Source organism: Nicotiana tabacum, chromosome 19, assembly GCF_000715075.1.
Source record: "Nicotiana tabacum cultivar K326 chromosome 19, ASM71507v2, whole genome shotgun sequence".
Taxonomy (NCBI): domain Eukaryota; kingdom Viridiplantae; phylum Streptophyta; class Magnoliopsida; order Solanales; family Solanaceae; genus Nicotiana; species Nicotiana tabacum.
This window is the reverse complement of record NC_134098.1, coordinates 140,658,527-140,730,615: the sequence shown is the minus strand read 5'-3', so window position 1 is coordinate 140,730,615 and position 72,089 is coordinate 140,658,527. Positions and strand designations below refer to the sequence as shown.

Genomic DNA, 72,089 nt, shown 5'->3' with positions numbered 1-72,089 from the left:
TCAAATCAACTTCATTTCTCACCAAATTTGACAGACAAGTCATAAATGATATAACAAACCTATGAAAATTTTCAGAACTCGAATCCGACCCCGATATCAATAAAAGTCAATTTGTAGTCAAGCTTTGAAATCTTTAAGCCTTTAGGCTTCTAGTTTCCGCCAACTGGCGATAATTCAAGCTAGGGACCTCCAAATTAAATTTCGGGCATATGCCCAAGTCCCAAATCACGATACGGACCTACCGAAATTGTCAAAATACTGATCTGAGTCCGTTTACTCAAAATATTGACCAAAGTCAACTTGGTTGAGTTTTAAGGCTCTATTTCAAATTTTAATCAATTTTTCATATAACAACTTTTTGGAAAATTATACGGATTATGCACGCATGTCGAGGAATGATGAATAGTACTTTTTGAGATCTTAAATCACAAAAATAATTATTAAATTTAAATATGACCTTTTGGATCATCACACCTAAACATTCGAAGCTGGACATCAGTCAACTTTGACTGTAAAATTGATACGATATCTACATTAGTGTATGATGTCCAATGAGTAACATGAAAAGGCTCACCAACTAGAATATAAAGCTTCCAAGGCAACAAATAAATGACACGAACTAAAAACAAACAAATACAAAATAAATCCAATTTTAAAAGAAGATTCAACAATAGAAAAATATATAACTGAAATTGTATGTACCTTACAAACTTTGTCAAGAATTTTGACTTTTTCTGCCTTCTTGTCACGACCCAAAATCCCATCACAAGCGTCGTGATGACACCTAGTCTCTAAGACTAGGTAAGCCGATTTCAGTTACATTTTGAAACTATTATTTTTTTTAAAACTAACAGCGGAAATAATTACAATATACAACCTCCCAAGACTGGTAGTACTGAATCACGAACTCTAACTGAATACATGGAATGATCACGAGAACCGAATATACAATACTGTTTGATTACAAATTAACTGTACAATGAAATAAAAAGACTCCAAGGGACTGCGACGACTAAGCAGCTCTACCTTGAATCCTTACGATCCCGCTTTAACTCTGCTCAAGTCCGATATCTCCAATACCTGACTCTGCACAAAAATATGCAGAAGTGTAGTATGAGTACATCATGGTCGGTACCCAGTAAGTATCAAGACTAACTTCAGTGGAGTAGAGACGAGGTACAGTCACGACACTCGCTAGTCTAATAACCTGTGTAATATAATATACAAAATAATAGGAAATAAATAACAATAAGGGCAGGATAAAACAATCAGTGATATGCACAACAGACAACAAGAATACCATTAATATCACTCAATAATTAATAAACACAATTACACCCAATTAAATCAAGTCCTTCAAATTAATGTCTTTCACATATAATTCTTCAAGATAACTCTCTTTTTCAAATATAATTTCCTCAAATAAACATCTTTCGAATATAAAATTCTTTCAATAAATATCTTCAAATATAATTTTTTCAAATACAATTCTTTCATATAATTCTTTTTGAATAAAAATCCTTCCAAATAAATATTTTAAATATAATTCATTCAATTAAAAATCACCATGTGACACCTCATTTCAAAATTATTAAAATACGGGTCTTAGATCATTTTCATATTTTTCGTAAACACGGGTCTCAGCCCATTTTTATATTTCTACGGCACCTCGTGCCCATAATTAAATCATCATATTTTTCCGTCACCTCGTGCCCTCATTTCATATCACAACTGCACGGACAACTCACGTGCCAAATATCATTATCATTTCATCACAGCACCTCGTGCCCACATTTTATTTTATAATCCGCCTGGCCATAGCCGCATGCTCTCAATTTCAACATAAATCAGATTGTTATCAATTTACCAACAATAAAACAAATTGCACAAGATATAAAAATAAACACAAGAAAATCACAATATCACATGAAAATTATCAACACCACAACCCCACATCATCACATATTGTCCCTGACAATAGCCACCCTTATCGCTCCTATTGCCACCCTTATCACTCCTATAGCCACCCTTACCGCTCCGCCCAGACAATATCAATAGCCACCCTTATCGCTCCTATTGCCACCCTTATTGCTCCTATTGCCACCCTTATCGCTTCGCCCAGACAATATTGCAACAACACAACAACAGTGAAATGCCACCCTTATACCCACATAATATCAATGGTAAAATGCCACCCTTATCTCCTAAAAATAATAATTCACACAACACAACAATTTACACGGCAAATTATAACGGCAACATAACAAAATCAATTCATATTACAGTTTGCTCAATGGCCACAACAAATTCTAAGGATATAACAAAATCAATTAATTTCACAACAAATAGCCAAAAGCTCCACACAATGTGTACAACACCCAAAAACAACTAATAGAGATAGAAATTACTCAACATAAAGCAAATCTTCATTAAATTCAAATTTTTAATAATTATATAAATAACTCTTCTTAAGCTCATTTAATTAATTATTTGCATAGGAAAAATCCATAATGAAATTCAATTCTAATAATTATCAAACCAACAAATTCACAGAATTACATAAATAATCAAGTAATAATCACATCAAATTGTCATATAACAGTAGATTCAACAACAACAAGGATTTAGGCACGACAAATAGATGATTAAATATATACCAATAATTACCCAATTTACCACACAATATGCTCAAGACTTTAACTCAATACAAATTTACACATATAAGCCGTTTACGTACTCGTCACCTCGCGTACACGGCATTTCACATTTCACAAATGGCACATAAGACTCGATGCCTAAGGGGTAATTCCCCCACTCGAGGTTAAGCAAGACACTTACCTCTTTGAAGTTATGCTGATATTCCAAAATCGCATTCTTGCTTGAATTGACCTCCGGACCCCTCAAATCTATCCAAATTAATTGTATAACTTCATTAAAATTTATCGGAAACAATTCCGGATAATAATACGTCGACTTAAAAATTTATTCCAAAAAGTCAACAAAAGAAAATGTGGGACTCGCCCCTCGGAACCCGGCATAATTTTCATGAAATTCGAACACCCATTCCGATACGAGTTCAACCATACTAATTTTATCGAATTCCAATAACAACTCCACCTCCAAATCTTAAATTTTTATTTTTGGAAGATTTTACAAAAATCTTGATTTTCCTCCATTTAAATCCGAATTAAATGATGGATTCAAAGACATAATCATGGAAATTAATCCAAACACCCATGCAAGAATCTCTCCAAAAATCGCCTTCTACCGAGGTCCCAATTTGATTTTGAGTTATGAACTCAAACTCCCATTTTGGGACTTTTAATTCTGCCCAGATACACCTTATTCGTGTTCGCGACTATTGCTTCGCGTTAGCGAAGGCCAAAACCCAGCTGCCTCAAATCCTTCTTCGCGCTCGCGTGACCAGAGTCATGTTCGCGAAGGCCAACTGTTCCTGCCCCATCATTTCCTCTTCGCGTTCGCGACCTCCTCATCGCGTTCGCGATGACCAGCTGTCCAGCTCTTTCGCGTTCGCGTTCGCGTTTCGCGCTTCGCGTTCGCGTTCGCGAAGGTCAACCGACCTGAGCCCCAATGCTTCCTTTCTTCTTCATGTTCGCGTTGCCTTGGCCGCGTTCGCGAAGGCTTGCCTTGCTCCTTCTTCGCGTTTGTGTCCACAGCTTCACGTTCGCGAAGGCCAAACCATCATCCCCTCAAATTCCGCTTCGCGAACGCGGGACTCCCTTCGCGTTCGTGAAGAAAGAAACGAGACTTTAGCAACAGCAGTCCAAACAGCTCTAATTTGGTCCGAAACCACCCCGAAACACACCCGAGCCCCTTGGGACCCCGTCCAATCATACCAACATGTCCCATAACATAGCGCGGACCTGCTCGAAGCCTCAAATCACATCAAACAACATCAAAATCATGAATCGCACCCTAATTCAAACTTAATGAACTTTAAAACTTCAACTTCTACCATCGATGCCGAAACCTCTCAAATCACGTCCGATTGACCTCAAATTTTGCACACAAGTCGCATTCGACATTACGGACCTACTCCCACTTCCGAAATCAGATTCCGGCTCTGATATCAAAAAGTCACCCCCTTCCCCCGTCAAACTTTCCAAAATTTTGAGTGTTGCCATTTCAAGCTTAATTCCACTTTGGACCTCCAAATAATTTTCCGGACACGCTCATAAGTCCAAAATCATCATACGGAGCTAACGGAACCTAAGACTTAAGCTTTCTTTTTAGAGACCAAGTGTCCAAAATTACTTTGAATCATCCGATAACTGAATTCAACCACGCACGCAAGTCAATACGCGTAATACGAAGCTGCTCCAGGCCTTATGCCGCCGAACGAGGCTTAAATTCTTGAAACGACAAGTCGGATCATTACATTCTCCACCTCTTAAACAAACATTCGTCCTCGAACGTGCTAAAAATCTTTCTGAGGACTTTAAATTACTGAGTATATTCTTGCACACATACTTGTGGGCGATTCTACATTCCTGCAATTTAACACGGGCCCGACAACACCATCTCGATTGAGATTATTTCTTTTCTCCATTCTTATAAGATTTAGAGAAAAAATTCCTAACTCTCCAATCATTTCCAAAATGCCTGATTTTTACTTCGACGTACGGTATTAGTCTTAACTGGCTATAGCAACTCGTGCCTATGCACACATCAACTTTCTTGATAGTGTTGAAGTACTTCAAAATTTTTCTGGGGTGTTTCATTCTTCCCTGCTTAGGATCATTCGCCCTCAAACACATAACATAATTTGTCTCTTCTTTTGCACTTCTCAATCCCCCATATTTTTACTAACTCCCAAATTTTTCAGAAATTTTGGCAGAGTCTCCCCTGTAATTGGGCCTAACCACCTGCTTATGTAACACCAAAATAACTCCTACAACACATCCGCAACCCAACAAAATACCACAAGGTACATATCAATAATATTAATCTCAGCATTGCATTATCATAATGATATCAGGACATGAAGCACATCATATGTATGATCATCGCCACATTGCTGGTCTTAGAAGCTGTTCATAATTAATTCCATCATCATCAATTAATCTCATATTAACCATCACCTCGTTTCGAATTTTTAAAATACTGACAATAGAACGTGAGGTATGAAGACCTCATGATTACTTACTCGGATTAATGAGTCATATTTAACGCCACCTGGGCACTCACCTCATAGGCTAAAACTCAATATTTACAGCACGAAAATGGCTGAATATGAACAGAAAAATATACAAGAATTATCAAATAAGCCTAACAGGCATGACTCCCTTTTAATATTATTGTACAAATTAAATTTCACAAAGGGAGAATTTTAAACTTATACATATTTCACCACAAGGACCTCGTCCTTACATAACTTCCACCGCGGCTTGCAGCCCGGTTTAAATATTTCACATCATGTAAAAATGCAAGGATCTCATCCTCAATTCCGAATCACAAGTATGTTGCACATTGTGCCAACTAAAATTTTCAATTTTCTTTCTTTCTTCTTTTCAATATATTTCATAAATAATTTTTCACAACATATAATGAACCCTCATATCGGTAGGGTGTATAATTCATAAAAATTAGAATCAATTATTCCGAAGCACATTAAACCTATTGTAATGAATAATAAAAATTACCTTTGGACTTATATCCCTTAATGGTATACAAAAATAAAATGACAGACACGGATTCACATCTTTAAATCTTCCAACAGGGAAAAACATATAAGTGGGTCATAAATTTACGAAGCTCACCCATAAGTGGAGAATAATAAGAGGACTCACCTCAATATTCAGAACCAAATCAAATTAAGAAAAATATCTTTTTATAATAAAAATCAAGACCATAGCTGTAATGACACCATCTGGTGTATTGGCCTCAGCCAAAACATAATGATTAAATCAACGGGTCGGGCCTCCACCTCTTAGGCGCCCACTACCCGCCTGTCCTCCTTCTTTAGCTGATTGTGCACGTGGAGTATTAATTGGAATAAAGCTTGTAGCTTGAGTGCTCTGATAAAATCCACCCCTCCCAAGTCTGGGACAATCTCTCATGATGTGCCTAGCATCACCATACTCATAACAACTCCTCTGAGGTCACGGCTACTCGAACTGAGTCTGTGCCGAATAACTGGAATAACCACTGTAAGAATCTTGTGTCGGTGGTGCACTATAAACTGGAGCACCCCGAGTAATCTGATGTGCGGACTGAGCTGACCGATTGCTCGAGCCTCCGCCATAATGGGTTCCAGCTTAAGAGTAAAATTCATTGAATCCTCCAGATCTTTGAGACCTTTTGGCCCCCTGAGACTCCCTTTCCTCGCCTAAAACACCCTCAATATTCCTTGCAATCTCCACTACTTGTTCAAATGGAGCATCAGTTTGCAACTCTCTAGCCATGCATATTTTAATATCATAATCGAGCCCCTCAATGAATCTGCGGACCTGTTCTCTGATTGTAGGAACTAAGATAGGTTCATGATGGGCTAACTCACTGAACCTAATAGCATATTCTGACACTGTCATAGTGCCTTGATGCAGCCGTTCAAACTCCATACGCCATGCATCTCGAAGAGTCTGGGGAACAAACTCTTTCAAGAACATTTTCGAAAATTGAGTCCAAGTTGGTTGTGTTGCATCGGCTGGTCTACCTTCTTCATAGATTTTCCACCACCGATATGCTGCGCCTGACAGTTGAAATGTAGTAAAGGCAACTCCGCTCACTTCCACAATATCCATGGTGCGGTGAATACAGTGACAATTTTCCAGAAATCCTTGGGCATCCTCTGTAGTTGTGCCACTAAAAGTTGATGGATCATATTTCTTAAACCTTTCTAGTCTCTTTTGTTCTTCTTCTGATGCCTCGGGACTGACCTCAGGACGAACCGGAACAATAGGTTATACCGGTACTACACCCGGAACCTGCTGCTCTGGAGTTGTGGTAGGAGTCTGAGCTACTCCCCTAATCTGCGAAATATTTGGTGCAACAGAGATCAATCCCGCCTGAGTTAATGTACCAAACATACTCAGGAACTGTGCTAAGGTTTCCTGAAGTCCGGAGGTAACAACCGGTACTTCTGGTACCTGTCCCCCAATTGGAGCTACTAGTGGCTCCTCAACTATTGTTCTCACAGGTGCTCTAGTCGCAGCACGTGCCCTTCCTCGGCCTCTACCTCGGCCCCGGACTCTTGCAACCCTAGCAGTATGTGCGGATGCCTGCTCAGCTAACCCAGTAGCACGTGTCCTCACCATCTATGAGAGAATGGAGATACAAAGGTTCAAATTCCAAATTCAACAAATTCCCAACGACAGGAATGAAAGAAACGGAAATTTCCTAACAGTTATGTAGCCTCTCGAAGATAAGTACAGACGTCTTCGTACCGATCCGCAAGACTCTACTAGACTCATTCATGAATCGTACAACCTATAAACCTAGAGCTCTGATACCAACTTGTCACTACCCAAAATCCCACCACAGGCGTCGTGATGGCACCTAGTCTCTAAGACTAGGTAAGTCGATTTTAATTACATTTGGAGCTATTTTTTTTCTTTGAAACTAACAGCGGAAATAATTACAATATACAACCTCCCAAGACTGGTAGTACTGAGTCACGAACTCTAACTGAATACATGGAATGATCACGAGGACTGAATATACAATACTGTTTGATTACAAATTAACAGTACAATGAAATAAAAAGACTCCAAGGAACTGCGATGACTAAAAAGCTCTACCTTGAATCCTTACGATCCCGCTTTAACTCTGCTCAAGTCTGATATCTCCAATACCTGACTCTGCACAAAAATGTGCAGAGGTATAATATGACTACACCATGGTCAGTACCCAGTAAGTATCAAGACTAACCTCAGTGGAGTAGAGACGAGGTACATTCAAGACACTCACTAGTCTAATAACCTGTGCAATATAATATACAAAATAATAGGAAACAAATAACAATAAGGACAGGATAAAACAACCAGTGATATGCACAGCAGACAACAAGAATACCATTAATATCACTCAATAATTAATAAACACAATTACACCCAATTAAATCAAGTCCTTCAAATAAATGTCTTTCACATATAATTCTTCCAGATAACTCTCTTTTCCAAATATAATTTCCTCTAATAAACATCTTTCGAATATAAAATTCTTTCAATAAATATCTTCAAATATAATTTTCTCAAATAAATATCTTTTATATAATTCTTTTTGAATAAAAATCCTTCCAAATAAACATTTTGAATATAATTTTTTCAATTAAAAGTCACCATGTGACACCTCATTTCAAAATCATTAAAATACAGGTCTCAGCCCATTTTCATATTTTTCGTAAATACGGGTCTGAGCCCATTTTCATATTTCCACGGCAGCTCGTGCCCATAATTAAATCATCATATTTCTCCGGTACCTCGTGCCCTCATTTCATATCACAATTGCACGGACATCTCACGTGTCAAATATCATTATCATTTCATCACAGCACCTCGTGCCCACATTTCATTTTATAATCTGCCTGGCAATAGCCACAGACTCTCAATTTCAACATAAATCAGATTGTTATCAATTTATCAATAACAAGACAAATTGCACAAGGTATAAAAGTAAACACAAGAAACAAGAAAATCACAACATCACATGAAAATCATCAACACCACAACCCCACATCTTCACATATCGTCCCTGATAATAGCCACCCTTATCGCTCATATTACCACCCTTATCACTCCTATAGCCACCCTTATCGCTCCGCCGAGACAATATTAATAGCCACCCTTATCGCTCCTATTGAAATAAAACGCATATTAACATGCTTATGGAATCTAAACACTAATGAGCAACAACCTATTGATTAAGGACCTAAATGTACTTCAACCATATTTATTTAAGCATTTATCCAAGCTACACTCAAATCAATATAAGCTAATAATAATAAACTCATAAATTAGTATTCAGAGACTACGAATTTATACACATTATCGAGCTTGATATACAATCATAACATTTAAAAGTTTCATTTTCGCCCAACAAAATCTGATTAAAGCGAGCTCCATATTGAAAGAAGTTCAAAACCTTCTCATTATCTTCATTAATCTGTCATACAAGGATTTAGGAATTACCTGGTTTGCAGCAGAATAAAATACAACAGTGATTGAGTAGAAAACTCGGCAACAAAAAACAACAATAATCCAGCAGCAAATTAGTGTTAAAAACAGCCCAGAAATCTGAGCAAAAATAGTGATTTGAGAAAGGTGAAACTTAGAACCAAACTCCAAAGACTCATCGATTTTTATAACGATTTTACACTCTAAGAATCACTCACAAAACTCTCAATTTCAGCTATTAAAGGGTACTTATTAACAATTGATTTTTTTACTCTCTTGGTGTGTGTTCAACTTAGAGTGAAAGGTATCATCTAAGTGTAATATAGAGAGTGTGTGTAAAGTGAGAAAAGAGCAGCCCTTAAGTAGGCAAAGAAAACCACTTTTTGGACAGATTTTGGTTAACCACAAGTCTGTCCAAAAATACTGACTTTGTGTGCCAAAACACTACCCAAGGGTTGTCCAAAAGGTGAAAGAACAACCTGAAAACCAGTTGCGGAAGAAACACAGAGGAAAAGGGTCCTTTGTCACGACTCAAAATCTGACTAGTCATGATGACACCTAACCCAACCCGCTAGGTAAGCCAATTATCAACTATCCAATTCCAATGAATTTAGAAAGGCAATTAATTAAAAAATATATATATAAAACCAATACATTTCCCTAAGAACTGGTAGTGCAAATCATGAGCTTCTAAGAATAGAGTTTACAAAGCTGGTATGAAATAAATACATCATATGTTTAAAAAGTACATAAATAAAATTTTATGAATCTAAGGCTACCATGAACAAGAGGCAGCTATAACTCAAACGCAGGTACACCTTCAGATCCAGCTCCCGACGAACGCAGCAACATCAGCAGCCAACATGTACACGCAAGATGCAGAAGTGTAGTATGAGTACAATCGACCCCATGTATTCAATAAGTAACAAACCTAACCTCAGGTTAAAAGTAGTGACGAGCTTGTACCAAGGTCAGAGTCCAACTCCAATAACCAACAACAGTTCATAACCACATTAAGCAAGTAATGAAAGAAGTAACCCAAGGAATAAATGCTCAGCTAAATCATGATTTTCAAAAATAGTTCTGCCTTTCAAGTGTATCAGTAAAAGTTCCAAGTCGTTTACCGAAGTTTCCAAAAATACGAATAAGTTTGAAAACAGTAATTTTTCCCAAAAATCCTTTCAACAATGATAAGATGTTTTATTTTCTTTCAAGATAGCCCGTGGAAAAATGCATCACTATGCCCATAGGCCAATATGTGTGAGAAGTCATGAATGACGTGATACCGTACAACGTGAGAAAAATACATTTCTATGTCTGTATATCACAGATGCATGTTAATGCAATGTATCTCAGTGATAAAATCATATGCATACTTCTCAGAGTATCAATTCACCCAGTCCTCCCCATCACTTAGTCCTCACAGTCACTCAATCCTCCCAATCGCTCGGCACTAGCACTCAGTAGGAACCTGAGTTCACTGGGGGTGTACAGACTCCGGAGGGGCTCCTTCAGCCAAGCGCTATAATCTGCACGGACAACTCACATGCTGTACGGACAACTTACGTGCTATAGTATCAATATATGTATCCGCCCGGATAACTCACGTGCTATAATAACGCCTATAAGGCCTGCTGCAGACGGGCAGCCCCGATCCACATAATAATAAAGTATATAAAGCCAATATGACATGCTGCGGCATGCAGCCCGATCCCATAATTATCCTCGCAATCAGGTCCTCGTCCTTACTCAGTCATCAATCTCTCCAATCTCTCTGGCTCACAATGTCATGAAACTAGCCCAAAATGATGATATGATGAATCAATAAATAGCAACAGAGACTGAGAGATGATATGAAATGAATGAACATGACTGATTATAAAATTTTATTTTAAACAAATAATTCAACAGCAATATGACCTTTGTGGGTCTTAATAATACTGGCACATAGCCTCAGTATGATTTTTAATATGATTCTCAGGTCAATTTCTTTAACACATAAAACTACATAGAAAATGCCAAGATTATTTGACTACAAAATTTCACGGAACCAATTATGTCAGAATTTCTATAGTGCACGCCCACACGCCCGTCACCTATCATGTTCGTCACCTCCAAACAATTCACATAATGTGTATATTCAGGATTCATATCCTCAGCTCCAAGATTAGAAGAGTTACTTACCTCGAACAAGACGAATCCACTATCGAGCAGGCTAAACAATACTCCAGAAATCCCATTCCGCACGTATCAACTTTTGAACGGCTCGAATCTAGCCACAATTAATTTAATTCAGTCAATACCAATTATTGTAATCAATTCCATAAGAAAATACTAATTTTCCAATAAAAATCCAAAAATAACTCAAAAATCGCCCGTGTGACCCACGTCTCGGAACCCGACAAAAGTTATAAAATATAAACGCTCATTCAACCACAAGTCCAACCATACAAATTTTATCAAATTCCGACATCAACTCGACCCTCAAATCTTCAAATTAAAGTCTATGAAATTTTCTACTATTTTCAACCCAAAACACTAATATGTTGATAAAAACAACAACAGATTCCTATAATTTAACCAAAACCGAGTTAGAATCACTTACCTCAATCCATATGGTGAAAATCGCCTCAAAATCGCTTCAATCCGAGCTCCATAGTTCCAAATGTGTTAAAATAGCCGAAACCTCAAAATATACCTCATATCCAAGCATTTACTCTTCGCGATCGTGGAAAATGCTTTGCGATCGCGAAGCACAAAACTTTTCAGCCCAAAATTTTTCCTTCGTGACCGCGGAAATCCACTCATGATCGCGAAGAACAAACTCCTCACCTTTTCCAGATAGCCTCTAGTATAATAGTCATAACATTTTGTATAAAACTCCAAATAATAAATGGTTTGACTTTCTCAAAACTAGACATCAAGGGCTATAACTTTCATTTTTGGATAATCTCCAAAGTCAGGTCAGTGCAATAGAGATTTTGTTCTACGCGATCGCGATTCATAAGGCTCCAAACTGTTGTTTGCTCTTCGCGAACGCGACCAAATGTTCGCCATCGCAATGCACACCTCTGTAGACAGAAACTGGCAATTAAAAATGGCCTAGAAATGGTCCGAAACCACCCCGAAACTCATCCGAGCCCCTCCGGATCTCAACCAAATATACCAACAAGTCCTAAAATATCATACGAACTTAGTCAAGCCTCAAATCACATCAAACAACATCAAAATGACGAATCATACCCCAATTCAAAATCTATGAACTTAGAACTTTCAAATTCTCTATCTTGTGCCGAAACACATCAAATCAATCCGGAATGACTTCAAATTTTGTACACAAGTCATAAATGACATAAAAAAGCTATTCTTATTTTCATAATCAAATTTCGACCCCGATATCAAAAAGTCAACCCCCCAGACAAACTTTTCAAAAATTCAGCTTTCGTCATTTCAAGCCTAATTCCACTACGGACCTCCAAATAATTTTCCGTACATGCTCCTAAGTTTAAAATCACCATACGGTGCTATTGAAATCATCATAATTAAAATCCTAGATCGTTTACACATAAGCCAACATCCGGTCAACTTTTCCTACTTAAGCTTTCTATTATGAGACTAAGTGTCTCAATTCATTCCGAAATCCTTCCGGACTCAAACTAACTAATCCAATAGGTCATAATACATCTATAAAGCACAAATAGAGCAGTAAATGAGAGAACGGGGCTGTAATACCCAAAATGACCGGCCGGGTCATTACATCCTTTCAGCCACCCTACTAGTAAAAAGTAGGCTACCAGTACCCTAAATCATGATCAAACACATCTAAACTTCAAATTTTATCAACATCAATACCACCATATATATAACAAACCAAAAAATAAGAAACAAGTAACTAGAAGTCAACTAATAACTAAAAATTAAACAAAAAAAATATACTATTCAAACTGTCTAATTAAAAGCAATTACCTTAACATATCACATACAAACTAATTGTTTCATTAAACAACTATGGCTAATTTGAACAATTAACTAAACAGAGCCTAATAACACTTAAATAAACAGAACCTAAATTATATTAATAAGCAAAATCACCTCAATAATCAATAGACAAGCAGGTGCTACTCAAACTAATAACCAAGCGCCTACACAGAATGACTAAGAACTATAATAACAATCGAAACAAGCAATAGATAAACTAGTAATAAGAAATAATAAATTAAACTAATACTAAGCCTAATTGCAGAAGGAAAAAGTAAAAATAGAAAAGTGGAAATAGAATTCTACCACAACAGGGGATTCAATGCTAACTCGAGCAGCGAGGAGGTGCCGAGGATATCGGGCAGCAACGAATTGACCATGAAGCAAACTTTTCACGTTGGCGGACACCAAAACTAAAGGTCCAGAGAACCAGTTTCGATCTCGGTATCATGCCAGCGGAAAAAGCTTGCTCGAGTCGTGTCTTGCAACAGGGGCAGAAGGGAAGAAGAAAATAAGAAGGAAAAGAAAAGTGAGCAACGACAATGGTGGCGGCGGGAGGTAGTCGATGGAATTCGGATGGCGTTACGGATGAAGACCAAGGGGAAAGGGTAGGTATCGTGGAGCTATATACATTCATGTATGTGTTGTGAGGTGGTAGTGGCCGGAGTTCTTTGATTTTGGGAAAATGGGTGGCGGCTAGGGCTTTGTTCTAGGCTAGATCTACGAATCTGGGGAGGGTTTTGAAGATTTTGGGGTGAAGAATAGGGAAGAGGAGAGTGAGGGAGCATGGTGATGTAAACATGGAGGTGATTGGCGGTGCTCCGCCGGTGGTCGCGATTTTCGGCCAGCAGAGATGGGCGGCGGACGATGAGGTCTTGAGGGAGAGGGGGGAGAGTGAAAAGAGAGGAAGAAGAGAGGAAATAAAGGGAAAATTGGGGTAATTTTCAGGGATTCTAAGCTTTAAATACCTAGGGATGAGATTGATAGGGGCCGTTGAATCATGAAAACATGGACAGGTGAGATTTAATCTCTGATTTATTAAACAAAACGATGTAATTTTGCCTTGAAACTACGTCGCTTGAAGGGTCCCTCAGACAAGCCTAGGGGACGTCAATAAAAATCAGAATTTTTACACAAATAGCCGGCCAGATTCAACGTTTATTTTTTCTAGCTAATATACACAGATTATATGTTAATATACACAGTTATACATATATTATACATGAATTATATATATATATTATACATCTGTCGGCTATTTTTAATTTAAGACATTAGGTGGGCGGCTATTTGAGCTAATTCTTCGTAAAAGTCTCCCCAAAATGTAGAGTTGGCCTGAGAAAAACAAAAAATTGGGTAAGTAGTCTTATGGCCATCCAAAAAACCCATATAGAACCAGACCTTGGAATAGAGGTATCAAATATACGGGTTGAGTTGAATTTGATCGGGTCAAAAATCCGTCCATACTTGGACGAGTCATATCTTCTTGCGCTGATCTTACAACCCTATCTTTGATTTAAAACCAGGCGTTTAGATAATGTCAAAATTTGTGGGGTTTTGTGCAAGGACTTATTGCTCGAGCTAGAATTTTTTTTTTTTGGGTTCAAAAGGCTCAAGCTAGAAGTTGAATGTGTTGAAAGTGGATTCAAAGTCACTTTTGGATTCTGAACTTTTTTGTGGAAAAGTGCAGGTAAAGACAATAATTAAGGTAAACCAAATTGGTGTGTTTGGTTTGAATATTGTATTCTATATAACACATACCGTATATTTAATATTCTAATCATGTGAGCATCACATGAAAAAATATTCAAATATTTCAAGTAATCATTGACATTAGAAATGGATGATAGAAATTTTATTATGTAAAAGATTGAAAGCCCAATGATAAAGACAATAATTGATGTAAACGTGTGTGTGTGTGTGTGTGTGTGTGTGTGTGTGTGTGTGTGTGTGTGTGTGTGTGTGTATATATATATATATATATATATATATATATATATATATATATATATATATATATATATATATATATATGATTCAGATAGCTACCTCCTACAGTCCTAATATACATCTCTAAAGTCTTAGTTGTGGACCACTTAATAACCATGGAATCCCAAAGAGTCATTCCTGTTATCAGATTTAGCCAAGAAAATATGAGCCCAAGTTCAAGTTGTTGGAATTCAACATGCCAAGATGTTAAAAAAGCTTTCGAAATCTATGGCTGTTTCTTAGCAATCTATGAAGAAATTTCAATGGAGCAGTGTAAAGAACTTTTCCGGGAATTGGAGAAGTTGTTTGATTTACCTGTGGAGACCAAAGCTAAAAACACTTCGAAAACTCCTTATTTTGGTTATATTGGACCAGAATCCTATACTCGGCCTCTTTATGAAAGCATGGGAATTGAGAATGCCACCAATCTTGAATCAGTTCAAAGCTTCACAAATCTCATGTGGCCTTCTGGAAATACTCATTTTTGGTATGATATCTGGATTAAGATTTCTTTCTCCTCATACTGAATTTTTCGTTCGTACATCAAGGAGTTTTTTACCATCCTTATAACCTATCTAGCAAAAAGCTTCTTTGGTCAAAAGTGTGGCCAAGCTTTTAGAAGAAAAAAAATATTTTTGAGTAGAAGCAGAAGTAGTTTTTGAGAAGCAAAAAAAAAATTGTCCCTAAAATTATTTTTTTGAGAAAAATACACTTAGAATCACTTTTTAAAAGCATTGTTCAAAATAAGTTGATTTTAGAAACTAGGCCAAATAGGCTATTAGCCATATATCATTACCTTCCTCCCCTCCTCAATTTCTCTTCTTTGTTTTTCTTTAATATTCTTAATTTTCTTTATCCATTCACTACTAGAAATTCGGCAAAAACCGACCAAGGTCGACCGACCAACTTTGGTCGGTCAAAAAACCAACCAAAGTTGGTCGGTTTTTCAAAATATTTTATTTTTTAAATTTTTTTTACGAAATCGACCAACTTTGGTCTGTTTTCTTTGGCGCAAAAATGCGAGAAACTATTTTTGAGTCCCGCGAAATTTATTTTTCAAGAAACTGACCAACTTTGGTCGGTTTTTCAATTAAAATAAATAAAAATTAATATTAAAAAACCGATCAAAATTGGTCGGTTAATTCGGCCGGTCATTTAAAAAACGACCAACTTTGGTCGGTAATTTTACTTTTTAATAAAACCGACCAACTTTGATCGGTTATTTTCGTGCGAAAATACAATTAAAGAGTATAAATCAAATAAAAGACAGTCTTACATCAAAATGCACCAATGGTCTAGTGGTAGAATAGTATCCTGCCACAGTACAGACCCCGGTTCGATTCCCAGATGGTAAATCTTTTGATTACATAATTAAAATACCGACCAACTTTGGTCGATTTTTTTTGGCAATATATTTTTTTTATAATTTAATTGACCGACCAACTTTGGGCGGTATTCCTTTCCGATCCCTAAAATACCGTTCACACGTAAATGGTCGTGTTTTGGTCGGTTATTGGCCATTATCGACCAACTTTGATCGGTTTTTACCGGATTTTTAGTAGTGATTGGCCTTTGTATGAATAGTGGACTACTTCATTACCATGCAAAGCAAATGCTGGAACTAGACAACATGGTGACAAGAACGATGTTTGCAAGCTATGGTGTGGATAAATATCATAAATCGTGTGTTAAATCTAAGGGTAACCTTGTTCGTGTCATGAAATATGGAGTTCCAAAGTCCGATGAGCCTAACGTTGGTCTTCCACCTCATAGTGACAAGGGCTTCACTACTATACTCCATCAAAATCAAGTAAATGGTTTGGAGATCGAAACAAAGGATGGTCATTGGATTTCTGTAGAATTTCCTCCTTCATCCTTTATTGTTATCGCGGGTGATGCACTTAAGGTTAGTTATCCCTATACCTATGAAACTTTAAATTGCCTATCACTCCTTCCGTTTTATTTTATATGATAGTAATTGACTAGGTGCGTCCGGAGCTTAAGAAGAGAAAATAATTATTTTTGTCCTATACCAAATGTAAACATGTCAAAATATTTTTGAGGTATAAAAGCATATATCACTAAAGGTAAAAATGAGAAGCTTAAAGAGTTTTTACATATAAAATGTTGTCGTTGGAAAGAGTATCATATAAAATGAAACGAACGAAGTAGATTGTAAACCTGATGTTGTTTCATTTGATCGTGCAAAATTTTTGGGTTTTTATTGGCTAAGGAATGGAGCAACGACAGAATACATGCTGTTACACATAGAGTTACAATGAGTGGAAATGAATCAAGATATTCACTTGGGCAATTTTCACATCCACAGAAGATAGGAACACTAGAAGAGCTCATTGTTTCATCCTCTGCAGTTTAAGCCTTTTGATATTATATATGGAACTGATTCGTAACTATAAATCGGGTGAAGAACCACAAGATGAAGATATTCGATCTGAAGGCCTATTCTTCAAGTGCTGATAATATTTAGTTTGATGCTTTACTTCTCTTGTTGGAGAATAATGGACTTGATTGTTGTTACCTGTATTTACTATTGTAAAAGCATGAAACTTCATCATGGAATGATGATCGACTTGTCTATATATTCTTCTTAAGTGTATTTCATGTTGGAAAAAATTATAATTAATACTTCCACCACCCAAGAATATGTATTTATGACAAAGAGAACGGTGAGGAAACGAATTGGAAATTTTAAATCAAATAATATTTCTCCCACAACTTGCAATTGGATGTGATTGAAGAATTTTTGTTTTTTTTTCTTTTCTTCATTTCTCTTTGGAACATGTCTTGCATGGATGATTTTCCCATTTTTACAGCTTAAATGATGACATGTGCGCTGTAGCAAAGATATAAGATTATTTTGAAAAGTGCTTTTTCTTAAAAGTATTTTTCTTAAAAGTATTTTTCTTAAAAGTATTTTTGGTGAAAAACAGTTTGTGTTTGTCTAATTAATTTGTAAAAAATACTTCTGAGCAGCAATTAGTATTAGCCAAACTTTTAAAAAGTACTTCTAAGTATAATTTTCTCGAAAATGCTTTTGGGAGAAGCTAATTTTTTCTGCTTTTTCAAAACTGATTCTACTTCTACTCAAAAATACTTTTTATTCTTCTAAAAGCCTAGCCAAACACTTTAACTTTGAAAAAAAAATATTTTTTTTCCTTGAAGAAACTTGACCAAACATACATAGTTAAAAAGTCTTTGACACAAATCAACTTGGTAACGATTGGTTTGTTTTTTTCTTTTTGTTTTTAGAAACTTCCGGAAAACCCGCAACCGCTACTGTTATACCATGTGCGTCCCAAGGTGGCGTAATGAATATGAGACTTGTTAATCATTATTAAAATAATTTTAAAGTCATAATATGGCTATATATGATATTTGGATAGAAAATATGAAGTTTGGGAAAAATCGGATTAAAGTTGCGGAAAGAGCGACTAAGGATTTGCCTTGTAACAAAGTTTTTTGAGAAATAAATTTTGTGTGCTATATGAGGTCTTTTTAGGATATATTATATATCAAATTGAAGGTCTTGGAATTTAGTTTCCAACTCTCTTAACCGTTTGTTCATACGACACTCGAATAAAAAATTATAAGCATTGAAAGAATGACGAATGCTAGGGTGCCAAGTAGCACCTTTTGACTTTTCAAACAAAATGGATATTTATATCCTTATATTGTTTATTTCTTCAATTTTCCAGAACACACAATCAAATAAGACCCCTAACTTTACTCTTAAGCTCTCTTCAAGAGCTTCAAACAAGATTATCATACCGGACACGAAATCAAGAAACGATAACATTAAAACGATCCCTACGACATAAGTATCGCTATATCGCCTCTCTTTTTCTTTGTAGTTTGAGTTTTGGAAGGTACTTCATAGTTATGAAAATGTGTACTTATGTATTTAAGTATTTAAATATCAAGGAATGTTGATAAATTTATTTTCCAATAGTTAGAACTCACGGGACGGTGATCGGAAGTCGTGAGTTCGAGTTATTCACTTGTAGCGGACTGTTTTGTGGATTATTTTGTGTTGCTGTTGGGCTGCGTGCTTTACTACTGTTTTGTGGAGTTTTGGAGGAGTAAGGTTGTAGAGGAACATCACATAAATTCAGGGTGGTGGGATGGTCGTTCGTCATAATACTTTCGGGCCGTTTGACACTACTACGATGGTCGTTTTGTGTATGAAGAGATTGGGGTGTGTTGGGCTGTTTTGTAGTATTCTGTGGTATATATAAGGTTGAAAAATAATATATGCATGTTGATATTATTGTGTTTGGTGTTATCTTGAATTTGAAGAAAGTAAGAATTATAGTGGAGATGTTGCCCGTTTTAATACAAAATAAGTTTGTCATTCGTTGTGCGATAGTTGTACCTTTCGTAACTTAATGATAGTATTATTATTATTGTTGTTGTAGATTAAGGTACGAAGAGGCGAGTTCAACTTGGTGATTGGAAATATTGTGATAAGGTATGTTAAGGCTATCCATTCTTTCCTTTTTGGCATGATCCATATGATGCAAGAAATGAGCAAGTATGCAACTTTCACAAATAATTCTATTCCTAGAAGTACTAGGGTCGCCTATGTTCTTGATTCCCCATATGTCCTACTATCATATCGTTTGTTCATGAGTCTTATGATATTCCAATAGATATAGATGTATTTCTTATGCATTTCATGCATTTATACATGTACATTGACCCATGACCAGATGGCATTATATACGCGTATATTATATGTATATGGGATATGGGAAAAGGTTATGGCGTTATATACGCACCACCACCTGATCAGCTGGTATACGTTGATGATTTCGCCCACAGTGGCTGAGATGATATGATGGGATGCCCTCAGAGGCTTGATGATGTTATGTACGCATATACTTAAGCATGGTATAGCATTTATACGCACATGCATGACATTATAAATATTTTCATGATTCAAAGAGTTATTCAGACTTACAGGTTGAGTTCCTTACTCCATGTTTCTTTCATACCTTACATACTCTGTACTTTATTTGTACTGACATCTCTTTTGCCTGGAGACGCTGCATGTAATGACCCGGCCGATCGTTCCGAGAGTTATTGCCCCGTTTCCCTTATTTCTGCTTCTTTTTATGTTGTTCAGTTGTGTTGTGTTGTATCGGGTTGGTAGGTTCAGGTCTGGAGTAGTTTCGGAGTGGAATGAGACACTCAATCTCTTATTTAGAAGGTTAAGTTGAAAAAGTCAACCGGATATTGACTTATGAGTAAACGATCTCGAATTGGGATTTTTATGGTTCGGATAGCTCTGTTAGGTGATTTTGGACTTTGGAGCGTGTCCGAAATGTAATTTGAAGGTCCGTGGTAAAATTAGGCTTAAATTAGCGAAATTGGAAATTTGGTGATTTCCGGCCGGCAGTGAAAAATTTGACATCGAAGTCGAAATAGAATTCCGGGAGTTGGATTGGATTCGTAGTGTCATTTGTGACGTGTGTGCAAAACTTGAGGTTATTCGGACGAGGTTTGATAGGTTTCGGCATCGGTTGTGAAAGTTTGAGGTTTCAAGTCCATTAAGCTTGAATTGGTGTGCGATTCATGTTTTTGTTATTGTTTGATGTGATTCGAGAGCTCGATTGAGTTTGTATGGTATTTTAGGACTTGATGGTAACTTTGGTTGAGGTTCCGGAGGCCTCAAGTGTGTTTCGGGATGAGTTTTGAGCAAGTCCGGGCATTTCAAGAACTCAGGTATGATTCTGGTGCTTTGAATTTCGCGGATCTCAGCAGAATTTCGTGAACCTCAGCAGAATTTCGCGGACCGCATAATTCTGCCGTGGCCGCACTCCAGGGAAACGTTCTGCAGATCCGTTGGTCCGACTTCGGGAGCCTATATCTTTTGATCTACAATGAGTTTTGAGATGATTCAAAAACGAAAGTTGTAGCCCTTTGTGTCTAGGTTCCAGAAAGGTAAAGAAGTCATTATGTGGACATTTGTATATAAAGTTATGGCCAAAATACTAAAGCCTGGCAGTGCAGCTATTAAAAAGTGCGGTCGCACCATTTTTTTGTGATCGCAGGACCTGGGAGGCGCGGCCGCACTTGGAATTGCGCGTACTGCATAGTGGGAGTTCAGAGGGTGCATTATATAAATGGGGTTTAGGGCAGTATTTCACATTTTGAACCTAGGGAGCGCGGTTTGTGGCGATTTTTCGTGGGTTTTTCAAGAAATTCATCGGGATAAGTGATTCTAACTCGAATTTGGTTAATATACATGAATATATCAATGATTTCATCATTTGATTAGTACTTTGAGGTGAAAATTTGGGAAAAATTATAGAAACTTCATAAAATAAATTTTTGGGATTTGAATGTCGATTCGAAATCGGATTTGAGTGAAACTAGTATGGTTGGACTCGTGAGTGAATGGGTATTCGTAATTTGTGACTTTTACCCGATTTTGAGTCGTGGGCCCGGGGGCCGGGTTTGTGCCAATTTCGGGTTTTTGGTCTAAATTGGTAGTTTTCCATGTGGAATTTATTCCATTAGCGTATATTGATGCTATTGTACTGATTGTGAATAGATTTGGAGCATTTGGAAGCTGATTCGAGAGGCAAAAGCATCGCGGGGTAGAGATTTGACCGGTTTGAGGTAAGTAACGATTGTAAATCTAGTCCTGAGGGTATGAAACCCCAGATTTTGTATCATTTTACTATTTTGAGGTGATGCACATGCTAGGTGACGGACGTGTGGGCGTGCACTGTTAGAGATTGTGACTTAGTTCGTCCCGTAGCAACTGTAAAGTTGCATATTTTGTTGAAACTATATGATACTTATGTGTTTTAGAAAACGTTTCTGTAAATTGGGCTGAACGTCATGTTTGGGCCTTGTTCCAGTGCTATTTGGACCCTTAGGGGCCTTTTCTTACTATCCCCTTACTGTTTTTGATTGAAAATTTATACTCAGTCATGGTTATACCTGTTTACTGTATAACTCAGTTTTTATTACTCTATTTTGATGCATATAAATGTTTTTTGGGCTGAATACCCTGTTTTACTGAGAGCCCGAGTGGCTTGAGAGGTTTATGAATGAGTGAGGTCGAGGGCCTAATTTGTGAGGATATTTATGGGATCGGGATGCACGCCGCAACATGTTTGATATAGGCCTAGGGCCTGATTGATTTATGCCATGATTTGGCTTGATATAGCGCTTGGGTTGAAGGAGCCCCTCCGGAGTCTGTACACAACCCCAGTGAGCGCAGGTACCTACTGAGTGCGAGTGCTGAGTGACTGGGAGGCATGAGTGATGGTGAGGTATTCCCGAGGGGTTGTTTACGAGTGATTGTAAGGTATGCCTGAGGGGCTGTATACGAGTGACTGTGAGGTTTGCCCGAGGGGCTGTATATGAGTGATGTTTTGCCCGAGGGGCTATTTATGATTTCATCATTTTTGCATACCTTGCATTGAGCCTTTGTTTGAAAACTGTAAAAAATATCTTTAAATGATTTTACTGGAACTGGGTTTAAACGAGATATTTTGATTCAAACCCTGATTTTAAAAGCATGTGGTATTTTACTAAGATTCCATGATATGAACTTTATATGCTTATTGATCGTCACTACTGCTCAGTCTTTATTTATTGTTGTTACTTACTGAGTTATCTTACTTACGTTACTCCCAGCACCTGGTGTGCAGATCCAGGTGTAGCTGGACACGGTAGCCGTTGTTGACTATTCTGGTTGCAGATTTTCTCGAGGATAGCAAGGTAGCTGCCTGGCGATCGCAGCCCTGCTCTTCTCCCTCTTATCTTCCTTTAGTTGTATTTATCTATTTTTCAGACTATGTTAGTATCGATATTGTCAGATAAATTGTAGTAGATGCTCATGACTAGTGACACCCCGATGTCGGGCTTTTCTTTCCACACTTTTGTTTTGATTTGAACTCCTTTACGAAGGTTTTTATTTTAGATAGCCTTGAAATTATCTTTGAAATGAAAATATCGGTTTGCCTAGTTCCACGATAGGCGCCATCACGACATGGTTAGTTTGGGTCATGACACTACGTTTCATGCCCGCAAGTCCCGATAGACAGGTTGAGAGTTATCCTACTAGGCTATCAGCTCAACAAAAGGTGTTTGTGCCCTCCACTTGTTCCGGAGTTGCCTATTTGATCAGTATGATTTAAATATGTATTGATTGGTATGGCGGGGTCCTGTCTCGACCTATATGACATTTATGTACTCTTAGAGGCTTGTAGACAGATGACATGTATATGGATACTTGTATGGCCTTATCAGCCTATGTCTTGAGTATACAAATGATCATGCCAGCCTTATAGGTCCGTATGTCACATGTATAAGTTTCTATATTATGTTGGGTTGTCCTATGTGTAGTATTCCCTTATGTTTTATTCCCGTTGTCTCATGACGGCCCTTCTGGGCCACTTACCCATGACAGTATGATAAGAAAGATATGTTACGTTGGTACTCGGCTGTGTAAGGCACCGGGTGCCCATCGCGGCCCTGCGGTTTGGGTCGTGACAGAAGTGGTATCAGAGCAGTTATGTCCTATGGAGTCTACAAGCCGTGTCTAGTAGGGTCTTGTTTATGGGTGTGCTATGCACCACACTTATAAGCAGGAGGCTATAGGGCATTTAGGACTGTCACTCTTTCTTCTTACTCTAGATCGTGTGGTAGAGATCAGTTGTAAGAAATTCAAATTCCTAAATTCTATTTTATTTGTTATACAACGACATCTACATCCAGAAAGACAGTTGGTAAAAGATTAAATGTGGTTGTGGAAGAGTTGAGTCAGAGGAACTCAATTTTGCGTCATGCTTATGATGAGTAAATGTAAGGCCTTCAGTAGATATGTGTGTACTACGACGTGTGAGCCTCTTGATAAGGAGCCATAAGGCATGAATATCTATCTACCCCTATAGTAAAAAGCAACGAGAGTATCAGAAGGTAGATACAAGTTTCAACAAGTAAAGATTATCTGTATTTACAATTCATGCAAAGAAATATAAGCATTCTGAGTTACTTTCAACAATAGCAAAGATATATTCACTTGACAACACCCATTTCAGTTATGCCCTGTGGGAGTAACCCAAAATTGTGGATGGATTGCTATCATTAGCTCACATTTCCGAGGGATATTGCAAACGAGGTAATGGTTATTCTTTTGAAATACCCAGATGGCGCACTCTAGAATAGTACAATCAGATATGAATACTAGAATGTTCAGAAATTTCAGAAGATTGGCATTGGAATCTTAGAAGGGATAAATATTTACCTTTGTATGGATCTCGTCCCTAGTAAAGAAAGTGTGTTAGGCGACCCGAAGAGCCAGTGAGTTGAATCGATGGGGGCTAAAAGTAAAAGAATATTTTGAAGAAGTTTTCATAATAAGGTGATAGACAGAAATATTAGCAGGAGAATAAGAAGAAAGTAAATGAAGCATTATGAGTAAGATGTGATAAATGGATGATAACGATAAATAAAAATATGACAGGACTACAGATTCTATAGTCAAGTGAAGGAAAAGACAAGAAGTTACAGTCCTTGAGATAATAAAAGAGTATAAGCCATAAAGTCATGTCCCATTTTGAGAAATGAGTTGGTGACTCATATGTGATTACCAAAAGGAAAAGTTAGACCCCCTGAGTAATAGAAATTAGTATGGGCTAGTGAATAAGATAACTGAACATGAATTCGGGACCAAAGGATTTGATAATAGTTGATATCATGAGAATTTCAGAGATCGCATTCCGGCGATAATTGAATGGACAATAGAAGAATAAACTTTAAAGGTCATTCAGGAAAACGCTTCCCTAAAACAAGCATGGTGACCAGAGTTAAGCTTAAGGGACTAAGTGTGCCAGTTACACTAGGTGTCACCTTTGTATGTAAGAAATTAAATTATCCCTCGTACATAAGAGTTACCGCAAGGCAAGTATGAGTCCGTGAAGATGTGAAAAGATGCCAAGTATGAAGAGGTGAAACATTTATAGATAAATCTTCATATCAATAAATGTTAGTACTCCCCTAAAGGGGGAAGGTGGTGTGATATGGTATTAAGTCGGAGTTATGTGGTCAAGGTAACTATGGAATAGTAAAGGAAGAATGTGGTAGAAAGGCGAAAGGAATAAGATTGCATTTATTCAGATCCTACGGATATGATACGACTCCAGAACATTATGTAAGCATGACGGCGGGGAGAGACAATAAGGGTTCCATCACTAGATGTTATTGATAAATAAGTGCAAATGAACACTAGATACATAAGGAGCCAGTATGCGGGGTAAGTTAAGACAAATGATATAACCCAAGAGAGATTACGCAGAATATAGATATGAGAATGGACTAACGTGTAGTTAGTAGTTGATTCAGGAAGAGCCTAGACATGGCTAAACAAGAGGATATAGACAAATCAACAGGTTGTGCAAGATAAACATAGTGAAACCCAACATAGGGAATTCAGTCTCGCAAATATGATGACATTGTAATCCTTGAGAAATATTCAGATTGGAGTTGGGGTTGTTAAATGTACCGTATAAGTGTTACAAAAATTAAAAAAAAATGGTGCCACTGAGAAGACAGTCAAAAGTTTCAGTTCAGAATCAACCTTACGAGCACAAGGGCGCGGAGGTAAGTAGTTAAGGATAATTATAGGTAAATAAGAACATCAAAAATTCTTTCGGGTATACGATGTAATAAGCTCGCAGCTTTACAAGAGTCAAAGGGTCTCTCTTAAGTACTACAAAGAAAGACTAGCTGAGAGAATAAGGAAGAAGGCTTCAACTTAAGCATAGTGACATAAAGAAGAAATGGTCTTGTAACAACAGTCTCACAACAACATTGTATGCACTCCATAAGAAAGTGGCACCTATCGTGGCTAATGAAGGGGGAAAAAAATCAAAAGATGATTTTTGATATCATATGAGTTACAGGAAATTCCAGTATTTGTGAGTAATGAGATAAGCCATGTATTCATGCAACAAGTGCCAGAACGACCATGAAAAGTAATTGCTTATGTTTAAAGACAACTAAGAAAGCACGAGAAGAATTATCCGACCCAAGATTTAGAGTTAGCCGCGAAGATTCATGCACTAAAGATATGGAGGCACTATTTGTATGGCATTCATGTTGATATCTATACGGATATAAGAGCCTTCAATATATCTTCAATCAAAAGGAATTGAATGTACGCCAACGGAGATGGTTGGAGCTACTGAAAGACTATGGCGCTGATATTTTATACCATCCGGGGAAGGCGAATGTAGTAGCTAACGCCCTCAGCCGTAGATCTATGGGGTATCATGTCATATTTACATCCAGAGAAGTGTGGGATAGCCCATGAGATTCATCAACTAGCTAGCCGTGGAGTTCGATTACTGGACTCAGGTGATACCGGAGTTACTATTCAGGACGCGGCAACATCCTCTTTAGTAACTGAAGTGAAGGAACGCCAGTATGAGGATCCTGTTCTAGCTCATTACAGAGATACATACCCTCAAAAGGAGAATACACCATTTGAGATTATAGGAGATGGAGTCCTCAGATATCGAGGTTGATTATGTGTTCTAATGTGGCAAGGTTGCGCCATCAGGTTATGGGAGAAGCTCACTATTCTCGTTATTCTATTTATCCAGGAGCGACGGAGATGTATCATGATATCAGGGGAATATACTGGTGGGACGAAATGAGGAGGGATATAGCAGAGTTTATTGCTCAGTGCCCTAATTGTCAGCAGGTTAAGATTGAGCATCAGAAACCTTGTGGATTATTACAGGCTATAAAGATTCCGACTTGGAAATGGGAAGTGATTAATATGGATTTTATAATAGGCTTACCTCGTACCCAACGTAAGTTCGATACTATAAGGGTTATTGTCGATAGACTTACAAAAGCAGCCCATTTTTGTCTGTCAGGACTATTTACTTAGTAGAGAATTATGCAAGACTTTATATTAGGGAGATAATATGACTTCATGGTGTCCCTATATATATTATCTCAGATAGAGGTGCTCAGTTTACAGGTAATTTCTGGAGGTCCTTCCAAAAAGGATTGGGGACTCAGGTAAGTCTTAGTACAACATTTCATCCCTAGACATACGGTCAGGCTGAACCTACTATTTAGACGCTGGAGGATATGCTACAGGCTTATGTGATGGACTTCAGGGGTAGCTGGGATGATCATCTTCCACTTATTGAGTTTACATATAATAATAGTTGTCATTCCAACATTCATATGGCTCCATACGAAGCTCTTTACGGACGAAAGTGTAGGTCTCCTATAAGATGGTTAAAGATTGGGGAAACTAAGTTAGTAGGACCAGAGTTGGTACAACTGGCAGTTGAGAAGATTAAGCTTATAAGGGAAAGGCTATTAGTAGCACAGATTCGTCAGAAGTCCAATGCAGATAATCGATGACGAGACTTGGAGTTTCAGGTAGATGACTGGGTATTCCTAAAGGTATCACCAATGAAAGGCGTTATGAGATTCAGTAAGAAAGGAAAGCTTAGCCCTCGGTACATTGGACCTTATAAGATTATACGCAGAGTAGGCCAAGTAGCATATGAGTTAGACTTGCCTTCCAAATTGGAGTATGTACATCCAGTCTTTTATATGTCTATGTTCCTTATGTGTATTCGAGATCCCTCTAAAGTCATTCCAGTTGACGATGTTTAGGTTACAGAGCAGTTATCATATGAGGAAGCACTCATTGCTATACTAGATAGACAAGTTCAGAGATTAAGAACTAAGGATGTAGCTTCAGTTAAAGTACTTTGGATTAACAATAGTGTGGAGGAGATGACTCGGGAAGCTGAAGAAGAAATTAAGACTAGGTATCCTCACTTGTTTCCACTTCCGGAGGAGGATCAGACTGAGACATCACAACCTTTAGGTACGTATATGATACTTGATTCTTATGTTAGTTATTGTTATTGGTCATGTGAGGCCGTTGGTGTTATTGATGATTGTGGCCCTATGTGGCTTTGTATTGTTGGGTTTTATGTGTGACAGGTTGGTAGTAGTACCATTATAGGGGAGACTCTGCTAAAATTTCTATAGATTTCTGGATTAACATTCGAGGACAAATGTTTCTAAGGGGGAAAAATTGTTACACCATGTGCGTCCCAAGGTGACGTAATGAATATGAGACTAATTAATCATTATTAAAATGATTTTAAAGTCATAATATGGCTATATATGAGGTTTGGATAGAAAATATGATGTTTGGAAAAAATCGGATTAAAGTTGCGAAAACACCGACTAAGGATTTGCCTTGTAATAAAGCTTTTTAAGAAATATATTTTGTGTGCTATATGAGGGCTTTTTGGGACATATTATATACCAAATTGAATATCTTGGAATTTAGTTTCCAACTCTCTTAACCGTTTGTTCATACGACACTCGAATAAAAAATTATAAGCATTGAAAGAATGACGAATGCTAGGGTGCCAAGTAGCACCTTTTGACTTTTCAAACAAAATGGATATTTATATCCTTATATTGTTTATTTCTTCAATTTTCCGGAACACACAACCAAATAAGACCCCTAACTTTACTCTTAAGCTCTCTGCAAAAGCTTCAAACAAGATTATCATACCGGGCATAGAATCAAGAAACGATAACATTAAAACGATCCATACGACATAAGTATCGCTATATCGCCTCTCTTTTTCTTTGTAGTTTGAGTTTTGGAAGGTACTTCATAGTTAGAAAAATGTGTACTTTATGTATTTAAATGCTTAAATATCAAGGAATGTTGATAAATTCATTTTCCAATAGTTAGAACTCACGGGGCGGTGATCGGAAGTTGTGAGTTCGAGTTATTCAAGGAATGTTGATATCAAGGAATGTTGATAAATTCGTTTCCCAATAGTTAGAACTCACGGGACGGTGATCGGAAGTTGTGAGTTCGAGTTATTCACTTGTAGCAGACTGTTTTGTGGATTATTTTGTGTTGCTGTTGGGCTGCGTGTATTACTACTGTTTTGTGGAGGTTTGGAGGAATAAGGTTATGGAAGAACACCACATAAATTCAGGGTGGTGGGCTGGTCATTCGTCGTAATATTTTCGGGCCGTTTGACACTACTACGATGGTCGTTTTGTGTATAAAAAGATTGGGGTGTGTTGGGCTATTTTATAGTATTCTGTGGTGTATATAAGGTTGGAAAATAATGTATACATGTTGATATTATTGTGTTTGGTGTTATCTTGAATTTGAAGGAAGTAAGGATTATAGGGAAGATGTTGTCCGTTTTAATATAAAATAAGTTTGTCGTTCGTTGTGTGATAGTTGTACATTTTGTAACTTAATGATAGTATTATTATTATTGTTGTTGTTGTAGATTAAGGTACGAAGAGGCGAGTTTAACTTGGTGATTGAAAATATTGTGATAAGGTATGTTAAGGTTATCCATTCTTTCCTTTTTGGCATGATCCATATGATGCAAGAAATGAGCAAGTATGCAACTTTCACAAATAATTCTATTCCTAGAAGTACTATGGTTGCCTATGTTCTTGATTCCCCATATGTCCTACTATCATATCGTATGCCCATGGGTCTTATGATATTCCGAGAGATCTTATAGATTTACTTCCTTATGCATTGCATTCATTTATACATGTACATTGACCCATGACCAGATGACGTTATATACGCGTATATTATATGTATATGGGATATGAAAAAAGGTTATTGCATTATATACGTACCACCACCTGATCAGTTGGTATACGTTGATGATATCGTCCACAGTGGCTGAGATGATATGATGGGATGCCCTCAGAGGCTTGATGATGTTATGTACGCATATACTTAAGCATGGTATGGTATTTATACGTACATGCATGACATTATAAAGTTTTTCATGATTCAAAGAGCTATTCAGACTTACAGGTTGAGTTCCTTACTCCATGTTTGTTTCATACCTTACATACTCGGTACTTTATTTGTACTGACGTTCCTTTTTTCTGGGGACACGCGTTTCATGCCCGCAGGTCCCGATAGACAGAGCCCACGGCGGAGCACTCCTAAGGCTTGGTGAGCTAGGTTTAGTGACTGGGGCGGTTGAGAGTTCTCCTAGTAGGCTATCAGCTCAGCAGAAGGTGTTTGTGCACTCCTTTTGCTTCGGATTTGACTATTTGGTCAGTATGATTTGAATATGTATTGATTGGTATGGTGGGGCAATGTCCCAACCTTTATGACATTTATGTACTCATAGAGGATTGTAGAAAGATGACATGTATATGGATACTTGTATGGCCTTATCGGCCTATGTCTTGAGTATACAAATGATTATGTCGGCCTTATAGGCCCGTATGTCACATGTATAAGTTTCTATATCATGTTGGGTCGTGCTATGTCTAGTATTCCCTTATGTTTTATTCTTGTTGTCTCATGACGATCCTTCTGGGCCACTTACCCATGACAGTATGATAAGAAAGATATGTTACGTTGGTACTCGGTTGTGTAAGGCACCGGGTGCCCATCGCGGCCATGCGGTTTGGGTCGTGATAGCTACAGCCTCTGCCAAAGCCTCTGCCCTTTGGGTGAGTACTCTGTGGTGAGCACTTTGTTTTGTTCCCAAAAAAAACTATTATTTTGTTCCCATTAATTATTAATTAATATCTGACTCATCTAGTTGCAACTAAGGCTGTCCAACGGGACGGGCCGTCCCGTCCCACTTAATTCTAAACGGGATAGGCTCATGTTAAATGGGATACTGGATAGGACGGGATGGCCATTTCGCCCCGTTTGTCCCGTCCCGTCCCGTCCTTCCTGTCCCGCGTCCTTTTTGTTTTGTGAATTCTAGCCGTTGGGCAACGGCTCCAATTGCAAAAATAGTTGTTCCCAACGGCCAAAACGGGTTAAAGTTGCCCCCTCCCCTTTCCTCCCCCCCCCCCCCTTAATTTCTACTATACTTAATCCATCTTTAAAATTAAGAGGTGCAAATAGACTTGTTTGTAAAATTTATGAGAATTTAGCAATTCAAGAAAATGAACAACCATCTCTCGAAGACTGTCAAGCTAACATATATTCTTATGTTAGATCAATGTTTGATAAATATAAATCTATGGAAACAACAGGTGGTGAAACTGCTCCTTCTACTTCTAAGTCTAGAGTAGAAGTTCTATGGGAAGATATGGATGATATAACAGGTTTTGATTCCTCTATTGATGATGAACTTGATTCTTATCTTAATCAAGGATTGGAAAGTATTAAAGACGAAGAAGGCAACGAACAAAGAGGCCTAGTTCAAACAGAACCCTTCCTAGAATGTGGTTGCGTAGATTAGGTGCTCTTCAAAAGAATTATATTTGTATGTGAGATTTGAAAATTCTATTAATAAAATAAAAGGCTCTAAGCGTTGATTTCTTTTTTTATGAATTGTCTTACACTCTTACTTACTTACTTAGTGGCTTAAAATTATATTAAATAAATTATAACTCTATTATAAATTTATAATTACTAGAATATTTCATTACAAGTCTTTTGTTTTAATATTTTATAATTCTTTACTTAGTTTTCTAATTTTCGTTTAATTTTTAAGTTTATTAAATAAGTAAAAAAACTAGTCGTTGCAAACTTTAAAAACTTAGTCAGCGTCAAAAGAATAGTCGTTGCCAAACTCAATGCTTAAATAATTTTTTTTTAAAACGGCACTTAAGGCCCGCGAATCCGTCCCGTCCCGTTTGTTAGCGAGACCGGATGGGCCTACCGTTTCGTCCCGTCCCGTCCTGTTTGTTAGCGGGATGGGATCTAGAATATTTCATTACAAGTCTTTTGTTTTAATACTTTATAATTCTTTACTTAGTTTTCTAATTTCCGTTTAATTTTTAAGTTTATTAAATAAGTCAAAAAACTAGCCGTTGCAAACTTTAAAAACTTAGTCAGCGTCAAAAGAATAGTCGTTGCCAAACTCAATGCTTAAATAATTTTTTTTTAAAACGGCACTTAAGGCCCGCGAATCCGTCCCGTCCCGTTTGTTAGCGAGATGGGATGGGCCTACCATTTCGTCTCGTCCCGTCCCGTTTGTTAGCGGGATGAGATGGGTCTATCGTTTCGTCCCGTTTGTCCCGTCCCGTTTCGTCCCGTCCCGTCACTATCCCGACTAAATATCGTCCCGTCCTGTTAATTTTATCCCGTCCTGTCTCGTTCTGTCCCGTTGGACAAACATAGTTGTAACGTATACGCGTTTAATTAGCAAAGTGCTTGTCATCTGTGAAATATATAAATTATTTCTAACCAATCCCATAAACACCGTACTTCTCAATTTAGTTACCTGGATCCTTCACAACTAAATATGCAATTCTTCAGTATCTAGGAAGATAAAAGCGATTTAATTACTTTCAGATAATTAAGTTTCCTTATTGTGCATAGCTGGACCTCAAACATAATTACAAATCCTTCACATTTTTAGTAATTAGCTAATTTTATAGAATTCAAATAAGAAAATAATTTATATAAGTAAAGTTTTACTCGAATTTTAAATTTCTAAATATTATGAGTTCCCACATAGTTAAAATAAAGAAATATAAAATACTCAAAACTTTAGTTAAAGTTAAAGCTCTAAATATTATAAAATATTAATTGATATTTTTCTAAGGTGAAATATATATTTAAAACGTAAAAACGTCTATAATAGTTCAGTTGTGAGTTTAATATTTTTTTGTTGTGTGTGTGCGTGTGTGCGTGCGCGTGCGCGTGCGTGTTACACATTCACAACTGAGTGTGTCTCTTATTTTTAATGAACAGCTATAAAATATTAATTGATATTTTTCTAAGGTGAAATATATATTTAAAACGTAAAAACGTCTATAATAGTTCAGTTGTGAACTTAATGTTTTTTAGTTGTGTGTGTGCGTGTGTGCGTGCGCGTGCATGTTACACATTCACAACTGAGTGTGTCTCTTATTTTTCAAATAACTAGTTTCATTCATTATGAACAGCTAATTAAATTATCGATTAGATAGCAAATAATATAAATTCTTTTTTTTCACTATCAGTATATAAGAAAAAAGCTATAAAGAACAAATTAGAGTCTTAAACTAAGCTAGGTAATTGAGCTTAGCATGATCTTATGATTAGTTGTTATGTCCAATCTAACGGAACGTGATATATATATGGGGTCGAATTTGATTAAGCATGCACCAAAAATTAATTAGTGGAGTAATTTATAACCATGGAGACTAGTTTCGCGAAGATGCATGTATATGCTAATTTAATACGAGCAGATTAAAAGAATATTAAAAACAAACCACATTAGGCTGTGTACGATAATAGACCTGAACCTATCTTAATCAATATGTTTAGAAAACTATTTGTTGCTTGACGTCATATGTACGATTGATAAATATTAATCATATTTAAGCATGTCTTGATTAGTCGAATAAATCCTGCACCAAATAACTGTCTAGCATTTATATTTATTTGATAACATTTTGTTAAATATAATTTGTTTAAAACAAAGTATTTAGACCCCAAAAGTGTCCCTTCGGGGCATTGGATAAATAAATAAAGGACTCCAAAAAGCCAATTACTCTCGAGACATTATTAAGGCGAAATATAGTGCAAAAAAATAGAATGATATGATCGAGAGTCAAACTCAAAACCTCTGATTACTAAGTAGGTGCTCTAACCAAATAACTACGAGAGTTTGTTACTCTCTTATTTTAGTTCAAAACAATTAATCTCTTGTTTCAGTACTACAAGTGAATTTATTATAATTTCCAAATATAGCTACGAATGGTAATTTTTTGAAAGTATTAACAAAAAAATAGTAAATACAGTGTATATATTTATTATGTCGCATAATTTTTCCATAAATGATCTAGCTTTGACAGAAGACAACCATATTTTAATTTCATTAATTCTTTAGTCAATGCACTTATGCACCCTAAAATCATAAATATAATAAATATGAGCTCATGCATGAGCACATCAAAACTATCGTAAACGAATCAATCCCAGTGATGGCTACTTGAAATCCATTTACAATATATCGTACCAACTATATATCATAACTAAAATAATTCAGCTTCGATTGTTCGAAATAGTTCGCGAGTTTCGGTAATGAGAAAGACAAGTTACATTTCTCAAATTGACAGTATGCTAATAATTTCATTAATTCGAGCAATAAAACTTAGTAAATTTGTAGGAAATCGATAGGTCACGTAGCTTACATGGTCTCGATTCGAGCCTTATGAATGAAGAAATTTTTGATAGGAAGCGTTTTTTCCTTAAACAGATTTTATGCCGCACCAATCTGGGGGGAAGTGCACAGATAGCCACTAATTAGAGATGTCTTTACTTTTTAGCCACTGTTTTAAATGTATTTACTCTTTAGCCAGTGCTTAATAGATTTTTACCCGTGCGGACAAAAATACCCCTGTGCTAGATATGGGTGCTGTGTAAATATTAAGGACATAGTGTCCTTAACTTCATGAGTGTTGTGTAAATATTAAGGACAAAGTGTCATGTATTTGCACCTTCAGCTGTTAAACTTTAGGACATCATGTCCTCAACTTCATATGTGCAGTGTAAATGTTAAGGACGTGGTGTCCATGGGTGCTGTGTAAATATTAAGAACATAATTCCTTAACTTCATGAGTGTTGTGTAAATATTAAGGACAAAGTATTTTGTATTTGTACCTTCTGTTGTTAAATTTTAGGACATCATGTCCTTAACTTTATTTGTGCAGTGTAAATATTAAGGACGTGGTGTCCTTAATTTCATGTGTGTAATGTAAATGTTAAGGACATAATGTCCTTAACTTGTATTTGCAACTTCTGCTGTTAAACTTTAGGACATCATGTCCTTAACTTCATATGTGCAGCGTAAATGTTAAGGACATAGTGTCCTTAACTTCACGTGTGCAATGTAAAACTTGTATTTGCACCTCCTGTTGTTAAATTTTAGGACATCATGTCCTTAACTTCATATGTGCAGTGTAAATGTTAAGGACGTGGTGTCCTTAACTTCATGTGTGCAATGTAAATGTTAAGGACATAATGTCCTTAACTTGTATTTGCAACTTCTGTTGTTAAACTTTAGGACATCATGTCCTTAACTTCATATGTGCAGCGTAAATGTTAAGGACATAGTGTCCTTAACTTCATGTGTGCAATGTAAATGTTAAGGCCATAATGTCCTTAACTTGTATTTTCGCCTTCTCTTGTTAAACTTTAGGACATCATGTCCTTAACTTCATATGTGCAGTATAAATGTTAAGGACATGGTATCCTTAACTTCATGTGTGCATTGTAAATGTTAAGGACATAGTGTCCTTAACTTTATGAGTATTGTGTAAATATTAAGGACATGGTGTCCTTAACTTTATGAGTGATGTGTAAAATATTAAGGACATGGTGTTCTTAACTTCATGAAAGATGTGTAAAATATTAAGACATGGTTTGTCCTTGATATTTACACAACACTCATGAAACTTTAGGACATCATGTCCTTAACTTCATATGTGCAGTATAAATGTTAAGGACATGGTGTCCTTAATTTCATGTGTGCATTGTAAATGTTAAGGATATAGTGTCCTTAACTTTATGAGTATTGTGTAAATATTAAGGACATGATATCCTTAACTTCATGAATGATGTATAAAATATTAAGGACATGGTGTTCTTAACTTCATGAATGATGTGTAAAATATTAAGACATGGTTTGTCCTTGATATTTACACAACACTCATGAAATTAAGGATAATATGCCCTTAATATTTACACATCACTCATGAAGAAAGGATAAAAATAATTTTTTGTATCGATTTTAATAGAGTAGTGACTATTTTTGCTCAACATTAAAAACACTGGCTAAAAAGTAAATACCATTTAAAAGAGTGTTATACCACGCCATTTCTTGCCAATCTGGTATAGCCGGGCTAGTGGATTTCGGTACGGATGGTTAAACCCCAAAAAAAAGAAATGATTTTAAAAAATTCAAATAAATTTGTCTAATTTTTTACATAAGCAATAGTCACGTTTTGGTAGGAATATTGCACTTTAGCTTTCTCTGTTACCTAAAATTTTCACTTTTGATATAGTAATGATTAACACATTTAACTTTTAACTTATATAAAAATGCTTTTGATCCCTCCATTGAAAATTCCCAGAAATCTAACAAATTGATGGATACTTTAGCGTATTCTTTATTTCTTTTCTCAGGATGGGGAAAAACAGTACTCCTACTAAACTAACCTTTTATAGCTTCAGAAGTAAAATAATTATTTAAAAAGGTAAATTTACACCAATTTAATTCTCTTTAATTTATATTTGGTCTTACTGGGCAACAAAATGGGTGAAAGCTTACCCAGTCTACTCACTGATATTTCATTTGCCACGATGAATATGATCATTTGTTATTTTTTCATGAAAGGAAACAGTAAACGCCCCACCCAATTACCTCAACGCCACACCGCCCAAAAAATAGAAGAAAAAATAATGAGTTAGGGTATGTTTAGTAGGAAGGAGGAAAATATTTTCTCGAAAAATAAGTGGTTTTCTTACTTATTTTGGGGTTTGGTTAGATAAATATACTGTATAACTTGAACAAGTGACATGCATTATTAATTCCCAGAACGTTCTTCATTGCGAAATCCAATAATCGTTTCTGCCATTGCAGTCAACTCAGTCCTATCATATTCATCCGATTCCACATTGGTTATTTCTGCAGGATCTAGCATATGCAATCCAAGTATAACAGATCGCAAGTCACCAGCTTCAGCTCCTGCCATCTCTTTCCCTTCCTGATCCAAGACATCATCTCCTACAATATTCTGGCTAAGCTATAATTTCCGTTGCGCTCTACTCTACGCATAATGACCTACACAGTTAGAACCTTCATTTAGAGGAACTAAACATCAATTTCGAGATAGTTTACAATCTACTTCTTACCTCTTCGACCGTCTGCTCTGTGACTAGATTTATAGATAACACATGGTTTGTTTGACCAATTCGGTGAGCCCTGTCTACCTGGGGATTCCAGTCTTGCTCATAAAATATGACCTACACCACCATAACTTGTCAAAGAGCTGAAAGAATTAGATGTCAGATCAGGGTTCGATGGGTCCAGATGTTTAATATGACCTACACATATGTTTAATATTCTAATCCATGTAAAAACAAATGATGAGAGAAAAAAATATTCAAATTTTTCAAGTAATCATTGACATTAGAAATGGATGATGGAAATTTTATTATGTAAAAGATTGCCGCCCAATGATAAAGACAATAATTGATGTAAATCACTGGGCAAAAAATATTAGTCCTCTTGCTATATTTCAGTATTCTTTAGTCGTCTTGCTATATATCAGTATTAATGAGATGTAGTATATATGATTCAGATAGCTACCTCCTACAGTCCTAATATACATCTCTAAAGTCTTAGTTGTGGACCACTTAATAACCATGGAATCCCAAAGAGTCATTCCTGTTATCAGATTTAGCCAAGAAAACATGAGCCCAAGTTCAAGTTGTTGGATTTCAACATGCCAAGATGTTAAAAAAGCTTTCGAAATCTATGGCTGTTTCTTAGCAATCTATGAAGAAATTTCAATGGAGCAGTGTAAAGAACTTTTCCGGGAATTGGAGAAGTTGTTTGATTTACCTGTGGAGACCAAAGCTAAAAACACTTCGAAAATTCCTAATTTTGGTTATATTGGACCAGAATCCTATACTCGGCCTCTTTATGAAAGCATGGGAATTGAGAATTCCACCAATCTTGAATCAGTTCAAAGCTTCACAAATCTCATGTGGCCTTCTGGAAATACTCATTTTTGGTATGATATCTGAATTAAGATTTATTTTCCTCATACTAAAGTTTTTGGTTCGCATATCAAGGAGTTTTTTTACCATCCTTATAGTCTATTTTTTTTGTCAAAAGTATTTTTTTCAACGTTTAGTTAATTGGTCAAACTTTTAGTAGGAAATTAAACAAGTGTTTTTGAAATAGTTTAGTGAAGCAAGAAAAAATACTTTTTCTCAAAAGCACTTATTTTAAAAAAATACTTTTGAGAAAAATATAGTTATAGCCTATTTGACCAAGCTTCTTTTGGGCCAAATTTTTTTTTTCTCGAGGTAAAGTATTTGGCCAAGCTTTTAGAAGGAAAAAAGTATTTTTGTGTAGAAGCATAAGCAGTTTTTAAGAAGCGGAAAATAATAGATTTTTCCTAAAATTATTTTTTTTGAGAAAATACACTTAGAAACACTTTTTAAAAGTATTATTTAAAATAAGTTTGATTTTAGAAACTAGGCCAAATAGGCTATTAGCCATATATCGATTACCTTCCTCCACTCCTCAATTTCCCTTCTTTGTTTTTCTTTAATATTCTTAATTTTATTTATCCATTGGCCTTTGTGTGAATAGTGGACTACTTCATTCCCATGCAAAGCAAATGCTGGAACTAGACAACATGGTGACAAGAACGATGTTTGCAAGCTATGATGTGGAGAAATATCATGAAACATGCGTTAAATCTAAGGGTAACCTTGTTCGTGTCATGAAATATGGAGTTCCAAAGTCCGATGAGCCTAACGTTGGTCTTCCACCTCATAGTGACAAGGGCTTCACTACTATACTCCATCAAAATCAAGTAAATGGTTTGGAAATCGAAACAAAGGATGGCCATTGGATTTCTGTAGAATTTCCTCCTTCATCCTTTATTGTTATCGCGGGTGATGCACTTAAGGTTAGTTATCCCTATACCTATGAAACTTTAAATTGCATGTCACTCCTTCCGTTTCATATTTTGTGAAAGTAGTTGACTAGGTGCGTACGGAGCTTAAGAAGAGAAAATAATGATTTTTGTCATATACCAAAAGTAAGCATGTCAAAATATTTTTGAGGTATAAAAGCATATATCACTAAAGGTAAAAATGAGAAGCTTAAAGAGTTTTTACATATAAAATGTTGTCGTTGGAAAGAGTATCATATAAAATGAAACGAACGAAGTAGATTGTAAACCTGATGTTGTTTCATTTGATCGTGCAAAATTTTTGGGTTTTTATTGGCTAAGGAATGGAGCAACGACAGAATACATGCTGTTACACATAGAGTTACAATGAGTGGAAATGAATCAAGATATTCACTTGGGCAATTTTCACATCCACAGAAGATAGGAACACTAGAAGAGCTCATTGTTTCATCCTCTGCAGTTTAAGCCTTTTGATACTATATATGGAACTGATTCGTAACTACAAATCGGGTGAAGAACACAAAGATGAAGCTCTATTCTTCAAGTGCTGATATATTTAATTTGATGCTTTACTTCTCTTATTAGACGCGTGTTTATTTTTTCAGAACTAAGATCTTTGCTTTCAAGACAAGTTCTGCTTGTCTAGCACCAATCTTCTCTGCTATTGCCTATTGTAAATAAAGAATCCAGAATTATGTATAATGGATCGACTTGATTGTTGATATTTGTGCCTATTTATCTAATCTAAACTATTATAAGAGTGGGAGATTGTTTTTGCGATTTTATATATATATATATATATATATATATATATATAAACCCGCGATTTTAGCAAACTCTGTTAAATATCATCTCCAACCAATCCCATAAACACCTACTTCCTAATTTATTTACCTGGATCCTTCACAACTAAATATATATGTAATTCTTCAATTTCTCGCAAAGTAAAGCGTTCAGATTATTAAGTTTCCTTATTATGCATAGCTAGATATCTACAACATAATTACAAATCATTCATATTTATAGTAATTAGCTAACTTTACACAGTTCAAAAAATAATAATTTATATAAGTAAAGTTTTACTCGATTTTTTTATTTCTAAATATTACGAGTTTCTATACTTAAAATAAAGAAATACAAAATACTCAAAACTTTGTTAAATTTAAAGTTTTAAATAGTAGTAAATATAAATAATAATTTATCTAATGTAAAATATATATATTTTTAAAGGCTAAAAAGGTCTATCTATATTTCAGTTGTGTGAGATTTATGCTTGTTAATTGTGTGTTTGAGCGCGCATGTGCGTGTGTGCATACATTCACAACCTAGTGTCTTTCTTACTTTTCAAATAATTAATTCCACTTATGATGAGCTTTTTAGAGGAAGATAAAAAAAATGTGGAGATTGATTAACCTATGAAGCGGATAAGATCCAAACAAGTAGAGTATATCTTTTCACGGATCGAAGGAAAAAAGAGAGTTCGATCAAATATTTATTTTTAGATTCGTCCATCCAAGCCTATTGCTTCTGTAACAGCAAAAAGAAAAATTAGTTGAAATTATCTTTTAGGTGACAAATAATATAAAATATTCTTTTAGACTATCCATGTATAGAAGTTAAACGCATATGTAATGTTATTAATGTATATAAGAACTAAGCTATAAAGAACAAGTCCTAAACTAAGCTAGGTAGTTGAGCTAAGCATGATCCTATGATTAGTTGTTATGTTCCAATCTAACGTACGGAACTTGAAATATATTAATCTTTTCTATGTGCAGAATTGTTTAATAAATGGTTGAGTCGATTAAGCAAAAAGAACAGGAATGCACCAAAAATTAATTACTGGAGTAATTTTTAACCACGGAGACTAATTTCGCAGAAAGATGCATGTATATGCTAATGTAATACGAGTAGATTAAAAGAATATTAAAAACAAACCCACATTAGGTTGTGTACGATAATAGACCTGCAAATATCTTAATCAATAATTTTAGAAGATTATTTGTTGCTTAACGTCATATGTACGATAGATAAACATTAATCATATTTAAGCATGTCTTGATTAGTTGAATAATCCTGCACCGAATAATTCTGTAGTATTTTTATTTATTTGATAAGTGATAACATTTTGTTAAATATAATTTGTTTAAAAAAGTAGTTAGACTCCAAAAGTGTCCCTTCGGGTTTAAAAAAAATAAATTAAAAAGGACTCCAAAAGGCCAATACTTCGGGGCATTAGATTTCACTTAAAAGCTAACTGTTGTTAAAGATCCAAATTTGTACTTGAACCATGATAAATGACGAGGAATCTTCGTAAAGCACTACAATTTAGAGCTTAATTACCGGGCTTAACTATAGTTTGTCTAATTACTATTTGTAATTACTGTTCAATTGTTATCAACTTGCATTACTTGTATTTAGACTCTCAACAAATATAGTATGATATATTCGTTCACGCAACGAATACAACATGTATCAATAGCATTTGTTCGCACAACGAGTACAACTAAGTCAAAATATAGGGGGTTATACAAAGGATATAGCTTGTATCGACTGTATTCGTTAGCACAACGAATACAACCAAAGCGAAATACATATATAAATGCAGAAAAATAGAATGCTCTCATTGAGAGTCAAACTCAAGACTCCCGCTTACTAAACGGACGCTCTAACCAACTAGTTTAAGTTCAAAATAATTAATCTCTTGTTTATGTATTATATGTGGATTTGCTAAAAAAAATCCAAATATATCTACGAATGATGATTTTTTGATAGCATAGCTACGAATGGTGAATACATTATATTTTTGATAGCATAGCTACAAATGGTGAATACATTATATATATTTGTTGTGTCGCGTAATTTTTCCATAAATGATCTAGCTTTGACAGAAGACAACCATATTTTAGTTTCATTAATTCTGTAGTCAATGCACTTATGCACCCTAAAATCATAAATATAATATTTATGAGCTCATGCATGAGCCCATCAAAACTTTATCATAAACAAATCAATCCCAGTGATGGATACTTGAAATACATTTACTATATATCGTACCAACTATATATCATAACTAAAATAATTCAACTAAGTCAAAATACAAGGGTTTATACAAAGGATATAGCTTGTATCGACTGTATACGTTCGCACAACGAATACAATCAACGCGAAATACATATATAAATGCAGAAAAATAGAATGCTCTCATTAAAAGTCAAACTCAAGACTTCCGCTTACTAAACGGACGCTATAACCAACTAGTTTAAGTTCAAAACAATTGATCTCTTGTTTAAGTACTATATATGGATTTGCTAAAAAATCCAAATATAACTACGAATGATGATATTTTGATAGCATAACTACGAATGATGAATACATTATATATATTTGTTGTGTCGCGTAATTTTTCCATAAATGATCTAGCTGTAGTCAATCATGCATGAGCCCATCAAAACTTTATCATAAACGAATCAATCCCAGTGATGGCTACTTGAAATCCATTTACAATATATCGTACCAACTATATATCATAACTAAAATAATTCAACTTCGATTGTAGGAAGTAGTTCGCGAGTTTCAATAATGAGAAAGACAAGCTAAATTTCTCAAATTGACAGTATGCTGATAATTTCATTAATTTGAGCAATCAAACTTAGTAAATTTGTCGTAAATTGATAGCTCATATAGCTTACTTGGTCTCGATTCGAGCATTGTGAATGAAAAAATTCTTGGCAAAAAATATTTTCTCCTTAAATTGATTCTACGCGGCACGAATCTGGTATAGCCGGGTTAGTGGGTTTCAGTAACAGATGGTTACCCCCCCCCCCCCTCCCCCCAAAAAAATAGTTCGATTTTAAAAAATTCAAATAAATTTGTCTAAGTTTTAACATGAACAATAGTCACGTTTTGTTATCAATATTGCACTTTAGGTTTCTCTGTTACCTAATTTTTCACTTTTGATCCATATAGTAAACACCCCACTCAACCCCAACCCCACTTCCCAAAAAATAGAAGAAAAAATAATCATGAGTTAATGAAACACTTATATATACTGTATAACTTGAAAGAGTGGCATGAATTATTCCCCGCATGCATACTTTGAAATATTGAAGGTTTTTCTTGCTAAGTAAAAGAGAACATTATGTCTCAAACACTTTGTAAGGCTCCTATTATTGATCTCAACAAATTAGAGAAATCAAAGCGAGGTTCAAATTCTTGGCTAGAATTGTGCAATGGCGTTCGCCTTGCACTTGAAGATCATGGTTATTTTATAGCACTATATGATAAGGTTTCTTCTGAAGTTGAGAAGGAAATATTTGATGTAATGGATGAGTTGTTTGATCTGCCCATTGAAACAAAGAAGAAGAACTCTTCTGACTTTTATTTCTATCGATGGGTTGGTCAGCTGGAGGCAGCTCCTCTTCATGAAAGCTTTGGGATTGTATATCCAACTCATATTCAAGCACTACAAAGCTTTACCACACTCATGTGGCCACAAGGCAACCAAAGATTTAGGTAACAGCAAATATATAGTTACTTTGTCCTAATTTTCTTCTAGTTTGACTTGACATAAATTAAAATTAAAAAGATTTAACTATTTGCAGAGATCATATTTAACCTAAATACCGTCCGCAACAAGCTAATTAAGTCATTTCAATAACAAAGCAGATAATAATTATTACGAATATCCAGTTTATCTTATGTGCGGACTGTACATAGAGCTTTTATACGATGAGTTATATATACAATCAAAGATGCATGTATTATGTATACTTGCCATTAGCACCAAACACATCAACCAAAATTTAGAACTAAAGAAGAAAATTAGCTGTTTCGTATTCTAGGCAAAGACGTACTATCTATGTTTTGTTATGTAGAGGCTCTTTTAATAAAATGTAATCTTTGTAAATTTTCAGTTATTTTTCCGGTAATGATGAATGAAATAACTTATGAATAATCTGATGAATATGTTAGTAATATTTATGATTGTTAGAACAAAATGATATTTATATAATCAATCACAACTACTTTGTCAGTTTGGGCACATATAAAGTACTCTATATTATTAACTTCAAAAATAGTTTTTGAATTGTTTTGTTTTCTTTTTTCCATTGTTTTGGGGGGGGTTAGTGAAACAGTAACATCGTACGTAAAGGTAGCAGCAGAACTAGAACAGTTGGTGGACAAAATGGTGTTCGAAAGCTATGGAGTAGCAGAAAGGCACTATGAATCTCATATAGCAGCCACTACATATCTCCTCCGTCCTACAAAGTACGCAGCGCCACCACCGTCCAATATTAATAATGTAGGTGCAAATATACACACTGACAAGAGCTTCTCCACACTGCTCTTTCAGAATCAGATTAATGGTTTGCAAGTTGAAAGTAAAAGTGGTGATTGGATTGCTGTTAATGTCCCTCCTTCTGCATTCGTCTTCATGGCTGGTGATGCTTATGAGGTCTATCTGTTTATTTCTTCTTGAGTTTTAACTTTCATATGACTACTTAATATTCACCAATGTATGTGTGTTTTGTTGTGGAATAGGCATGGAGCAATGGAAGAATATATGCACCGCGGCACCAAGTGTTGCTGAAAGAGGAAAAGCAAAGGTACACATTGGCCCTGTTCACATTCAACAAAGGAATAACAGATATACCTGAGGAATTAGTGGATGAAACACATCCTTTACAATACAAGCCTTTCGATAATTTTGGATTAGCTTGGTACTACCTCTCTGGTGCTAACTCCATGATTCACAGCACTGCTAAAGCTTACTGCGGCATCAATACTACTGCATCCATCTTGAATTTCATTTCTGTAACGAAGTCCTTAATAGCATATAGAGAGAGAGAGAGACGGCTTGAAAATTTCATGTTTCTTTAACCAAGTACTTTGTATGGAAAAAGAAAGTAGGTAAAAATGTGTGATAAATCATACAATAAGTGCTTGCTGACGTGTAATCAAATTTACGCCAGTGGTTCTACACCAGCCGAGTGATTATCGACAAGTGACAAAGGGTAATTGATGCACAATGTTTCAGATAATAATTTCATTGAAAATACAACAAAAAAATATTTACAAGTAACCTATTACGGTTGTTTTGCCAAAACAAATGCCAGATACCAAACTATTGATTAGCTTGTATAACAACCTGAAAGTTGCTTTGACCATAGTTAACGGTCTGAAAAACATAAACCTCCATCAAGGAGATCTCCACATCATATTATCATTGCTTAACTCAACTCACACCTAGACTAAAAGGATACAGGTATTCTAACTGTTGACATCTAGAATGTCACAGGCTGACCAACTTCATACGGCATAAGGTTAATCTACACTAACCGGATTTTTTCCAGATGTGTCCATTGCATATGGAGCACTGATACTGTCCATCTCTTAGCTCTGTGCTGAACGCCGGAAATAATACCTGAACACATGAAATAGGAATTATGCTTAGGTGAATGCTTGTTCTTGGTTTAAAACTGCAGTAGCTGTTATTTCACACTTTAACCAACTAGAAAGGGGAATTTGGCTTCTTTTTATTTTCCCTTCTTTTTTCCTCCTTTTTCCTTCTTCTTATGTACATGCTAAAAACACAAACATCCAATGAATACAGAATCTACCATAATCCTTCAACAACCAACTTTGCTAGATCATATACAAGCACTGATGCACATGTACAACTAGATTAGATGTGTGAGCACACAGAAACACAACAAATTGAAGGAACTTACACAAAGATATTTATGCCGTAGAGAGCAGCATGCTTCCGCAGCAGACGTTCAATTGTATACCATTCTGACCTGTCAGAACCATCCTGATAACCAATTCTTGGCATGTGGATTGATGCTTCAAATATCAAAAAGTATAAATAAACGATTAGGATATTGTGCCGGCAGAAAACAAGAAGTCACCATCAATGATAAGATTTGAGCAATGTTCTTCCAAATGTAAACATGATAATAGCTGGACATCCACCATGTTATAGCCAAGGAAACTTCTGAACAGATACATTTGGCAGGTACAATAACCTGGTAATATTCAAATAATTACAGAAATTTCTTGTATTTGTTTTTACTAAGAGCTGGTATAGGCACAGAACTACCTGGCACATTGCACATTATGTACCCCCCACATCCCACAAGGCCGCAACCATTCTTGACTAGGGATAACAAGTAGCATATCACTTTGGTGAAAGTTTTTCCGTACAACCATTTCCATAATACACTAGTTCTACATATATGTACAAGTCGTTGCAGTATAATCTGACTAATGTTTACTCTAATTTTGGTAGATACTAGTATACTTGGAGAAGTTACTAATATTTAATAATACAATTTCTGCTGTTCTGAGATTATTAATTATTAGGGTTATTACATCGGTCTACTTGTTTCATATGGTTCCAACAAGCAGGAAACTAACATCATTAGATTGATGTGTTCTCGACTTTCCTTTGTTCTCTTAGATGAATATCTGTTTCACTCCATTCTTGTATATGAAAGCACCTAAATCCATTTTGTAAACATTTCAAAAACACCCAATATCCATTTCAGCAGCTCCAATATCAATCTCAGTTTTTTGCACTTATTTCACTTGTTTAAGAAGCAAATGAAAATTTAGTATTTAAACTCCCACCTGGCTGTAATTCCTTGTCCATAATTCTACACATCTCAACAGTAGAAAGTATATGACCAATTTCTCTCCTAATTTGCTTAAATGATAAATGATTTAGTCTCGGAAGGAAATGTGCATGAACAAGAGAAGTACACATACGGAAAATTCATATTGCCGACCTCACTAACTTGAATTGAGGAATAGTTAACTGATTGATATATACTGATTGATATATCTGTACCAAAGGAGATCGTTATAACTATATTCGAGGAGATGCAACAAAGCGTTTGGACCATTATGAAATGTCTTCAAGAATGCCTAATGGCATGGCCAAAACCAATGATCATAAGCTATATAAACACAATCCTGAATGTAACTTCCCATGGAACATGCGGTATATGAGACGTATATTATCTCCGTTCTTAACCTAAACTCATGTTAAACTTCGTCTCAGAATCTCGTAGCATTTTGAGTAAAGCGCTCGAAGTTGGGACATCTCTTGGAGCAAAGAGAAGCATCAGGAACGTCCCTTCAGGGACATCCAACTTAAAAAAAAGAAAGAGAAAGAGAAGCACTGGGAACTGCCAACTTCAAGACGGAAAAAAGAAATTTCTACTTTTAAAGGCACCCATACTAGAGCGCCTCCTTTTCTCTCTTCCCATTCAAGCTGTCGTTACACTGTTCTAGTAAGCTCCCAGAATATCTCAAATACTAAATTTATACTTGAGCAAAGATTGAAAAATAGGAACCCAACTGCAGACCATACAAAAACAAAGAGAACGCAAACCACAAGTAGAACAGAAGAAATTTCTCTAGAAGCATGAAAATTGAATGTACCAGACTTTTGAGCAGCTGAATATGATGCTTTTGATAGACAATGCTCCAAATCAGGGATGGAGATACTGCCACGTGGGACTTTGCGCCTAGGATTGTAGGACTGCACAACAGCCAAAGCTACCCATTGAGGAGCATGAGGTGAATCACTGCCACTAGTGAGATCCTCTACATAACAATGATTATGTGGAGATTAGGAAAAAAACTAATTAAAGATAAAGCCTAAGACAAATAAAGAAGATTGAAAAAAGTAAGTGACCAGGGAATGGAGAGCACAGAAAAGAAAAGAAAAGAAAAATACAGCACCAGTAATCTTGAGCAATCTTATTTTCCCATCTAAAGAATTTAGCAGTTGTATTAGGTGTACTGCATGCGGCAATAAACAACTCCTGGAAACCACCAATCAAGTGCATCCCATGCAGATCTATCATTTCTTTCTTTCTTTTCCGCTAATTTGGACTTTTATTTATTTCTCATCTCAGCAGAAGACAAGAAGGTCTTCTGTTAAAAGCAACTCCAAGAAAACTTCCACTAAGACCAGCGTGAACCCTCAGCTTTTCTATCAATATAGTGTGCATATCTACTACCATAACATCTTATATACTTCCAGCCAGTCCTAATTGACAAGTCGAGACATGCCAAGTTATGCAAACATTGCATGATTTCAAACTGATGTCATGGTTGACTTGACTATGGATGCAGATATTGAGTTACAGCAGTTATACAGATATGTATGCAAAATGATACTATTGAACTCCATCACAGAAAGGAATCTTCTGACATGAACTGGATGGAGGCTATAAAGTGGAAGAAATGCATGTACACGCTCATAATATCAAGTACACCTGAATAACACAAGTCAGTCAGTTCCTTAATTAGCTTAGAGGAGTAACAAGTATAGGACAAGTTTAAAAACCTCGATTGTCAGCGCTAGTGATGTCAGGGAAAACAAGCACATGATTTTACAAAGAAACCAAATTTACCTGTAATCTCTATAAGATGGAGATCACCTAGATGAAGATCATGAAATTCAGAAGCTCGCTCATATGTAGCGGGTACACTAGTTGATAGTCTCGCCAATGCATCAAACATACCCCCATGACCCCAGCTTCCGGATGTATCAACGCAGCTGCCAAGAAATATTGATAAGAAATACATGCAGTATAAATGAATTTTTTGCCCGGCTTGGAGTGCTTTTAAGCATTTATCAGATACAGGTGCCCTCTATTAAGTAATTATTTAGTTACTTACAAATATTCCCAAACCATTCAACAATGGCAACTTGCAAGGAAGAGCAAGAATTCAAAGGAAATTGCAGTTACCATGGAATCCTCTCTGTCATTGAAAAAAATATACGAATATACCAAGCAAGCAAGAAAAGAATTTTTGGAAAAGAAAAAGGAAAGAATTTGAACCAAGAGAGCAAACAAGATTTCACAACAAAGTTTCAAGAGAAGCTAAATACTTGTGCAAAAGCTGCAAGAAGCATCACAAGCTTGACAAAGAAAGGTATGATTTCACTGAGAGCATATAAACCTGAATATAATGGTCGGCTCTGATGGAGACACTTTAGAAGGATGAGTGCAGTCCCCATAAACAAAATGAACAGCGCCGGAATCTGAGGAGATATCAGTATCCGGAGCTGATACAGGATATCTGACAGATAATGAGTGGTATCCAAGAGCTTCCCACTTTGACAACTTCTCCTCCTCTTCCTTTCTCTTTGTTGCTTCAGTTTTTAGATGCTTTTTCTCAGGCAAGCTTCTCCTACTCCCAAGCTCGAAAATTGGACCATGGTTGGCCTGTGATGCTTCCTTGAATTTCTCAACCCATGCGAGATATGAAGCTTCATCAAGACGAGGATCAAGCTTAATAGATTCTGGACCCCTTTTTGTGACAACATTGAACTCACTTAACCTGTCAACTGGCTTTACCTCAAACTCATCTTTAGCAGAACGTTCTTCATTGCGAAATCCAATAATCGTTTCTGCCATTGCAGTCAACTCAGTCCTATCAAATTCATCTGATTCCTCATTGGTTATTTCTGCAGGATCTAGCATATGCAATCCAAGTATAACAGATCGCAAGTCACCAGCTTCAGCACCTGCCATCTCTTTCCCTTCCTGATCCAAGACATCATCTCCTACAATATTCTGGCTAAGCTGTAATTTCCGTTGCGCTCTACGCATAATGACCTACACAGTTAGAACCTTCATTTAGAGGAACTAAACATCAACTTCGAGATAGTTTACAATCTTCTTCTTACCTCCTCCACCGTCTGCTCTGTGACTAGATTTATAGATAACACATGGTTTGTTTGACCAATTCGGTGAGCACGCTGCAAGGCCTGCCTGTCTACCTGGGGATTCCAGTCTTGCTCATAAAATATGACCTACACCACCATAACTTGTCAAAGAGCTGAAAGAATTAGATGTCAGATCAGGGTTCGATGGGTCCAGATGTACACAAAACCACTCCGCAGTGGCCAAAAGAAAGAGAATTGACTATATTTGTACACTTGATATCAAACTTAAGGCAGTAATTTAAGTGTATCGTTCAATTAACTTGCAAGATATTCACCATTAAGCATTTTTTCAGAAAAATCATGACTTCCCAAAGCATGCTCCACCTATCACCCGGTAGGTATCAATTGACATTACTATATTGTATGGAATACGAGCTAAAAGCATTTTCCTTGATGATATAAGTTGGGCTACCAATTGGCACTTACAGTATCAGCAGCCACAAGATTCAACCCAACTCCACCAGCTCTTGTTGAAATCAAGAAAACAAATGCTCCATTTTGATCAGCTTCCAACTTTGATCTTCGCTTGGCTGAGTGTTGACTGAAGCTCCTTATTGCAGCGAAGCGCTCTTCTGCGCGAATTGAACCATCAAGACGCTCGTAAGAATATTTCCTCAATTCCAGATAATCCTGCATAAGATGAACAAAGAAGTAGAAATATTCAAGTAAAGCTTGTATTGTTCAAACAATCCACTAGAGTTTACAAAAGATACCAGATACAAACACTTACCTGCAATATATCCAGTGTTTGAGTCATCTGAGCAAACAGAAGGACTCTATGTCCATAGGCATGAAGCTTTTGAAGAAGATGATCCAAAATAAGCAATTTCCCGCTAGCCTGAGCAGTAGCTAATGGTGAGAAGATAAGAATTCATGAACAAGTAAATACTTCTTTTACACAGCGTGACATGAATATAGTGACTACAAAAGAATGTAGCATAATCTTTTGCCCCAATCTTCAATGCTAAAATGAGTAAATAACTAACAGCTGCATAATCTTAACTACTAACTGCCAGGTGGATACCAATTTACGGTGTGTAACAAGTGTGAAACCTACAGTCATAAATAAGTATAATGACTATCAGCAGAAAGCAGATACAGTACCTGAACCAGGTGTTCTCCCTCTTCATATGGTTCAGGTTCTATACCAGCAAAAAGGTAAGGATGACTGCATGCTTTTCGTAGTTGAATTACCTGGAAGCAAGACAGCAGGTTAGTTTTAGGGAAGAAACAAGCTGAGTTCCGGCAAATAAATCTCCAACTCCGAAGCATTTGTCTCGCCCCTTAAAGGTTAAAATCAGATACTAAGCATGATATTTTGAAGCGGAGATGCTGAGCAGCAGTAAAGATACTTGGTGGAATCTCAATGAATGCAAATTCAACTCAGAAAGGAAGTGAATAGCTTAAAAAAGAATGCCATTAAACCTCTCCTAATCTGAAAGAAAATGTTCCAACAACCTCTTTTACTTCCATCTGATAACAAAAACTCCAACTATCCAACTGTAAACAACAAAGACCTAAGTCCCAAACAAGTTGGGGTCAGCTATATGAATCTTCACTTACCACGTTACACCATTTAAATTATCCCGTGCCAATATGCAAATGCAAATAAAAAGTATTAGAAGTTCTGCATATTTTCTAAATGTATATATCTCTGAAAGGTTAAACCACTCCTAGAAAGTATAAGACCATAAAAGTGTTACCGTCTAAAACATATTCTCAAATAATATTTATTGCCTATATATATCTTTTTCTTCCATTGCGCCCTATCTTCTGCAGAGAATGGTAACTCTAAAAAAATTATTAGAAAAGAAGTGTATTGTCTCTTTTTGATTGGTCGAAGTGGTGTATATAGTTGCTAATTTTTCAGTCTGCTGTTTACGCAGCTTCAGATACGAGTGTTAACTAAGATTTACTTTTAACTTAAGGAGGCTGTAAAAGTACTAAAAGTTCACACATGGAGTATAATACCCTAATCTTTTACACGTAATAAGATCAACTTTGAAGTATGAATAGTTATTATAAACATAAGTTCACCGCATGTAACTGTCTGTAATGTATTTTTTATTTTTTTATTTTTTTGATAAAGATGTAACTGTCTGTAATTATACATGGTTTACTAACTAGACTTCCTCTTAGACGGAACCAAGGTTCATAGCTCAATTGTGACCCCCAGTTACCAACTCACCTTCAATTATGTCAATCCTGCTGATCAGCATAGGCAGAATTTGGCATGCAGAAAACCTTACAAAAGAAGCAACATAGCTCCTCTAGACTACTCAGGATATAATAAACTAGACGCACTTAGATGAAAAGCTTATCGTTGAAATGTCAAGTTGGTTCATTAAATTAGTACTCATCACCTTCAGAAGCTTCTTATACTCCAGTTGCAAAAAGCATAATAAGAAACCTCTTGTTGCACTCTCTTATTGAAACAAAAAGTTAATTCACCACACCAGATTCCACACAGAAGAGCAAATCAAAATCATCAATCTAAGTGTCACCGAACCCAAAATGAGAAACAAAATGAGAAACACCCAGGCTAGTAAAGATAGGTATGTACCATATTCTGTAACGACCGAGTACTGGGTGCTCCAGAAGCAAGTGCTAGCAGCTGTGTTAGCTCCTTCCTTAATATGGACATATATACCTTCTTTTGCAGGGCCACCAATGGTGCCATCCTGGAATCGAATTTACACACATATTACCAACACTACACAAAAGTAAGTCCATGGAAAAACCACATGAGATTATTGCCAACCAACTAAAGAGAGAGATATCCTCTGCAAGCTCTAGTGAGAGTTCTGTAGCAATCATTTGCAAAATCAGTGACCCTGATGGTGAACTTACACAGTAATCTCAGTAAGAGGTGGCAGTACAAGAGTCCCCAACTCAATAAGCTGAGATTTAGTTCTTCGGAGCATAAATGCCCCTATTACATATTTCAAAATTTTGAATTGTTCCTTAGCTTTGTCTGCATCACGACCTGTTAAAATGGAAATATATTACAATAAGAATAGGGGCGGCCAATGTTGCTGTTCAATGAATGGTGATAGCATATAAACAAGTGACATGACCTTGTCAGTCGGGAATTAAAGAAAATATTCAATGAACCCTCCTAATCAATTCAATGCAATCTAAGTCTTTTCCTATAAGCAAAAATGGAAAGATGAATCTCAATCTTGTATACTTGTAAACTGGGAAACTGAAGACACAGACTCAAGATTTTTAGGCAACATTTAGTATCATCGTCACCTTCTTTTATTTATTGAAAATTACTTGAATGTTCGTAATATCATTTTGTGGCCTCTACCCTTGATTCACAGTTGAAAAAGATTTAGGCACCATGTCTGTTTTATTTTTACAAAAAGTTACAGGAGCAGCGCTCTGTTTAACTGGAAAAATATGTTGGGAATAAATCCCCTACATAAATAATATTCACGGTAATAAAAGCGGAATAATAAAGTAGCACCGAGATACGGTAATTAACAAGAATAAAATAGTGACAACGACACCAAGATTTTTACGTGGAAAACCCTTTTGAATAAGGGAAAAAACTACGGCCCCGAGACGAGCAACTAATATCACTATAGTAAGGAATTTTACACTTTGTAGGTCCGAGTAAAATACTCCAAAGACCACTACAACACTCAAAAGAAATAACCCTTTTTTTTATATTCTCACCTCACTACAATATCGTTCACTCTCTATTTTTCTCACACACTATTTTCTTATACCTTGTCTGTGAAACCTCACTCTTTCTTTCTCTCTTTGTTGGTGTGTAGAAATGAGAGCCGAAGCTCTCCTTTTATAGGAGAAATGGCCTACCTCTTCAACCAATCAGAATGAAGTATTGGTTGCAAATTTTTCCATACTGACGCCTACCTAATTTGGCAACCAAGTCCAAGTCCAATTTGGCAACTTGAACTTTTTCAGCATGGGGATGGACCCCACAATCTCCCCCTCCAGACCCATTCACCTGAAGGAGGTAACACCGGACTTTTAGTTTGAGTGCATGCCGACAAGTTCTTTGCACAATTCGAACTTGTCTCTTGGTACCACCTTGGTCAGCATATCTGCGGGATTCTCACTTGTAGAAATCTTCAAGACTTTTAGAGATTCATTCTCTACCATATCTCGAATCCAGTGATATCTCACGTCGATGTGTTTGGTCCTTGCATGGTACATGGAGTTCTTGCTAAGGTCTATTGCACTTTGACTGTCACAATAGACGACATACTCCTTCTGATGCAATCCAAGCTCTTGAAGGAACCGTTTCAATCATATCGTCTCCTTGCCAGCTTCAGTAGCGGCAATATACTCCGCTTCAGTTGTAGAGAGTGCGACACACTTCTGCAACTTCGACTGCCATGATATAGCCCCCCCTAAAAATATGAACAAATATCCAGTAGTGGATTTTCTGTTATCAATGTCACCTGCCATATCAACATCTGTATAGCCCTTCAAGATTGGATCAGATCCTCCAAAGCTCAAACAATCTCCCATGGTACCTCTCAGGTACATGAGTATCCACTTAACTGCTTCCCAGTGTTCTTTTCCAGGATTTTCAAGAAACTTGCTGACAACACCAAACTGCGTGGGCAATATCAGGTCTAGTGCATACCATTGCATACATCAAGCTTCCGACTGCTGAAGAATAAGGAACTCTAGCCATGTTTCATTTCTCCTCCATTGTTGTAGGACACATCTTCTTGCTCAACTTTAGATGACTAGCAAGAGGTGTGCTGACTGGCTTAGCATTCTTCATGCTGAAGCGTTCCAGTACACGTTCAATGTACTTCTCCTGAGACAGCCACAACTTTCTGCTTGTTTGCTCTCGAACTATCTTCATACCGAGAATTTGTTGTGCTGGGCCTAAGTCCTTCATATCAAATGACTTGGACAAATCCCCCTTCAACTTTGCGATTAGCCCCTTGTTTTTTTCTACAATTAACATGTCATCCACATACAACAACAAAATTATAAAGTTGTTGTCAGAAAATCTTTTGAAGTATACACATGGATCAGAACATGTCTTTGTGTAAATTTGACTTTTCATGAATGAGTCAAACTTCTTGTACCACTGCCTTGGTGCCTGCTTCAACCCATAAAGACTCTTATTCAGTTTGCACACCGTGTGTTTCCTTTCAGCTACTTCAAATCCTTATGGCTGCTCCATATAGATCTTCTCTTCCAAATCTCCGTGAATAAATGCAGTTTTCACGTCCAACTGCTCCACTTCAAGATCTAGGCTAGCTGCTAAGCTCAAGATTGTTCGAATAGAAGTCATTTTGACGTGAGAAATTTTCGTCAAAATCAATACCTTTTTTTTCTGTTCGAAGCCTTTAACCACCAATCGAGCTTTGTATCTGACCAGCTTGCCGTTTCCATCTTTCTTGAGTTTAAAGACCCACTTGCATTTGAGTGGTCTTTTTCCCTTTGGAAGTTCAACCAGCTTGTACGTGCCATTTTTCTGTAGAGATTCCATCTCCTCTTGCATGGCTTTCATCCACTGGTTCTTTTCTGGATGAGACAGCACCTCCTTAAGACTTTATGGCTCCCCTTCATCACTGATGAGGACATACTCTGTAGAAGGGTACTTGCATAACTCTACCCTTGGCCTCTCTGATCTCTTCAGAGGTTGAGGTTGTTCTTCCTGAGTGGGGTACTCCACTTGCTCGACATCATCACCAAGTTGCTCCCCCTGCTCAATAACCTCACCAGGTTGCTCCCCCTGCTCAATAACCTCGTCTGTCGTACTTTCTGTACTTGTGGGATAGTTAGAAGAAGAAGGAATGGTAACAAGATTAGGGATTATACCATTCTTTGTCTTCTCTGATTGATCATCTACAGCTCCAACTTCACTTTCTCGGAAGATTATATCTCTGCTTCTAATGACCTTCTTTTTTATAAGATCCCACAATATGTACCCGAACTCTTCATCTCCATATCCGATGAATATGCATGGAACAGATTTATCATCAAGCTTTGTTCTCTGCTCCTTTGGTACATGTGCAAAAGCCCTGCAGCCGAACACCTTCATATGCCAGTAGAACACCTCCTTGTTGGTCCAAACTCTCTCTGGGATGTCAAAGGCCAACGGAACTGATGGACTCCTATTTATCATGTAATAGGCTGTCTGAACTGCTTCACCCTAGAATAATTTAGGCAGTTTAGCCATTCTGAGCATGCTTCTCACCTTCTCCACAATTGTGCGGTTCATACTTTCGGCTACGTCATTGTGTTATGGGGTTCCAGGAACTGTCTTTTCATGTCGAATCCCATGGATCGAACAGTACTCTTCAAATTCCTTTGAAGTGTACTCACCTCCATTGTCACTTCGGAGACGCTTTAGCTTTTGGCCTGTCTCCCTTTCCACCATAGCATGAAACTTCTGGAAAACTTGAAACACCTGATCTTTGGTTTTCAAAATATAAACCCATAATTTTCGTGAACCATCATCAATAAAAGTAACAAAATATTTGTTACCGCCCATCGATTCAATTTCCATTGGACCACAAACATCAGAATATACCAAATCAAGTATATTCAATTTTCTTTCAGACGATGTCTGAAATGAGACTCTATGTTGCTTACCAAATAAACAGTAGTCACAAGGTTTTACCGTTGTACCTTTGGCATAAGAAATGAGTGATTTCCTGGCAAGAATCTGCAATCCCTTCTCGCTCATATGACCCATCCTTTTGTGCCGCAAATCTGCAGAAATCTCATCTTGTGCCGCGCTCAATTCACCTTAGCATATTTCTGCATTTGTCCTGTACAACGTGCCACGAGCAACTCCCTTTGCAATCACCAATGATCCCTTGGTGAGTCTCCACTTTTGATTTGCAAAATAGTTCTCGTATCCATCTCGGTCTAACGCAATTCCCGATATCAAGTTCATCTGCAAATCAGGCACATGTCGCACGTCCTTTAGAACCAATGTGCATCTGACATTTGTCTTGATACAAATGTCACCAATCCCCGCAATCTTTGAGTAACTTGTGTTACCCATTCTCACAAGGCCGAAATCACCTACTACATATCTGCAAAAAAGATCCCTTACCGGTGTGGCATGGTAAGATGTTGTTTTATCAACAACCCATTCCGACTCTGGACCTGATAAGTGCATGCATTCCTCTTCCTCGTTTATAAAGAGGACAACATTATCATTGTTTTGCACCATGGCGGTTGTGTTGTCGTCATTCTTCTGGCCACTGCTTTCACCTTTGCCCTTCCTTGGATTTGGGCAATCTCTTTTGAAGTGACCTGGTTGATCACAGTTGTAGCAATTTCTGGCTCTTGATTTGGATCGGTTCTTAGACTTCCCACGAGCTCCGGATCTACCATATTGCTCGAACTCCTTTGATAACTCCTGCCTCTACCTTCTGTGATGAGAGCTTTTCCTTGATTTTCAGGCTTCTTTCTCATCTTCTCATTGAGTAGAAGAGCCGATGTGACATCTTTCAACTCAATGGTAGTCTTACCGTGCAGGATGGTTGTTGCCAAATTATCGTACGAAGATGGCAGTGAGTTCAACAGCAAGATGGCTTTATCTTCTTCCTCGATTTTCACTCCGAGATTGGCGAGCTGTGTGATTAGTCCGTTAAACACATTTAAATGTGACAAAAAATTTGTACCTTTACCCATGTGTAGGGCGTATAGCTGCTTCTTCAGGTACAATTTATTTGTCAGCGTTTTGGACATGTATAGGCTTTCCAACCTTATCCAAATGCCACATGCGGTGTCTTCATCAATGATGTTATTTACCACATCATCTGATAAGTGCAGCCTGATTGCACTAGCAGCCCTTTCATCCAAGTCAGCCAAATCCCCAGCTTTCATGGTATCAAGCTTTTTGGCATCATCATCTAGTACATTGTGTGATCGTTGTTGGATGAGCAGATCCCTCATCCTTCTTTGCCATGTTGAGAAACAGCTATCTCTATTAAATTTTGCTATCTCGTACTTTACTCCGGACATTTTTATTTTTCACCGAGTATAGTACTATCGACAGTGAATAATATTTCTGTAAACGAGCAGAACCTGTGCTCTGATACCAGTTGTTGGGAATAAATCCCCTACAGAAATAATATTCACGGTAATAAAAGCGGAATAATAAAGTAGCACCGAGATACGGTAATTAACAAGAATAAAATAGTGACAACGACACCAAGATTTTTACGTGGAAAATCCTTTTTGAATAAGGGAAAAACCACGGCCCCGAAACGAGCAACTGATATCACTATAGCAAAGAATTTTACACTTTGTAGGTCCGAGTAAAATACTCCAAAGACCACTACAACACTCAAAAGAAATAACCCTCTTTTGATATTCTCACCTCACTACAATATCGCTCACTCTCTATTTTTCTCACACACTATTTTCTTATACCTTGTCTGTGAAACCTCACTCTTTCTTTCTCTCTTTGTTGGTGTGTAGAAATGAGAGCTGTAAAAGGAGAAATGGCCTACCTCTTCAACCAATCAGAATGAAGTATTGGTTGAAAATTTGCACTGCAAATTTTCCTTACTGACGCCTACCTAATTTGGCAACCAGGTCCAAGTCCAATTTGGCAACTTGGACTTTTTCAGCATGGGGATGGACCCCACAAAATATAGGACTGGACAATCGAATCCTTAGAAGAGCCCTGCGTCTTTTTGGTGGGTATAGGGGGGAAGATGAAGAATAATAACTTTTTCTCAGATATATGAAAATGAATGATGTTCTGACTCTGTCACAGGGAGCTTGTCACTAGCAAGTCTCTCCTCTTCCCAACCACTGGCAACCCAATTCATAGGCCTCTTTTTTTTCAGTAAGCATAGCAAATTGTTACAGAAGTATGTCACAGAGAAAATAGAGGAGCCATCAGCAGATTGTGCTCTAAATGCTATAAAGTATCATAAAGTGACAAGGTTTTAGGAAGATTGCTCATGAAATAATATATATGTATGTGTGTGTGTGAATATATATATATATATATATATATATATATATATATATGAAAAAAATAAAATTCTATAGTGTGTACGGTGAAATCACTAGTTGTGAATAGGGGTGGCAAACGGGCGGGTCGATAGGATATAGGCGAGTCAACACAGGTAATGCAAAAACGGAAAAAATTATCCTACCCGACCCATATTTAATACTAATAAAAACGGGTTAACCGGCGAATAATATGGATCTCCATATTATCCATGGCTTCTTGAATATGATCATTTTTGGTAAAAATCCTAGTATCCCAAACTTGAAGAACCCCCAATTTGAGGCTTTACAAATGTAAAAGTTAAACCCATTGGTTATCCATTTTCTAAGTGGATAATATAGTTCTTATCCATATTTGATCCGTTTTTAAAAAGTTCATTATCCAACCCATTTTTTTAATGGATAATATGGGTAGATAACTATTTTGTTTTAACCATTTTGCCACCACTATAGGTGAATGTGTGTGGATTTACATATAAGCCACAAAAATCGTCCCAAACTACACCAGAAATGATCAAAATTGCAAAAAGAATAAGCAGTACCCAAGAATTTTCATATTCATCTTTAAAGGGAAAAAGAAGCAAGCCAATGACTCATTACAGGCTTAAGTATTACATGAAGGATCTCCAGCTTCCTTGAATGCATAGAGAAACTGATCCAGTGTTCCAAAAACAGAAGGCATACAGAAATGCAACAGAGCCCAAAGCTCTGAAAGGTTGTTTTGTATAGGTGTGCCGGTCATCAGCAATTTCCTTGGCATAACAAAATGCTCTTTGAGCACATTATGCAGCACCTGTAAAGATTTCAAACACGCAGCATAAGGTATTTGTGTTATAGGGTCTGAGAAGATCAAGAACAGTTGCTTATCCCCCACCCCCGAAAAGGTTTATTGAAACGTAAAATTTGCTCCTGAACTTTGAAAAATAGACGTTGTCCTACTTTCTGTAGAGCAGTTGAATGCACTCAACATTTCAAGACTGCACTATTACATTATATCGAAATCTACAAACGAAAAAGTTAATCAAAATCGTTTTCGATAAATGCCTTTGCATTTCAAGGAAAGCTGGAGGAAAACTTTGTTTTCGAAGTAATAAGGATATTGAAGAAATATCATCTATTTACCCTCAAATGGGCATTTAGTTAATTCAAACTTAAAGGTAATATACGGAATTAACTTCAGTAGACCTTGAGCACGCATCGTGACTGCATTAGTAGTCAATATTTATCTCATACCAAGATCAGGTGTGATATCTCAAGTTGCATTTTATGTGAAAGAAGAATCCCAGACATACACTAGATGGATTTTTGAGCCTTTGTGCTTCGTCAATTATTGCATAACTCCATGGAACCTGTGATAGGAAATCTTCATCAAGTAATAATATGTCGTATGTAGTCAACAGCACATCAAAAGATAATGATTCTCCCTGTAAGAAATAAAGAAATTCAGGGTAAGATAAATTAATAAATTGACAATCTTGAAGAGAAAATAACTTGTAATGTCACAACAAGCCTTTAGGTGTTCAGATATAGCTTATATAAATGTATATGAAAAACCAACTTAAAATTAAATCTGATTGTCTAAGTGCAATAGAACCCAATACTTACATCAGACAACGCCTTCTTGTTCACATGCTCATACATTTTCTTACGTAGATTGCGCCGGTGCTCCTTTTCTCCAATATAGGATAGCACTCTTAATTTTGGGGCGAAATTGGCCATTTCAGACATCCAACCATCCGTCACACTAAGAGGACAGAGCACCACTGCAACATTTTGCAAAATCTAAGCATAGAATGTTTACCTAAGATGTGTTTCGGCTACTATTAATTATTAGATAAAAATTACATGTCTTCCCACTCACAGAATGGTCCAGGAGTCTTTAGGTAGAATTTCAGATAGCTCAGCAATGATATAGCTTGCAAAGTCTTCCCCAGCCCCATCTGCCAATAAACCATTCATACATAGAAGAAATCAAGACGCTATCCATTGACTACAAATATTGCTGCTTAATTAATCATTATTTTCAAATTAAATGCTGGTTTCAGTGTTGGCAATTCTACCTCATCCCCTGTAAAAACAATAAAATGAGAAATCATTAATTATGTCAAATTAGGCCAATCAATATAAAATATAAATACTCCCCTCCGTCCCAAAAACACGGCAAATTCAACTCATTAATTATCAGTGCAATTTCGGATAGTCTTATTATTTTACTCCTGAAAGTTTACATCTTTGGAGCACACATAAGAGTATGAAATTTCTAGAAGAAGAAATACCGAGAATGACGTTGACGCCTAGACGGTATCTACGAATGAGCCATGAGACTCCTTCAATTTGGTGAGGTTTAAGAGTCGCTTTGACTCCCCAGTCAACAGTGTTGACCGGCGGAGAATCGTCGGCTGAGTAGCCGGCGTAGACGAACTTCGATGCGGCGATTAGTCTCTGCTCGTAATTCATCGGCGAAAGCAATTGAAATCTGAGGAAGGGGCGGTGCTGGAAGTGGAAACTACCATTTGATTTTCCAGGGAAACAAATATTTATTCGAACCCCGGGAGACGTGCGCGGGGAGCGTCAATTTACAGAATGTCCTCAAACGGATAGTGCAGTTTGCCCCCTAAAGTTGGCATCTGTTTCACAAAACTAGAAAATAGTTTTTTGTAAAGATTGGGTTTGCAAAAATTGTGTGACAATAAAATTTCACCTAAGAAAAGTTATTGAAATTCTTTTTGAACTTTTATTCAATTTTTTTGAAGCAAATTCTGTCCTGGAATCCTTATTATAACTACTATGCCCCAAGGAGTACTTGAACTTGCAAGAATTTCTAGCACAAAATTTTAGTAGTTTTTGAAACTTCGCGGAAAAGGTTAAAACTTTATTTTACAAATTCTTTACCAAATAAATACCTTTCGCGCAAAAAAAATATGTTAAGATTCATAACTTTGTATAATTAAATATAATTAGAAGATCTTAATCAAATAGATATTTCTTCATTGCCTAGATGATAAAGTTTCATACAAAATGGACATTAGAGCGTTTATCTTCTTCTTCTTTTTCTGTTTTAGCCTACTTGGACAAGCGACTCAAAGTAAAAAATATCCACGATCGAGCTACTAAATACTTACCTCTTATCAAATGTTTTTATATATACTTGATGAATTTAGAGTAGATGCTTCAAAATATTTAAGTAGGGATGTATTTGATTAAAGCTCTCGCTTATATCAGGACGCAAGGTAGAATTATCATGAGTAAATATTATTTTACTTGAAATGAACTTGCTCATCTACTATTGTAGATTCTCAAGCAATCAATCTTTTGTTTTCACTAACAATTATATATATCCAGGCTTGTCAGATCACGGGTTACTGTTTCTAATTACTTAAAGAAGTCACCATAACAAATGTTATTAAAGTAAGAGGTTAAATTATGTATCTTAAACTCTTTTTTAAAAAGTAAACATTATAATTGTTACATTGGTCATTTGCAAAAATTGAGAAAATGAAATGAAAAAGGAACCCTAAATCGGGTGAGGTGAGAAAAGAGAATAATTTTTTATTTCATTACTTCTATAAAATCTGTACAAAATAAGATAAAAGAATATCCTATAATGAATTGACCTAATACAAGTAAGTGAGAATGGGTTAGTTGTACATATTGGGCCTAATACTACTATTAACTATTAGGCCTCTTCGTGTGAGCTCCATCAACTCAATACCCCCATTCAAGCTTGAGGGTGTTGACATCCCAAGCTTGCCAAGAAGATGATGATGAGTGGTGCCTGGAAGGGACTTAGTAAGAATATCGGCAAGTTGAGCAGAAAATGAAACATGATGCAAAGTGATGAGACCAGATTGTAAGTTATCCCGTACATAGTGGCAATCAACTCCGATGTGTTTAGTACGCTCATGAAAAATTGGGTTCTTCACAATATGCAAGGCAGCTTGGCTATCACAATATACAGGAACAAGGCTGGAAATAATCAACCCAAGATCAGCCAGAAGTCGAACAAGCTAAGGGATCTCAACAACCACCATGCGCAATCTCTATATCCTACCTTAGCAGTTGAGAGAGAAATGGTAGGTTGTTTCTTGCTTTTCCAAGAAATGGGATAGCCCCCTAATGTAATTTAATACCTATTAATAGACCTTCGAGCCTGGGCACAAGTGGCCCAATCAGAATCATAATAAGCTAAAAAAGAAAAGCCAGAGGACTTAGGGAGGAAAATCCCAAATTAGGAGCATTCATCACATACCTCAAGACATGTATGGTAGCTAGTATGTGAGGAATTTGAGGAGCTTGAAAAAACTGATTAAGATGTTGGACTGAGTAAGCAATGCCAGGCCTGGTATGATATAAGAAATTGAACTTGCCCACAATCCTTCTGTAAATTTTGCGATCAGATAGAGGCTCCCCCATATCAAAAGTGAGCTTGATAGAATGATCAAGATGAGTAGTGACTGTCACACCTCCTTTTTCCCGAGGGATAGGGATAAGGGAGTTTTTCCAATTAAAGTGACATTGTTTAAAATGGGATTATTTATTTAATTAGAATCACCACTTGGAATAATTATTATAATGTCTTAAGTCACCGGTTTATTTTAAAAACCCAAATCGAGGAAATTTGACTTTATTTTAAGGTCCGCGATTACAGAAGACCAGGTAAGGAATTCTGTTAATCCGGGAGAAGGTGTTAGGCATTCCCGAATTTCATAATTTTAGCACGGTCGCTTTAATCATACCTGGCTTATTTGTTTAATTACGTGTTTTAGAACCATTATGCGATTTTACTTTTATCACTTTTGATTATGGCATTTATGGATTAATCTTTGAAACGGATCACATGTGTGTATATCCGTTTTATTTGAGGCGCTAAAATCATGTCACGCGTACGTGTACATAATTAATCACGCTTTATTAATATTAAAATTATTTGGCCAAAGTCGCGCGAACGCGTACTTTGATTTATATTTAGAAATCATAATTATGTCACGCGAACGTGTACATAATCATGATAATAATTTTAAAACGCACCTAAAAGCATTTCTATGATGTTCAAGGAATGATTAACTTTTCCTAAAGTTTTGAGATTAGGCACGAACTGTCCAGAATTCATGGAATCCATCTTGTTATGAAATTGTCTAAGAAAATTGAAATGACTAGGGTTGGATACACTATGCCTCTTTTATGACTTTAAGTTTGATAGAAATCGTGCTTTGAAAAAGGGTATTAGGCTAAAACAAACGATGGACAATTAGGGATACCTAAAAAGTGTTGGCCGTTACATTAAAGGTCTGCCTCAGAAGGCCCAAGTGAATAAAGATGGGCTGGCATTCAAGCCCAAAGCATCAACTTTATATAATGGCCATTCTATAGGCCAGCATGTCTAAAGGGACCTTTCTAGCGCTGGGCCACTTCAAACAAGGCCCAATTACACCTGCAAGGTGCTAAGTGAAGCATTAAAGCTTGATATAGGATCTGGGCCATTGAGAACAAGCCCCATCTCGAATGGCCAAACGTACGCAATTAAAAGCTAATTAGAGATTAATACATGATCATTCATAAAGTGAATTCAATTAAATCTCATACAATAATTAGAATGCTAACAGATTAACAACCTGGCTTAAATGAAACAAAAGCAACTAATGACTCTATCAAACTATGTTAAATATAACACTAAATATTCTAATTATACATTGAAATTTGACAGTTTATGAATTACAGGAACCTCAAATCCAGAATCATATCCCCATTATCTTTTGCATGAAAGTAGATATCCTTGAGTCATATGTCTTCTAGTCTTTTCAAACAATTCCCTTTTTAACAGAGAAGTAGCCATTGAGCTATTTCTATCGATTCACCTCATCACACACGACAGTCAAATAATAACAAACAAATTAGGATATTGTTAACATCAATCTAGAGAGCAAATTTCCAACAAGAAACATCAAATATTGAAAGGTTCACTAACACTTAGTAACTCAGAATTTCTACTTCATACACTAAATAACTTCAGAGATCAACAGAAGTAGACATTCGAACAAACTCAAACAAGCATTATACTAAATCTATCAAAAACAAAACAGGGAGTAAAACAATTCAAATTTCATTCATGATTTCGATTTAAACAATAAAGGTAAACGGGCATACCTAAACAATAACAAGAAAATAAGCCTTTGAATTTGAGAAGCACGGCTAGAAACAGAGTCAGCTACAGCTCAATAAAACAGTAGCAAACAGCAGAAAATGAAGCTCAACCAAACGTCAAACCAGAACTTGGAAAAAACAGCTATCCGATAATGAAGCGAGCTAAAGAAAATCTTTGGTTCTTTTTTTTTTGTCATTTCTGAAATCCCAATGTTGGTTTTCCATAAATTTTCTTTATTAAAAATGAAAGTGGAGGACAGTGAATTTTCAGAGATCGGTGTAAAAAAATCAGTGAGAGAATGAAAGGAGGAATTCTGAATTTCAGAGAATTTTTCGTGTTCCCCTCCTGTCTGCAGAGAAATCCTCCTATTATATAGAGTGTAGGAGTATATCAAGATAGAAATAAGGGAGGTTCTAGAAGAAAATTTATCAGCCCTCCCTAAAATTCAGAAAAATAGCATCCTTTGGCAACTAAATTGAACAGTTGTCCTATTTTCACATCTTTTCTAACTGTTGTCCCTTTTAGATATTTTCTTTACTCCCTAAACCTTTAAAGTTTTGAAATTTTAACTTTTTACCCCAAGTTTGAACTAATTCCCCCATTTTAATGTATTTCCAAATCTTTTATCCTGTTTTAAAACCTTTTAAACATACAAACAGACAAATTCCCTTATTTTTCTATTTCTTTTAGACCCCTGAAATTCTAATTACTACACATAACCACACAAAAAGGAGCATACTGATCTTAAACAAAATATTAATGTGAAAACCTAGCTATTCAACCATTAATTGGTTATACTTGAAGCAATTGAGTTAATTAACAATATCGGACTAAATAATCATGCAAATAACTAATAAACTAGATAAAGAAGCATTAAAACAGTAGCTAATCCTAAATGTAAAAAACAACAGCTAATTTAAACTAATGAGAAAGAAGATGATTACCTTAAAAAGTGTGAAAATTTAGAACTACGACTGGTTGGCCGGACTCCAGTGGCTTAGAAATGAGCCAAAACCAACATTAATCAATCTTTCTTGTTAAGAACAATCGACCAATGTAAGTTTTAGGTCAAAACGGGTTGAATTTATCAAAGAAATCAGAAAAGGGAAAAGCTGAGTTTCTAGGGTTACTGAGATTTGAAACCCAGGGATTTCTAGTGGGGATTGAAGAGAATTGAAGGTAGATTGGTGATGAGAGGAGTGTGGGGATTATGGGGTGAAGATTTAGGGTTGTTTGGTGGCGGCCGCATGCGAGTGAGGTTTGGGAATCCTAGGGCGGCTAGGGTTTAGGATAAAGAGATGAGAGATGAGAGAAGTGAAAGATCTTTGGGGCTTGTGGGGGTGGGTTTCGGACAGTTAAAAGGGAGATGGGGGAAGTTGCGAACCGTCAGATCAAAAGAAATTGAGGGCTGTGATTTAATATGGTAAAACGGTATTATTTTAATCAAAGAGAGGGGCTGGACCGGGTGTTAGGATGGACTGGGGTGGGTAGGAGGGGAATTGGGCCAACTGAGGCTGCTATGGCCCAATTTGAGATAAAACTTTAACAAAACCTTCCTTTTTTCATTCTTTTTTTCTTTTCTTTGATTTCAAATTCTAACAAATTAAATCCTAACTTAAATCTAATTTGTAAAATTAACCTTACTTAACTATTTTCTAACAATTATCTAATTAATCAACTTAACACTAATGAAAGAAAATTATTAAATTAAAACTAAAAGCTAAAAAATATAAATATGACCCTTGTATTTTTGTGATTTTCATTTAATAATGTATTTAATTAATGTAATTAAATCTTAAATGCAATTAAGATCTAAAATGCTATGCAATGAAGAATTGAACATTTTTATGGTATTTTATATGATTTTAAAATATTAAATATGCAACTAAATGCAAACAAGAAATTCCTAGAAATTCTATGAAAAATTTAAAATAATTAGAAAAAATCTATTTTTGTGGATTTTATAGGAGTTTTTTTCACAGGGCAAAAATTACGTGCTCACAGCTGCCCCTCTTTGCTCAAAAATACGAAGAGTTTTCGGGCAAAGATAAAGTGAGCAATTACGAGCAATTTTTGCCTACTGGACACTCCATGAGAAGCATTTTGAAAAAGCTTGACCGAACCTTGCTTCAAAGGTTGCCTACATATCCTTGGCTATAAAGGAATCAAGTCAGTGTAGTTCTAGAAACTTTGGTAGCTGGGACTACCAAAAAGTTGTGGTTTCACATGTTGTTGCTGCTGCTACTGCTTGCTGAACCCCTTATTACACCAAAAATTAAAATGAAAAGAAACTAGACAAGCCTATCAGCTATGAGTTACAAGATTCCTATCTATAAATCCTCTGAAACTTGATCTTGAATCTTCTATAGTCCTGTTGCGCATCTCGAACTGTCGACTCGCATTCTTGAGACGAGCTTCTGCTACTTCAATTTGAATTGACCCTATTCTTCAGGCAGGTTCCTGCTGTTGACTTGAACTTGAAAAGTGAAAGTTGACCATGTTCTTCAGGCGGGATCCTCCTGCTTGATCTTGAAAGAAACTGAAAGTTGACCATGTTCTTCAGGCGGGCTCCTGGTACTTCTCTGATTTGAACTTAAAATCGATTTCTAAAATATTGACCCTTGTTCTCCAGGTGGCTGCCTGCAATCAAAACAAACAAAACAAACAAAATTTTCTGCCCCAGTTTGTACTAGGAAGATTTGTGAGTTGTTAGCAAAACTATAAATCGCCTATGCTATTGATGAAGGGTGCAATGATGAGAGTGAAATTAAAGACTCGACTAGAATGTGCGTCTCCTGTGAGATGGAGCTTAAGAAAAACTATAAACTGAGCTTGACTAAACTAAATATTGACCCTATTCTCCAGGCGGGACCCCTGAACTCAAGGAAAATTAAAGATTAATAACTTGAGAAAACTAAAAGCTGACCCTATTCTCTAGGCAGGACCCCTGAATTTAAGAAAAACTAAAGATTAACAACTTAAGAAAACTAAAATTGACCTTATTCTACAGGTGGGACCCCTGAACTCAAGTAAAACTAAAAGCTGACCGTACTCTCCAGACGAAACCTCTGAACTTAAGAAAAACTAAATATTAACAACTTAAGGAAATTAAAACTGACCCTATTCTCTAGGCGGGACCCCTGAACTTAAGGAATGCTAAAGATTAACAGCTTAACAAAAATGAAAAGTGACCTTATTCTCCAAGCGGGACCCCTGACCTCAAGGAAAGCTAAAGATTAACAGCTTAAGGAAATTCAAAACTGACCTTATTCTCCAGGCGGGACCCTTGAACTAAAGGAATGCAAATGATTAACAACTTAAGAAAATTGAAAAGTGACCACATTCTCCAGGCAGGACCCCTAACCTCAAGGAAAGCTAAAGATTAACAGCTTAAGAAAACTAAAAATTGACCACTTAGGAGAAACTAAGAAGTGACCCTATTTTTCAGGCGAGATCCTGAACTTAAAGAAAGCTAAAGACTCTTTCGACTAGGGAGACTGCCTAGGAGGTACAGTTCTTCTCAAACATGAAAAATTCTTGAGAGCTAATGATCTTCTCAACTAGGTGAAGGTCTAGGAGGTAAAAACCTTCTCAAATAGCCTTTGTGCTGACAAAATTTGGGCATTACACCTGAAAAATTCGAGCTTCCAAGCTTTGATTTGGACATAGTCTTCGTTCCTGTTTCAAAAAAAGAAAACTTGTGAGTTTAAAACATGGTGGTTGGTTTGTGGTCTTGACCTTGAGGGGGATTGATCCTACACTTGCCATGATAAGTTTGATTTCCACTTGGAAGACCTTGCTTGTTATTGGTTAACCACTTTTTCTGTCAACCCTTATCACAGAAAACACCTCTGATTCGTTCAAGCCCAATACCTTATACCCGAAGCATTGTGCTCATGAATGACATTTACCGAACTTGCATTTCACATGAATCCCAAAGCACGTCAATTGTTATCAACTCAATGCGCATACTACTTTTCCCTGACTTATACCACTTTGATGTGCTAGCCAGACTCTGCTTTGTGCAATTGGAAAGCTGGTAGTAAATTTTGGTGTCATTTCTCACTTGTTTTGACAAAATAGACTCAAAAAGAGGACTTAAACAAAGCAAGAGGAATATAGTAAGGGGACAATGGAAATAGATGATATCTAACAAGAAAATTACAAAGTTGAAACTTATTTGATGTGGATACCAACTCCAATGACCATGACATGCATTTTGGATTAAGCGGCCTAATCTGTCAAGCAAGTCTAATGTTCAACTCTTGTTATACCCCTAAGTCGTGAAACTGGGCTTCAATGCTTTGATTATCCTATCTTATTTACGATCCTTATTCTACTTGTAGTGTCCGAGGGGTCTTCACCATCAAGCCTCTCTCATTTTGTTCTTTCTCTCAACTCACTGCCGCCTTATGGTGCCTGTGAAGGTTTTTACTGATAAGACTAGATCATTTTGTTCTTTTCTTCTTATTTCCACTTGTTCTGCAGATGATAAGGCATTAACCATGGTAAAAATATCATTATGTTCCTCGCATATCTAACTCGGTACTCTCAAAGATTATCTGGAAGGTCGTTTTTGGACTGTAATGTGGCTTTTGGATAGGGTTAGAAAGAAAGAAAGGCATGAAGGTTCAAATTCAAACATAAGACAAAATGGGGTATAACTTTACAATTTTTGGAACCGTCTTTTATAGAAAACAAAACTTTTGCCCCAGTTTCTTTTGAAGTGAGGAATTTTAGAACTTTGACTTGGTGTGACCGAACCCTAGAGTAAGGCTGCCTACGTATCTTGTTGACACAAGAATCAGGTCGAACGTAGTTCAAAAGAATACTTTTTGTTGCTATTTTTCTTTTTCTCCCTTTTCTCCTTTTTTTTTCCTTTTTTTTCTTTATCTCTTTTCCTTTTCTTCTCTTTTTTCTCTATTTTCTTTCGGGGTGAACTTCTAAAACAAACCTTATGGGGACATGAATTTTTTTAGTGACTCTAACTTGATTCCAAAAGAGGGGAGGTCAAAGAAATCAAAACTTGCTCAAAAGGGTACCGAAGGGTATAAAGTGTTTGGGTAGCTGAAAGAGGGCCTCCCAATCTCTGAAAATGCCAAGTACAACACATGCAACTCGAGGGTGAAAAATGAAGATCATACACAACATTTGTTTTGCCACTTCGGCATAGATATCACTCATATGCCTTGCATCTCTCTTTAGTACCCTGTCAATTACAGAACTCTCGTTGGGTGATTTCTTCTTCACAATGGATACCCTCCATCAGTGTGGGACAAACTCCCTTGGCTTTATCTTGTAACTTGAGATGCACTTTAACTCAAAGTTCCTTGCTTCAAATTGTCTAGGACGCACTCTCTTGTAACAAATTCTTGTTGTCCTCTTAACTTCCCAAACTATCTGCCCCAGCTTCACACAATTCGGGCTTTAAATGATCTTAAAATGTCCAAATCTTTACTTATTTCCCTCAAATGTCCTTGTCATCTTCAAAACTTGTTTCATTGCTTCCTGATTAGACTAACTTTCAAGACCAGGCTGAGAATTCTGCGTGCAAATCATGTCACTAAAGGCAGCATGAAAAGAACTATAAAGGAAAAGGGAGCTAAACAAATACGGACTAAAAATAACATAAGACAGGAAATTGCATTAGACATATGGTGAAAGGGTTTAAACAGTGAAACAAGCAAAATGAAATATGGGTTACAACCTTGGAACAAACCTAGAGAACACTAAACGAGTTACTACGACTAAACGAACTAGGCAAAGTAAAAGGATAGAAGGGTTTGAGTCACAAGACAATATCCGAATTACAACCCTGAAATAACCCGGACATCAGAAATGACAACAAAATAAACCACCAAAACTCCTCCCTGGCTAGCCAAGAAAGGAGTGTCTTTCCAATTACCAAGCTCGACATCTTAGCCACTGAGTCGCACATCGACATTACCCACACCTTTACCAATTTCAATCACATTGACCTCAGCAGGTGGCTTTGGGGTCCCCTTTACCAGCTCATTCTTAAGATCAACTTCTGGAACCGAGACTGATAGCACTGAAAACTTTGCGGCGAGTGGCTCGCCAAGGAACTTGGAAGTGTTCTCTTGTTCATTTTCAAAACAAACCATGCCCATCATATGCGTCTCATTATGAACAGGTAATTGACTTTGGCTAGTATCTGCTGCATCTGGATTCTGCACGAATATGTCACCTGCATCAATAAGCTTTTGGACTGCTCTTTTTAGACTCCAACACTTTTCTATGTCATGCCCCGGGGCATTAGAGTAATATGCGCACCTTTGAGAATGATCAAAATTCTTAGGAAGGGGGTTCGGCATTTTTATCTGAATCGGCTTCAACATGTCCAATTGCCTCAACTTTTGGAACAAACTGGCATATGATTCTCTAATAGGAGTGAAAGATTTTTCCTTTTGTTGTTGCCTTTTCATTTTGTACTCCGGCCTCGGTTGGAACCTCTTGCGGGTAGGTGGTTAATATGCTTGTAGAGGTGGGTAAGACATTTGTGGAGGTGGGGCCGGCCGTTGCAGGTGTTGTAGATGTGGAGAATATGGCGATGCATTGTGGATAGAGTGCTGGGAAGGTGAGGTATGACTTTAAGGATTTTGTGGAGAGAAGTAGCATTGGGGAGGATTATCTGGAGTACGAGGATATTCATGGGGTCGATATTGAGGCTGAAAGCATTGAGCAGGAACGCCCACTGGGACTTGTCATTGGCGGGGCTCAACAACATCTTTTCTATTTCTCTTTCTTCCCCCCCCCCCAAACTTACTAGATGTTCTGAATGTCTTCTGTAGTATCTTTGAATGCAGAATAGCTCGTGATTTTTCCTGACTTGATCCCTTCTTCTACCATCTCCCCCATTTTTCCAGATTATTGAAAGGCTTACCTAAAGCCGGGATCAAATAACTGAAGTAGGTGGGTCACTGAGCTTGTAAGAAAAGCTTAACCATTTCTTCTTTATCAATCGGGGGACTAACCCGAGCAACTTGTTCCCTCCATCTGAGCCCAAACTCCCTAAAACTTTCCTCGGGTTTCTTTTCCATCTTAGATCGGGAGGAACGGTCTGGGATAATGTCTATATTGTACTGAAAGTATCGAACAAAATTTTGAGCCATGTCATCCCATGCATACCACTTACTCACATCTTGACGACTATACCATTCCAAGGCTGCCCCACTTAAGCTCTCACTGAAATACGCCATTAACAACTCATATTTCCCGCCAACACTTCTCATTTCACTGCAATAACCCCTCAAATGGACCACCGGATCTCCACGCCCATCATACAAGTTAAACTTTGGTATTTTAAACCCCGCGGGCATATGAACATCAAGGAACATACACAAGTCATTGTAAGACATGTTAATCTGATTTCCCATCC

At 36.6% G+C, this 72,089-nt stretch overlaps 4 protein-coding genes across 6 annotated transcripts; 3 read left to right on the top strand and 1 right to left on the bottom strand.

Moving 5' to 3' along the window:
• The first annotated feature begins 15,148 nt into the window (after positions 1 to 15,148).
• Positions 15,149 to 17,718, top strand: LOC107779900 (putative 2-oxoglutarate-dependent dioxygenase AOP1.2). The gene is made up of 3 exons (XM_016600401.2): positions 15,149 to 15,588; positions 16,686 to 17,007; positions 17,335 to 17,718. The coding sequence occupies exons 1-3, from the start codon at positions 15,218 to 15,220 to the stop codon at positions 17,476 to 17,478; spliced, it is 837 nt and encodes a 278-aa protein (XP_016455887.2). The 5' UTR covers positions 15,149 to 15,217; the 3' UTR covers positions 17,479 to 17,718.
• A 19,734-nt stretch (positions 17,719 to 37,452) lies between these two features.
• On the top strand, positions 37,453 to 39,532 carry LOC107764489 (putative 2-oxoglutarate-dependent dioxygenase AOP1.2). The gene is made up of 3 exons (XM_016583057.2): positions 37,453 to 37,895; positions 38,483 to 38,804; positions 39,132 to 39,532. Exons 1-3 carry the CDS (start codon positions 37,525 to 37,527, stop codon positions 39,273 to 39,275), a joined length of 837 nt encoding a protein of 278 aa, XP_016438543.2. The 5' UTR covers positions 37,453 to 37,524; the 3' UTR covers positions 39,276 to 39,532.
• A 3,292-nt stretch (positions 39,533 to 42,824) lies between these two features.
• On the top strand, positions 42,825 to 44,754 carry LOC107824989 (putative 2-oxoglutarate-dependent dioxygenase AOP1). Of its 2 annotated transcripts, XM_016651812.2 has the most exons (4): positions 42,825 to 43,325; positions 43,941 to 44,081; positions 44,167 to 44,254; positions 44,355 to 44,754. In XM_016651812.2, the coding sequence occupies exons 1-4, from the start codon at positions 42,952 to 42,954 to the stop codon at positions 44,691 to 44,693; spliced, it is 942 nt and encodes a 313-aa protein (XP_016507298.2). In that variant the 5' UTR covers positions 42,825 to 42,951; the 3' UTR covers positions 44,694 to 44,754. The 2 variants fall into 2 exon arrangements, with proteins under 2 accessions (XP_016507298.2, XP_016507297.2); XM_016651811.2 differs by having other exon boundaries at positions 42,840 to 43,325; positions 43,941 to 44,268.
• Positions 44,755 to 44,849: 95 nt separating this feature from the next.
• On the bottom strand, positions 44,850 to 61,343 carry LOC107824988 (putative helicase CHR10). Of its 2 annotated transcripts, XM_075238782.1 has the most exons (17): positions 60,825 to 61,233; positions 60,609 to 60,616; positions 60,410 to 60,488; positions 60,154 to 60,311; positions 59,841 to 59,972; positions 59,164 to 59,341; positions 52,414 to 52,549; positions 52,127 to 52,244; positions 50,668 to 50,757; positions 50,294 to 50,401; positions 49,990 to 50,193; positions 49,525 to 49,650; positions 48,795 to 49,453; positions 48,242 to 48,387; positions 47,262 to 47,426; positions 45,545 to 45,659; positions 44,850 to 45,237 (listed from the first exon to the last, which is right to left on the bottom strand). In XM_075238782.1, the coding sequence occupies exons 1-17, from the start codon at positions 61,003 to 61,005 to the stop codon at positions 45,207 to 45,209; spliced, it is 2,634 nt and encodes an 877-aa protein (XP_075094883.1). In that variant the 5' UTR covers positions 61,006 to 61,233; the 3' UTR covers positions 44,850 to 45,206. The 2 variants fall into 2 exon arrangements, with proteins under 2 accessions (XP_075094883.1, XP_075094882.1); XM_075238781.1 differs by lacking the exon at positions 60,609 to 60,616 and having other exon boundaries at positions 60,825 to 61,343.
• Positions 61,344 to 72,089: the final 10,746 nt, after the last annotated feature.

What these genes read in the sequence shown, in the direction of transcription:
- LOC107824989 (XM_016651811.2), top strand. Translation starts at nt 42,952, where the DNA reads ATGTCTCAAACACTTTGTAAGGCTCCTATTATTGATCTCAACAAATTA. An exon ending in CAAGGCAACCAAAGATTTAG is followed by an intron (nt 43,326 to 43,940) that starts GTAACAGCAAAT and finishes GGGGGGGGTTAG; the next exon opens with TGAAACAGTAACATCGTACG. An exon ending in TGGCTGGTGATGCTTATGAG is followed by an intron (nt 44,269 to 44,354) that starts GTCTATCTGTTT and finishes GTTGTGGAATAG; the next exon opens with GCATGGAGCAATGGAAGAAT.
- LOC107764489 (XM_016583057.2), top strand. Translation starts at nt 37,525, where the DNA reads ATGGAATCCCAAAGAGTCATTCCTGTTATCAGATTTAGCCAAGAAAAC. An exon ending in TCTGGAAATACTCATTTTTG is followed by an intron (nt 37,896 to 38,482) that starts GTATGATATCTG and finishes TTGTGTGAATAG; the next exon opens with TGGACTACTTCATTCCCATG. An exon ending in TCGCGGGTGATGCACTTAAG is followed by an intron (nt 38,805 to 39,131) that starts GTTAGTTATCCC and finishes TTATTGGCTAAG; the next exon opens with GAATGGAGCAACGACAGAAT.
- LOC107824988 (XM_075238782.1), bottom strand. Translation starts at nt 61,005, where the DNA reads ATGAATTACGAGCAGAGACTAATCGCCGCATCGAAGTTCGTCTACGCC. An exon ending in AAACACTGGATATATTGCAG is followed by an intron (nt 50,194 to 50,293) that starts GTAAGTGTTTGT and finishes CATCTTATGCAG; the next exon opens with GATTATCTGGAATTGAGGAA. An exon ending in TTCAGCTGCTCAAAAGTCTG is followed by an intron (nt 45,660 to 47,261) that starts GTACATTCAATT and finishes TGATATTTGAAG; the next exon opens with CATCAATCCACATGCCAAGA.
- LOC107779900 (XM_016600401.2), top strand. Translation starts at nt 15,218, where the DNA reads ATGGAATCCCAAAGAGTCATTCCTGTTATCAGATTTAGCCAAGAAAAT. An exon ending in TCTGGAAATACTCATTTTTG is followed by an intron (nt 15,589 to 16,685) that starts GTATGATATCTG and finishes TTGTATGAATAG; the next exon opens with TGGACTACTTCATTACCATG. An exon ending in TCGCGGGTGATGCACTTAAG is followed by an intron (nt 17,008 to 17,334) that starts GTTAGTTATCCC and finishes TTATTGGCTAAG; the next exon opens with GAATGGAGCAACGACAGAAT.